The sequence below is a fragment of the Rosa chinensis genome, chromosome 7 (genome assembly GCF_002994745.2).
Source record: "Rosa chinensis cultivar Old Blush chromosome 7, RchiOBHm-V2, whole genome shotgun sequence".
NCBI classification, from domain to species: Eukaryota; Viridiplantae; Streptophyta; class Magnoliopsida; order Rosales; family Rosaceae; genus Rosa; species Rosa chinensis.
Window position 1 is genome coordinate 64,723,449 of NC_037094.1, and position 51,394 is coordinate 64,774,842.

Genomic DNA, 51,394 nt, shown 5'->3' on the forward strand with positions numbered 1-51,394 from the left:
ATATTTTAAGTATAAAATCAATTATATATAACGTGACAAGTTTTAATAGGATGGTGATATCACCAAAAAATAAAAGTGGTAAGCAAATTTAAATCCATAAAAAAGCATACAAGATTGAACAGAGGAGAACATCTATCATGACTAAACGAAGTTAGTATATATATACTTTATATTTTGTTCAATTTTATCGTTATGCACATGTTAGTTGTATTTACATTTTGTGTTCTCAAGATTGAGTACAAACTCATTTTTGCATTTACATTTGGTATTAGAGCCACTATACTTAATTACGAATCAATTTTTTTTTTTAACAAGAAGGGAAAATACCTTTTAACTAATATATATATATATATATATATATATATATAATTGTTTCTTGTATAAGTTTTGGGTGGGCCTCGCTTCATTATCGAAGCCCAGAACCTGCTTCATTATCGAAGCCCAGAACCCACTTGGAGAAAAACCCAAAGACCTGCTTCATTCAGATTGACGTTAGAGCAAATGCACCCCAAGAGTCAATAGGCAGAGGCAAAAGGCAAGGTCTTGCCTCCCATTTGTGCACTATTCAGTGATATTGCCTTTGCCTCCCAATTTTTTCATGCACCCCAGAGACGCAAGATCAATGCCTCTCAATCATTCACTATTTAATCCAAAGGTTGTTTTTTTATAGATGTAATCCAATGGTTGTCTTCTTGGTAAAAATCATGCTTGCATAATTACATAGCGGGTCAAATATAGCCGTTGAACAAAAGTTGAACAAAAGCAACTGATTTTAATATATATAATTACATAGTGAAGCCCATGTGCCCATAATTGGTCGACCAAGTGAAAGTCCAAGAATTGCCATTGGGCTTGGTCGGGAACGCCTCTGATCGTCCAAGAAGCTTGCGGTGCATGCAGCGTTTTTTATTTTTTGCCATTTTGGCTGGTCTTGGACGTCCAAGATCAGTGCAGTGCATTTGCTTTATAGGGATAACGGTCTGCCCCAAAGTATGATTCTCAATTTTTTTTTTTGGTTTGATCACCTGCTTTTCCGCCTAAAGATTTCTGAAAATTTGATCGAAATCTTGATTGAACAGCCCTACAATATGATCGAAAATTGATCAGCCGTACAGGTTCTGGATTACTCTCTCTCTATTGTTTTGTTGATGGGATTGTGGGTTGAATTCTAGTGTATCTTGTTGCATCTTGATATATTGTTTGCTTAGGTTAATTAAAACTTCTGAGCATTCCTTGTTGCCGTAGCAATCCTATGTTCAGAAGTCTAGATTAATCATAAGTTTAGACCAAGAGTTGTAATATTGAGTTTGAAAGCGTCTTTGGTCCCCATAGGAGGTTAAACATTCACAATTCAATATTAGCATATAACAAGAGGTAGAAGTCACATTCAGAGGTTTTTAGACATATTCTTCTTGCCACTCTAGGTGTTGATATCGATCTAATTAACCTAAAGTTGGTTTTTTGGCCTTTGGTTATGGGATTTAGTCGTGTCAATTGTCCTCTTGCCACCCTAGGTAAAGCTGACACATTCATATACATTGGGGTTATTAAGCTTTCATTGCCTAGTTCTTAATTTTCAACTAGCAGGTAAATCAAGGAACTTATTTAATGTCTTAAGTGCTAATCATTCTTGGGTTATCAAGCTTCCATTTAAGTATTAAATTTTTGTTTTCATGCGTATGGAGCTTTAGAATGAAATCTGTTTGCAGTTTGGTTTTCTTATGGAATATCTCTTGCTTATTTTCTCACTTCACTCTTATTTTATTTGAAGGGATGAATCAAAAATCCCAACTTCTTTCTGCTATGACTTCTTTATTTTGGAATTTGATTTAAATAAGCCTACACCTAGAAACCTTACCTGAAATCTTGCTTCAACAGTAGTGTCCAAGTTTATGACTATAGTGCATGATAACCTGCATGTCCAATTCAAGATCAATTTTAAGTCTTATCGGCATTGTCCTTAAACTGGGGGAATACACATCAAATATGCGCTTGTTTGACTTGCAAGGTCCTCAGTATCATGCATATTCCTATGATGAGTACTCAAAAATAGTCATCATTCCTTATGAATAAAGCAATCTTATATTCGGTGGTATACTTGTTTTAATCTTGTGTTCAGTGGCTGTCTAAATCAATTCCATTGCTCGTTAAGATATCATTTTGCTTTTTAGCTCAGTGTGTAAAGTCAATTACAGTAACTTTGCTATTAAATAACTATGAAAGCTTTGTTTAGGTCGCATATTTTTTGCATTTTTGGTAAACAATATTTTATAGTTTTGGTCTTGGGGATGGAAATTTCATATTGACCAAATTTTAAAGGGAGAGAAAAATGTGTGTACAACTCAGCTGATAATTTTTGTGAATCTTTTCCATAAAGGTGTCATGCATGTTGAAGTTGGAAATTTGGCAAATTAAGAGGAGTAGAAGGAAGTTAATTTTTCTTGCACTTATCAAAACCATTTTGGCCCTTCCTGGATAAATACTAATTTGTTTAATATTTCATTACCTTGTTCTGTTTTAGCTGTTTGTGTCTTCAGTGAAGTGGTTATTAAATACCTTATGTTCTTAAGTACCTTTAGGTGCATTGCCTGTTTCTGAATAGTATAAGATAGAACATCCAGATCAGTTTGTTCATTCTCTTCTGCATATTAATAAATGTCTGATAGATGAGCACAATTGCATATGGCCTTTTGATAAAAACCATGTTGAAGATAAGCACCAAACACTTTATAATATTAAGAACACAAACTGTCTGCATTTCAGAATTTATACCTTACCAAGAATTAACAGTACTACCTGCCAATTCTATATCTATATTTTAGCTATATATATATATATATATATATATATATATATATATATATATTCAAGGTTCTTCTAGTCAATGCACTTATATGATTGTCATCCTAAGAAAACTCAATGTTCTTGAATCAGTGGGAGTATTTTTCAGGTTATTTATTGTTAGGTTTGGCTATATTGCTGTAAACAATGAAGTTTTCTAGATTAAGTGTTCATGACACAATTCATCAAAAGTTTCTTTTCAAACAATTTTCTGAGAGTTTTTGCTTCATTTGTTCTGCACTTCATTGAATTCACCAAGTCTAATGCTGCTAAGAGTAATGTCTACAGAAATTACATTTTTCTTGAACTCTTTTTATGGATTAAACAGCATTAGTTTCAGGTATTGGTTTTCATAACCATTAGTTGGACTAAATACATTCTGCTTTAAGTCATGTTAAGATTGTGGGAATACTGGCAGATTTGTTGCTTTAGATTAGTGGGAGGCCTAAATTGATATTCTGAATCAATAAATTTTTAATGCTGCAAACCTTATTGAACTTTAAATCAGTTAACATTAACTTTTGAAGTTCATATTTTAGGATTTTGTTGGTTCTGACTTATGTAGCAGTGTTGAATTTCCTGCATTCATTTCATCTTACTCGAGTGAGCTACTTCAGATTTGTAGCGTTATTTGCAGATATATTACAACATGCTGATGAAACTTGTGTTGAGCTTCTTTAGAAGCCTTAAGTTGCAGATTCTTTGGTTAGAATAATCCTTATGAATGGATCATGCATTGTTTACTTGCATTACAGATTATTATTGTAAGTAAACTGAATTTTCATGTACAGTAGATTGATAGATGGCTCCTGTGTTCTGTGAAAGGTTATATTATAATTACAGGGTGTGATGCTTAGGTAGGTGTTTGATTTCCTGCAGTTTAATATGATCAATCAATCAATCATAGAATGACTGAGTTTAGGGATGGTTTTATGATTCTAGCTTGTCTGTGTGCATGCTTCATAATTACTACATTTGATACAGTAGCATTCTTGTTGTTTGAACATTGATAGTCCAAGTGGAAGCGAGACTGTAAGAATAATGTGGACTTATCAATGTTCACTATGAACCACAACATCTTAGCTACCTGTTTGCAGAATAAGTAATTAGAATGCTTGAATTGTCAATTCCATGACCTTTTTACTATATAATTAGTACTGAATATGGTATCTATTATAGAGTAATCCTAAATGTACATGAATAGTTTGGCAAATGTCTATATTGATTAGGACTACGAATCCTTTATGGGAGGTACTTAGTCTTGTAATGCCTATATATATAGTCTTAGATCCCTGTTCTTTCAATCATTACATTCGTACTCTGCTCCATAAGAGAGCATACAGGATTGAACAGAGGAGAAGATCTATCATGACTAAACTAAGTTATTATATATATAATATATATTTTTTTCATCTTATCATTATGCACATGCTAGTTGTATTTACATATTGTGTTCTTAAGATTGAGTACTATCACATATTTGCAACTACATAGAATTCACTAGATGTATAATTACATGATCATTCTGGACTAATCTAGACTAAGTACTTCAGAACATGTTCTAGACTAATTTAGATAACTAGAGAATGAGTTAGAAAGCTCCAATGTGCATTACTGTTTCAATAGCAATAAACAAAGCTCGAGAAAGGACCTTAAACTAGTAGCTCTTATAACCTTCCCCCTTCTTGGAGCAGTTGCACTTCTATTACTCTTTCTATTTGTATTTGTACTAAAAAGAAAAGAGAAGCATCCACATCTATAAGAAAGCAACATGGAGGAGATCTTTGATTATGTATTTAGGTTAAATGGAAAAACCATGTATGAGGAAATCATAAATGCAACCGAAGATTTTGATTCTTTGTATTGCATTGGAAAGGGAGGACATGGACATGTCTATTGAGCAAGTTTGTCATCTGCCAACACAGTAGCTGTGAAGAAACTCCATCTGCTACGAAGTGATGACAAGAATTTTCAAAAGGAATTCTTGAATGAAGTCAGGGAACTAACTGAGATGCGACACCATAACATTGTGAAGCTCTTAGGTTTTTGTTCGCATAGAAGACACTCGTTTTTGGTTTATAAATATCTAGAAAGGGGTAGGTTGGCCACAATGCTGGGCAAAGATGATGAAGCTGGGGAGATTTTTTTTTTTAATATTTTTTATTTTTTTTTTAATTTTTTTTTTAGAAACGATGAAGCGGTGTTGGAGTGGAGTAAAGGGTTAAATATCAGCAGAGGTGTTGCTCATGCCTTGTGTGACATGCACCACGATTGCTTGCCACCAATTGTGCATCAAGACATATCGAGCAAGAACATTTTGCTGGATTCTGAATGAGTCCTAGTGGTTCAGATTTTGGCACAGCTAAGTTCTTAAATTTAGAGTCAGCAAATTGGAATGTCCTTGCAGGCACATATGGTTATATAGCACCAGGTAATATTTTTTTCTCTTTTCTGTATGGGACTTTTATTTTTATGCTGTTGCAGTTTCATCTAATGCACTCTTTGGTTCTGTTTTTTTTTCAAATTTCAGAACAAACTGATTTCTTTGAATCTTTTTCCTATTTCTATACTGTTGTACTGGTCTGGATATTGGTTTAACTTCATAATCAATTTATGGAAATTTCCTAAGTGACTTGTGATTGTTGTCTTTCTCTTGTCTAAAACAAAGTAAGACACCGAGATTGTGCATGATTGGATTTCTTAAAACTTAAGTCATTGTATAATTATAATATGCCTCATTTCGGTACTGATAGTTCAACTTTTATGACCTTTATGTTAGCAGTCCTTGCTTATACAATGCAAGTGAATGAGAAATGTGATGTCTACAGCTTTGGACTTTGGAGTTGTAACACTGGAAATAATTATGGGAAGGCATCCAGGAGATCTTCTCTTACCTTTACTATCAGGATTGTCATCATCACCTGTGTTACCAGCCCATCAAATGCAAATTGTGGACGTTTTGGACCAACGTATCACTGCTCCTACAGATGAAGTTGCAGGGAAGGTACCCTTTCTTGTGAAGACAGCATTTTCATGCTTGAATTCCAGTCCTGAATGTCGTCCAACAATGAAACAAGTTTCTCAACAACTAGAAACTGAGAGGCTGCATTTGTCAAAGCCATTGTATCTGAGATGTTGCTTACCCTCAGTGGTTACCTGTGGTGAATTGCTTGCCCTCAATGGTTTGACTACCTGAGATGTTGAGAATTAGGGAATGTACTTCTTTCATTATTGGAATTATACTCCACATACTTGTGTACTATGGCTCGTATAGGATAGAACAACGTACTACGACTAATAGAACAGAGATTTATGTTTGCTACAAGTAAATAAAGAAGGGATTTTCGTACAAAGAATGCAGGTCATTACTTTATTGAAGTGCGATGGCAGATTTTTGACTTCTGAGCATCTTGTGATGCAGTGATATGGTTACCACCTGAGCATCAATGGCCGGCCACGCTGTATGTGGTTAGAGCATCTCCCATGGAAATGGTTTTAGCCTACCAAAAACAGAATATTCCCTCTAATATGCTTTTTTAGCCTACCAACAAAAAACAGTGCTGCCACCGTAGGCCAAATTCTGTAGGCCAAAATCAAATATCATAACATCTAACGGCTTAGAATATATTTCCGAGTATGGTTTTGACGAGGCTATCAATAAAACTAGTCGATTTAGTTAAATGAAAATAAGTATATCATAAAAATTAATGGTTACACATTTATTTTAAAAATTCTAAGCATATCAAATATTGGGCTCATATTGAAGATCTCAACAAGATATTTACAATGATGTAATTTTAATATTTAGTAAAATTATAAATAACCCATGTATATAGGAAAAATGAATTTTCTTAAATGTAAAATTCATGTTATTAATGAAACAAAACAAAAAAAGGCAGCGGGTCCCACATTTGGCTTACCAATTCTCAGCCCAAATTTGGCCTAGCATATTTGAGAAGGCCAAATTTTTTTCTTGGCATTTGGGATATAGCCTACGGTGGGAGGGGGGTGAAGGCCATAAATAGGTTTTTAGCCTACCATGGGAGATGCTCTTAGTAAAAACATCATATATTTACACGAGTTACTTATATGTACATCATTCCCCTGTAAACGTTTTTAGCCATAGGACAAAAAATGCAATTTTGTTTCATGCATTTCCAGTCTAGGCTAGATAGTCTGTCTAGGCTATCTAATGTACTTGTACATGTTGTAAATCTTTGATATCTAATGAAATTTCATTTTCCTTCAGCAACGATAAAAAATAAAAAATAAACACTGTATATTTATAGCTATATTGCATACAAAATCAGATCATTACCGACCAACTTCAAATGTATGTATACTAATCATATCATTTCGTCATTTTAAACGAGTGATCCCAATTCCCAAATATGTAATCTTCTTCTAGCAAAAAGAGAGATTTGCGCTGCTCAGAAATATATTATGCAGTAGGTCTGTGATGATCTGATTTTGTATAAAAAAAAAATTGTAGATGGTTGGATGAATAATAGTTGTTAAAGTAAAATGACAATTGGAATCGGTTTACTCATTTCATTCATAACCCCTTTATATAGGGATAGGATTACAACGGAAATATCAATTACATTGATGATACTAAATGCTGATTGAGCTGTGATTTGTAATTGCTTGATTCCCTCTTTGTCTGTTTCTTTGACGAAGGCACATAATGTGCTTTTCCTTTAACATTCCCCCTTGTGCCAAGTCAAAGACGAAATGGTGCATGAGTTGTTGCCTCACTAAAAACTTTGCCAAGTAACAATAAAAACCCTGTGGGACAAAAATAAAACTTGGTTGAAGGAAAAGAGGACAACGCACCTTCTACATTTGAGAATGACATGTGTGTGTTAGACTCCCCCTGATGTCTACACCTCCCCCTGATCATTACATTAATCAAGTGAGCTTGGAAAGTCTTCGCATTCCTATGCTTTTCACATGTTTCTCAAATGTGGCCTTAGGCAGTAATTTGGTGAACAAATCTGCCACATTCTCCTCAGACCTTACTTGATTCACTTGAATCTGGAGGAGGGCCTGTTGTTGCTGATTGTAGAAAAACTTTGGCGATATGTGTTTTGTATTATCACCCTTGATATATCCTAGCTTCATCTGTTCGATGCAAGCTGCATTATCTTCATAAATGCAAGTAGGCTCTTCAGTGGTAGAACTCAAACCACTAGTCCCTCGAATATGTGTGATGATAGCTCTTAACCAAACACACTCACGAACCGCCTCATGTACAACAATGATCTCTGAGTGGTTCGAGGAGGTAGCCGCAAGGGTTTGCTTGGTTGATCTCCAAGATATCGCCATGTTCCCAGTGGTAGATACATAACCAGTTTGGGAACGACCTTTATGTGGGTCAGAGAGATACCCAGTATAAGCAAAAACAACCAAAACATCATTTGGCATTTCGGTGTAGTGAGTGGCACTTTCGCCATCAATATTTCCTTCAGGGATTGCAGTTTCATCTACGGTCCCTCTTGTCTCTCTGTAGGGAAATAACAGTCCCAAGTCAATGGTCTCTTTTAGGTATCGAAGATGTTCTTGATACCATTCCAGTGACGCTGCGTTGGCGCTGAGCTAAATCTAGCTAACAAGTTCACTGAGAATGCAATGTCTAGTCGAGTAAATTGGGCTAGGTACAATAATGCGCCTATTGCACTTAGATAGGGAATTTCAGCTCCCAACACCTATTCGTCATCTTCCTTTGGACGAAATGGATCTTTCCTTGCATCCAAACTTCGACCGATCATGGGAGTGCTAGCAGGATGTGCTTTGTCCATGTTATATCGCCTAACTTTTGGACATATGCAGACTGGTGGATTAATATTCCACAAACTCGGTGTTCTAGTTCAAGGCCTAGATAGAATCGAGTTTTCCCAAGATCCTTCATCTCAAATTCGGATTTCAAGTAGCTCGCAGTTTCTCTTATTTCGTCAAGAGTACCTATTATGTCCATATCATCGACATATATAGCTACAATTGCAAATCCGGAACTTGTTTTCTTTATGAATACGCAGGGGCATAATTCATCGTTCTTATATCCCTTCCCAATCAAGTAGTCACTTAGACGGGTATACCACATCCGCCTGGATTGTTTTAATCCGTAAAGTGAGCGTTTCAACCTAGTTGCAAACGCACTCCGTGGTTTAGAGTCACTTAACTTGGGTAATGTAAGGCCATCAGGCACTTTCATATATATATATATATATATATATATATATATATATATATCTGAATCTAGATCCCCATAGAGATATGCAGTAACCACATCTATGAGCTGCATTTCCAGTCCTTTGGAAATTACTAAGCTAACTAAGTAACGGAACGTTATAACGTCCATTACGGGAGAGTATGTCTCCTCGCAGTCAATTCCAGGGCGTTGTGAGAAACCTTGCGCCACAAGGCGAGCCTTGTACCTCAGGACTTCATTCTTCTCATTACGCTTTCTGACAAAGACTCATTTATGTCCTACAGGCTTTACACTTGGTGGGGTTAGCACTACCTGACCAACTACCTGTCTCTTTGTCAGAGAATCTAATTCTACCTGGATTGATTCTTTCCATTTAGGCTAATCTGCTCTTTGTTGACATTTTTCAACAGAGCGTGGTTCGATATCATCGTGCTCTATGATTCCTTGAGCAACAGTATATATCATCAATGTGTATGGAAGATCTTTCTATCAACTCATACGCACTCTCGTAATCCTTTGAGATTTCTTTGTTCTCTGGAATCATTTCAATCATTGGAGCGTCCTCCAGTATTGATTCATGAACATAACTATAATCAGAGACAATCTCATGAGAGGGATTCTATACATTGATGATTGGTTTGTGCCTTACCCACCCTCTTCTTCCTTGGGTGAGTGTCAATCGAACCAAGTGACCTCCCCCTCTTCCTTGGGGAGCGACAGCCTCAACCACACCTCCACTAAGTGCGGTTGCAGTGCCTCTATCTGCGGCACCGTGCCCATTGTTAGGGACTTCTAACCTTGCAGGCACATTTGCAGTTGGTATATGTGATCTCATCACTTTTGCGATATCAGTAAACGTATCAGGCATCGAATCTGCTACGTTCTGAAGATCGATTATTCTTTTCACTTCACTTTCACTTTGTGAAGTGCAGGGATCAAAATGAGACAGAGTGGGGACAAACCACGAAAATTCCTATCGTTCCCTTGGGAAATCCTTTTTCCTATCTCCCCCTAATGACGGGAAGACTGTCTCATCAAAGTGACAATCCGCAAATCTAGCGGTAGAGAGATCGACTGTCAAGAGTTCCAAATAGCGGATAATTGTTGGGGATTCGTATCCAACATAAATACTTAATCGTCTCTGAGGACCCAGTGTAGTGCGATGTGGGGGCGCAATAGGTACATATACTGTGCAACCAGATATGCGTAAGTGTGAAATGTCAGGCTCATATCCAGTTACCAACTGGTACACAGAAAATGGTTGGCTAGCAGTGGGTCTGAAACGAATAAGTAAAGCTGCGTGCAATATTGCATAACCCCATGCAGATATAGGCAGGTTGGTGTTCATAACCAATGCCCTAGCCACCATCTGTAGCCTTTTGATGGTGGCTTCTGCGAGACCATTTTGTGTATGCACATGGGGTACAGGATGCTCTACATCGATCCAAATAGATATGCAATAATCATCAAATGCTTTTGATGTAAACTCTCCAGCATTATCAAGCCTTATAGACTTGATAGGGTGATCAGGGTGGTGAGCCCTTAAACGTATAATCTGTGCTAGGAGTATTGCAGCATTTCTTGTGGACAATAAAACGACATGTGACCAGATTGTCGAAGCATCCACCAGAACCATAAAGTACTTGAATAGTCCGCATTCTGGATGGATAGGTCCACAGACATCTCTTTGTATCCTTTGTAAGAATGGAATGTTTTGTTTTGTATCTTTAGCATAAGAAGGTCTCGATCCTGTTTTTGCTAAAGAGCAGGCTTTGCAAAACGAGTGATGTGCCTTTGAAATAGTCAATGAGGCATAATGGGAGGGAGGTAGTGCTTCAGGTACTTTAGAAGGCAATGACTGCATTTGAGCAATACTAGAACCGACACCTTGCAGTGTGACCGATTTTTCTCCCATTTTTCACTCGAAAGAAGGGATGTCCGTGTGAGTTCTTTAAAAATACGGATCATCATGTCACAACCTTGGTGCTATAGGCGGTTATGCAAAAGCCTGTATGAGTCAGTGTCCCACATTTCATTGTTGGTGACAGTATAGGATTCAATGATCCGAATCGTAGTGAGGTACAGTCCACTAGATTGACACATAATTTTCTCTAATATGTGTTTCCTTCCACAGTCATTAGATGTAATATCAAGGTATTCAGTTCCATTCTCACGGTGTGTTTTTACTGGATAATCGTTGGCACAAATTGCTTTGAAACATTAACAAGGTTCGATTAGCTCTTGGTGCATACAGAGCGTCTTTGACTTTAAATATATCTCAGATTCTTTAGAGTAATTCTATTTTAGTAGAATGATAATCTTTTCATTCTAATAATAATTTTTTCTCTAGATGTATTGCTTTACATCTTTATATTGCAATTTCAAACCATGTAAATATGTGTAGTAAATAAATTTGAATAAATTTAGTGCTTGAGAATAAAATTCAAAATTTATTAATGAGCCAACGATAATCAAATCAATGTCTTGTTCTAATTCATCAAACCATTATTGAAATAAACTTTAAGACCAAAACAATAGTCTAAGTAAAAGTGAGGCATTATGCCTTCACAACTGTCTTTGGAAAATAAATAGATAAAGCAGATCAATCAAAATCTAGTGCATCCATTGACTGATCAGCAAGTTCCTTGTTGCCATTGAGGTCTGCAATTGTGAGGTTGACATCTGGGTCATGGCCTCCTTCTTCCATATAGTGAGTTTCTTGTTCTTTAGACTCCCTATATCTCTTGTAATTGGCTGATACTCTGTTGCTTGCTTGGCAGTTCTTGTACCAATGCCCAATGATTCCACACCTATAGCATGGTTCATTTCCAACTCTATTCAGTTTGACTGAAGGGTTCTTAGGTGCCCTTTGCACCTTGTTTCCATGACCACTAGGGCCAACACCACCATCTTTGCGCCATACATTGGGAGGGCCTCCATGGCCCATATCATGACCCCCATGTCCCTTGCCACGTGGTGCATTGTTGCCACGTGGGTAGGGATCATCACGTCCAATCCCCTTCGCATTGGGGTTCTTTCCACCGTTCACTCTGCCATAATTAGCCTCAGGAATTTTCTTTGTTCCAACAGGCCTGACATTATTGTTTAACAGAACCTCATTATGCCTCTCAGCCACTTGCAGTAGGTTGATCAGCTTGTTGAAGGTTGTGATTCTTTTGTTATCATACTCCAGCCTATACTGGTTCGCTAGTATGATTGCTGAAGTAGGAAAAGTGGAAAGAGTCTTCTGGATCATATCTTCTTCTGTGATTTCCCTTCCACAGAAATTTAGACGTGCCTTTAGGCGCAACATGTCCTTGTTGAAGTCATTTACCCTTTTATAGTCAAGCAAGCGGATTTCATTCCACTGAAAGGTCAGTTCTGGGAGCAATGTGTCATGAATGTTCCCAAAATGTCCCTTAAGGGCATCCCACAGTTCTTTGGGTGTCTTCAACTAAAGGTATTCCCAACGGAGGCTAGGATCAATATGTCGCCTCAGAAACATTAAGGCATTTGCTTTCACCTTATCAGACGGTCCATCGTCTTTGGGGTCAGTGGGAGTTTTGATGGTGGCAGTGCAGTCTCTTGCCACAAAGGCAGTTTCTACATCGGAAACCCAACGGTGGTACTCAAGTCCGTCTGAGTCCAAAATGTCAAACTCAGATCGAGTTGGATCAGCCATCTACATAAACAAGAGAGAAGAAATAAATTACGCAGTCATAAAGACATCCACGTGAATTATTTTCCAAACGTATGAATTAGATTTCAAGACCAAGATTCGTAATGGTCACATTTTTTTCGATGCTATGTGAAAATACTTTATCACAGTAAGTGTGTATATAATGCGCATGAATTTTCATTATCATGGCCAAACGATATTGATATGTTGCATTAAAAAAAAAATCATAGCACATTTAAATATAGCATATAAAAAATAAACTACTTGGCATGCTCAAATTTCACAAATATACAACAAATTATATACTACACATAATAATAGCAATAATATAGCATGCGTAAAATAAAATATAAACAATAGCATAATTAAAGCCATGCTTAGGAATAACTATATAAGCGTAAATAAAATTCACAAAACATGCTCAGAAATAATATATAACAAAATATATATGGCATGTTTAAAATAAAGTATAAACTATAGCATAATTAAAACATGCTTAAACATAATTATGTAAAACATAAATAACAAGGCATGCTTAAAATGATTAAAATTACCTAACTAAACATGCTCAAAAAGGTCTAATTATAAAAATATATCAGAGTATGAAAATAAATAAATAAAGGAGAACATACTTGTTGTCGAGAAAATAAAACAATCCTAGTACACGCGCGTGTTGATGCAGGCGTGCGTAGCGATGTTTTTGGACTTGAGAAAAACTTGGCTGCTTCCTTTTTTTTCAGCAGTGGGCCTTGTTTTTTTCTCTTTTGCTTTTTTTCTCTTTTTTTTTCTAGGTTGCAAGCCTTTTTTTCTTGTCTGGGCCGCAGGGCCTCTCTCTTTTTTTTTTTTTTTTCAATTAGCACTTTTTTTCTTGGGCCGGGTCCTGTTCTTTGGGCCGGGTTTTTTTTCGCTTCTTCTTCTTTGTTTTTTTTTTTTTTTCGCGTCTTCTTCTTTGAGGTTTTTTTTTTTCTGTTCCTTTCGTGTACTAGTGGAGGCAGCGCCGGCGACTCCGATCTGGGACACCCTGAAGGCGGCGCTGCAAGGTTGAAGGCGAGCTGCGGTGTATGGGCACGGGGATGGGCGAGGGGCCTCGCAGGGATGGGCAGCGATTGGTGAAGGGCTGCTGCAGGCGCGGTTGCTGGGCGCTGTGGCAGATGCTGGGCTGCGCAGGCGGTGGCTGATGCTTTGCAGGTGGGTTGTGCTTGCTTTGCAGCGGGGGCTGTGCAGATGGGTTGCTGCTGATATGGACGGAGCCGGTGTGGGCTTGCGGTCCCCGATCTGGACAGAGCAGGTCTGGACTAGCTGGTGGCCGAACTGGACGTTGCTGGGCTTGCTGCTCTTGGGGGACTGCTGGGGAATGCCGCTGGGATTGGTGTGGAGGGGAGCAGACGGCGTGTAAAGCTAGCCTATCTAGGCCGGGTCGTGCTGGCAGGAAATTTTTTTTTTCCTTCTGAATTGGGTGGCGGCAGAGAAAGAAGAAAATATGGTTTTCTTCTAGGGTTTTTTTTTCTTTTCGATAGAAAGGAAACTAGAAAATTAGGATTTTTTTTATCTTTGGCTATTGGCTCTGAGCGTGCTGATAACGTGTTAAAATAAAATGACAATTGAAATCGGTCTACTCATTTCATTTATAACCCCTTTATATAGGGATAGGATTACAACGGAAATATCAATTACATTGATGATACTAAATGCTAATTGAGCTGTGATTTGTAATTGCTTGATTCCCTCTTCGTCTGTTTCTTTGACGAAGGCACATAATGTGCTTTTCCTTTAACAATAGTTAATTAATCACAGAAATCTTCAGGAAGAGAAGACTATTCAATCAGTTCTTAATTGGGCAGAAGAAAAACTATATAGTTAGTGATGATTTGTGCAGCAAGTATTGCATAAATAAAGGGGCACTCAAACACCAACACAATCTATTGCATATAGAAATAAACCTATTCTAGGTGCTTGCGAAGTCTTTTCAAATAAACCGATGCGGCATGGCTGCGAAGTCCTCGGAGCGTGGTCTAGCTTCCCTAATTCGTGACTCCAACGGGTCCGTCCTTGGAGGCCTTGCAAAGTCAACTCATGCTACTTCCTTTCTGGCAGCAAAGGCCATGGCTATTGAGCTTGGTCTCTCTCTGGCTTCCTCTTTCTCCCTCTCTTCTTTTCAGTTGGAATCTGACTCATTGGTGTTGATTTCAACCTTGATAAACCCCCTCTCGTCGATCGATTGGTCAGCTTCGCGAATTGTGGCAAATATCTGTGTCCTGGCTGGGCATTTTGATCGAGTTAACTGGCTCTGGACCAGTAGATATGCTAATCAAGCTGCAGATTTCGTGGCGGCGTTGGCATCGCGCAGGGTGTGCACTGAGGACTGGGTTTCCAATCCTCCTCCCTCCCTAATGCGCATACTTCTCTTTGATGCTGAAGTCCCTCCTCCTTGAGTCTCCCTTCGGGTTTCTGTTCCTCTTAGTTTGTTTTTCGTTGGTGTAGCTGTTTTTCTGTTTCTTTCTGGGCTTCTCTGCCTGGTTGTTTTCTTGTATCTTTAATGCCAAAAAAAAAAAAAGTTACTGATGTAAAGGGACACTCAAAAAGTGTTTACTGTTTTTTTATTTGACCTAAGAGAGAGGGTAAACCGAAACGTATTAAAAAAAAAAAAACAATAGTAAAGACTAACAAATACGTACAAAATTAAAGAAGACAGACAATGCCATAATTGGTTTTCTTATTTGGATTAATGAGAGATTGTTCATAAAATTTAAAGAAAATATGCAAAAAAAAAAATATTGAATGAGTTATTTGGGTCAATTGCATTTTGTTCTTGGAATTTGAGATTTGTCATAATGAATATAGCATGTTCAAATCTCAAAAGAAACATGCAAAGACTATTTTGAAGGAGTTTGAGATGAGAATGCATGGTCTAGGTGTAGATAAAATAGGTTTGTGTGGAATCTTTGAAGAATCCTTCTTACTCTTCTGTCCACCCCCATACTATGTTGAATGTGCTTGTTTCAAACCATAAAGAGTTTTCTTCAACTTGTACACCTTCATGCCTTCAGTTTGGAGTTTGGATAACAAATTTTCAGAAGTTGACCAACAAAGACCTCTTCCTTTAGGACTTCCTTATGGAATACAGATTTCACATTACGTTGGCACAGAGATGATGCAACATGTGATGGGGGAAATTCACAAACTCAAAATCCTAGGTCAGAATATGGTAGAAATTAAATATGAAAATGTATGAAAAATTAAATCAAAGTAATCGTATAAAAACCCTAAAACTTGGTTGATTCTCCATATGAGAATATCCATAAATATAGGAGCGCTTATGCATGGGGAATTACTGAGCTAATAAAATAAACCAGAGAACCAAAGGAAAACTAAAATCAGGAACAAACATCCTTGGCTACTTGTTTGAGCGGAACAAAGATCGATTGCGATTTTCTTGTTCTTCTGCTCTCACACAAGAGATATTTAGCGAGCGGCCTCAAACTCTCAAAGTATTCACCAAACAGGCCGCCACATATCTCAAATCGAGAGGAGTTTAGTATGGAAAGATTATGGCCGCTTCTGCTATATGCAGGACTAGTAGCAAGCAATCTCATCCGGTCTCAAAACAATCTGGACTTGTCAGAAGAAGATCACACTTCTTGGCGACCAATTGCGGCTGCAAATCCAGATCCTCCTCGATCAACCAAGAAAAAATTAGATATAAACCCAATTTTCTAAAGAGATATTGGGAAAACCCATACATATTTTTCTATCAATCTACACTCAATCCACGTAGGCAACTTTCCTTGTAGAGTGTTGATGTATAATCAATATTTTTTTGTGTTTTTCTATATGCTTGATTTACCCTTGGACAATTTTTTATATTTTTATTTGAGAGGTTGGGCAACCTTCCTTGTAGAGTGTTGATGTATAATTATAACATATGAATTATGGCTTAAATCATGCATGCTTTGATTTCAAATTTTCATTGATATACAGATCCTATCCAGAGTGAGGCCTCACTCTGAAATTAACATGTGAGGTTGGAGTTTAGGGTCACTTTTCGGTCTCATATTCACATCTTGACCATTCAGTTTTTAGGTACTAATGTATAGATCATCTCTATAAAATTTAAGTCAAATTGATGGTCGTTAAGGCGTTGATAACTGCCTTAAAGCTTGTACGGTTCAGGTTGGATAGATTTAGTTCGTCCATTGATTTAAATGAGTTAAATACCTTATAGATCATCAATTTGGATGAAATTTTACAGAGATGATCTATACATTAGTACCTAAAACCTGAACGGTCGAGATGTGGATATAAGACCGAAAAGTAACCATAAACCCTAACCTCGCTCTAAAATTTTAGAGCGAGGCATCGCTCTGAATAAGATCTATATATATATATATATATATATATATATATATAGGGCCCTTCTACTAAGGGATCCATTTTTTAGGTCTTTTCTAGCGATAGAGCATTAGACCAACTTTTCAATCACATTTCAGCATCTCAACCATTCAATTTTTAGGTCCTAATGTGTAGATCACTTTTGCAAATTTTCAGCCAAATCGGTGATCGTTAAGGTATCAAACTAGGTTAAATCAATGGACAAACCAAATCTGTCAAACCTGAACCGTTCATACTTATAATTTAAAATCCTTATTTTGAATACCTTAATGATAATCAATTTGGCTGAAATTTTGCAGAAATGATCTACACATTAGGACCTAAAAACTAAACTGTTTAGGTGCCAAATTATGATTGAAAAGTTGGTCTAATACCCTATCCCTATAAAAGACCAAAAAAGGGATCCTTCCCTATATATATAATACCATGATTTCAAGTAATACAGATACTAGTTCAGTTCTATAGATCATAAGAAAGAAGTTCAAATTTGTTGTTGTGAACTTGTGTATCACCTATCACCTATGCAATTCGGAGAAATTTTTCCGTGCTACAGTCAAACCACGTCAGCATTGACATGTGGTTTGACGCTTTAATAAGATTTCGACATCTGTCCAACTATTACACATCATCAATTGACCACAAACTTAGACTTTTGACGTTGTTTTGCTGCTACGAACTTGATGAAAAGAAAATCCCAAATTGATGTTCTATGATTCAGTGAGTGAAACTCGATAGTATTGCGATCGCCGACAAGGACTCCAAGGATTTATTAGGCGCTTGAATTTTGCTATGCTAATTGAGATATGATTAAAGATCTTCAATGCAAACTGTATAATTATCTCAAATCAATAAGAAAACCCATATCGAATCCCTATTTTGGTTTCTGGGTTGAATCTCAAGAAGAGGGGTTTAAATTGAAGATCTGAATTTTGGATTCAAATCCATTCCATTCGTACTGTCTTTGATACATCCACCTAAACTCCTTCCCTGTTACTTTGAATCCTTGTTTTCATTCAGAACATTTCAATTACAGTTTGTGGTTCTCCTTCTTGCTCTCTCACTTGAGAACTTAAGTTCTCTTAAAGAACATGGGAAGAAGAAAAGAAAACTATAGATGTAAGATCTTATTGTCAAAAATTTTCAAGATAATTATAGATTATTTTTCTTCTAGCCACTGATGATACTAACGGCAAAGTTTTGCTAACCTCTTATGCTACCGCCAGAAACTTGTGGATGACGATTAATGACTGATGTGTAATGATTGTACAGATGACGAAATCTAATTAAAGCGTCAAACCACGTGTAATTGACACTTGGTTTGACTGTAGCACAGAAAAATTTCTCATGCATTCATGACCATATTATCTTGGCTATCGAAAGTATGGTATCTACTCATAACATATGTTATTCATGAGATTTAGTTTTTCAAATCTTTTCATTTGTCACCATTGTGCCCTAAATTTTCTTATGGTAAAGTATCTTGTCATACCTAGAACAAGTTACTTTTCTTTTCTTTGAACTTTTCCTTTTGCATATTGTCATATTAATTTGATGATTGTTCATTCTCAATTGTTATCTAATAGACCAGAATATGCATATAGGGATAAGTTAGATATTTTCAACCTAAGAAATATGGTCAACTCGCAATATAAAATACCTAAGAAAGAGGTTGATGTGAAAAATAATTCAAATAAGTAGGTTGAAATGAAAATTCCTAGAAGTGAGGTTAACTAAACACACACGTCTAATCTTTAGGTTGTAATAAAAAAAAAACCAATTAGCTAGGTTAAAAACTTAAACCTCTACCTTTAAGTCAGGTTGCAAGTAAATGGATGAAAAACAGAAATATAAAACACAAAATCTCAAAATCTATTAGCTAGGTTAAAAAAAAACAAACCAATTAGCTAGGTTAAAAACTTAAACCTCTACCTTTAAGTCAAGTCAAGTTGCAAGTAAATAGATGGAAAACAAAAATAGAAAACACAAAATCTACCTTTAAAATAGAAAGTTTAAATTCCATATTCATTTAAATCTATAAAATCTTTGAATTCACAAAAAAAAAAAAATGTAAGAAAAGATCCATAATTCGAGCAATAATGATGAGTAGAAGGAAAACTGCTAGAATAATGGGACCAATAAAAAATCTATAATTAAGGTACTTAAAAGAGGACGTTAATTTTGCTTGTTGACTAATATTTATCATATTTAAATAGTGGCAATATGTGTAATTTTTAGGAAAAAGAAAGGTAATATTTTATCATAGTTGGCAATAATTGGGTGTAGATTAAAAAAAAATAATAGGTGGGTTTTTTCCATTAACTTTTCTAGAAATTAGGTTTATAATGAATTTCCCCACCAACCAACCTTTTTTAGTAGCTACGGTCACATTCTAATTGTATCAAGCATTTCTACCTGTGTAATCTTTTCATTGTAATAAACTCCAAATTGACCCGCCTGCGTTAGCCTCGCCTCGCCTCTGCCCAGCTCTAGCCTCTCTCCGCATCTGCACTGATTACCATGCCAGCGCGACTTGTTAGCCTCGCTTCTGCACACAAGCACGAGCACGACATCAGCGATTAGCCTCGCCTTGCCCCGCAAATATTAGCCTCGCCTTGATAGCAAGCCAACCAGCCTCGGCCAGCACCCTCCGCTAGCCTCACTTCAAGCACGCCAGTGCCTAGCCTCCTTGCTTGCAGCCCCGCGCACGCAGGTCCAGCAGCCAGCAAGCTCCAGCAGCTTTCTGGCCACCGCCGGCCACTAACAACTTTTTTTGGCCAGACTCCGGCCAACTTTTCGACTACCTATTTTCAGGTATTTTTTTACTAAAAGTTTCCGCTTTCAGTACTTTTAATTCCTTTCTTTTCTTCGGGACTCTCAACCTCGCTTCTTCTACCCTCCACTTCTTCTTTTGTGGGGAGACCTAAGCCGAACTGTGGGGGTTCGCTCTATCTCCAAGCTTGGAATTTTTTGAGATCTCCAAACTTAGAGTTTGTAGAGATTTATGATCGACCACTTATATTATTGTTTCAATATGGTGGTATTGGAGATAATTATAGGAAGACATCCTGGAGATCTTCTCTCATCTCTATCATCGGGGTTGTCGTTGTCATCAACATCATCAACTACCTTACCAACACATCCAATGCCAGTTGTGGATGTTTTGGCCCAACGCATTTCCCCTCCAACACATCAAGTTGGAGGGGAAGTGCTCTCACTTATGAAGATAGCATTTGTATGCCTGAATTCCAATCCTCGATCTCCTCCAACAATGAAACATGTTTCTCAACAATTTGAAACTCATCAAAGGCTGCATTTGTCAAAGCCATTACCTATGATAAAACTAGGTGAATTGCTTGCTCTCGATGGTTTGTCTTTGGATATATGGGAATGCTTTTCTTCCTAAATTTCACTATATCAGTGGTCTTGCAATTCTTCTTAAAAGTTGCCTCTTTCTAAAGTTGTATTCTATTTCATTTTCAGTTATGTACTTCTCATGCTTTAATTTAACGGAGCTTCTTCCACCCACCTAGGTGGGTGCTCACCTGGGGGACTTCAACTGTGCGTGCAATACACGCGCTGTTACCCTAAATTCAGTTTATTACAAATAGAACCAAAAAATAAAAAAAGTGAAAACCAAAAGGGGATGAGATGGCTCAACCCTGAGCTGCCATCCCAACACATCATGCATTAGCCACCGCACCAACACTTAAGTTTATTGACCTTTTTTTTATCAACTTTAATTCGTTTTTAGGGCTCTTCTTCCTTCTCCAGATCCTACGACGATTTCGAAGTCTTTAATCCCTTCTTCAACATTCTTCCAACTACAATTAGAAATCCATCTATTCACCCATAACATTCGATCCACCATTTAATTCCGAAACCCACATATTCTAAATCAAGCACGATCTAGCTTCACCGTCGACTTCTAGAAGAGGATCACAGTCTTGATTGGCTTCAGAAACTTCAACGAGCAATGGCGGAGAAGATGAAAGAAAATGAAGATGAAAAATAGTACTGCAGGACCTCTGTCTTTGTTCCTTCATAGCTTCTATCAGCTTCCAATTTCACCTTCGTTCCACCATAGATAAATTGCTAGAATTTGAATCAAATTCAACAAAGCAGATCAATCAAAGAAGTTGAAAAGCCGATTTCGAGCGGGCGGGTTGCTTCTCTGGAGAAAGATGGACTGGTTAGGCGGACCATGATGCTTTGGGTGTCACCTTTCCTATGATGTCAACTCCCCGCTAATCGGCAGGCAATAGAGTCCACCGATATGCTCAAGCATTCAGTGACTCCGCGAAAGCTTGATTAATTATTTTGTTTCATTTACCCGTTCTTCTTGGGATTAATTATTTTGTTTCATTTACCCGTTCTTCTTGGGATTTTTACCTCTTTGACTGTGGAGTTTTTTTTCAAACCAGTTAACGGCGCTGACGGTGACCGGCTTTGTTAACAAACGGCTGATCTGATGGCTCAGATCACTTAGTCGCCTCAGAAAGCTAGATCTCTTGACAACGCATTAGGTGACCACCCACCTAGGTGGGTAGAAGAATTTTCGTTAATTTAATTGGTTGGATTGCAGTTTGAAATGTTTTGTCTACGTGTAGAGATAAAATAATTGCATGGTTCGACATTTACACTATCGTGTTCTATTCTAGCCACTATGAAGCAAAGTAAGACAATAGTCCTATTGGATTTATAAGTGAGATGTAAAAGTTTTTGGTTTGGGTTATGGTAGCCTATACTCTTCATTGTTCTTCTAAGGTATTAGTTACTCACAAAAGAATTTGTAGCAGAAAGACTAAGAAAGGGTGCTGTGAATGCAACCCACAAATCTCAGACACTAAAAGCCCAAACTGAAATTGAAAAACAAATACCCAGCCCAGTAGTCTCGGTAACATGTAAATAGTTTTGAAACGGTAATGATCACCAACTAGGCAGGCGCTATAAATGTGTTCATGTCATGTAACTACTAGGATATTTTGCACGTTGCCAAATCCCTAAATTGCTTATGACCACCCCAAAGCTAAAATCAAAATCCCCCAATTTCTCCAATCCCTAATTTTTACTCAATTCCAAAAGTTTAATCGTCTCATCTTCTAGTTTAACTCATCAATCTCTTTGATGCAATTCGATCCTAGCCAAAGTCCTCGTAAATTAGCTTCTTCTTTTTTTATAATTATTTTCCTATTTAATTATAGTGATTTAATTGGATTTAGTTATAATTACAAAATAGAGCTAGATAGGATTGATTTTCCAGTGATGTGCAACAGTGCAAGAGCCCTAAGAATCGATCCGATTCTCTTTTTGTTGTCCATACGTATCAAACAAGTCCATAATGGTGGGTCATGTGTAGACAAGAATTGATCATATTTCACTTGTTCAGTTCCCTCTTAAGTCGATCTCCAGTCTTATTCAGCTAGCTAGGTCGGTATTGATTCTAAGGCTCCAGTCTTTGACTCACAAACTCACTTACCCAAAAACAAAGCAAAGAAGAAATTGATAAAAGAAGATCGACTATTCAAAAGACTCAATTTTCAAGTCAAACCATGAAGAATTACACAACCATGTATACAAAATTGCTAGAGTTGATGATGAAACCCTAATTGTATACACAAAAACAAAACAAAAGCCATCATGAGATCTTTAACGTTAGAGTTTCATATGAATATTGTTTAATTATAATATTATCGATGAGCTGTAATCTGTTATTTATTCAAAAACCTGGTTAATTGTGTCAGGGTTGCAGATTTTCCATTTTTGTCAAGGATCAAGACTGAAAATTAGTGTGTGTACTAGTTACGGATCCCGCGCCTTGCTGCGGTATTTCAAGTCGTATAACAATTATCTATTGCCTTTTTTTTTCTAACTGAATTAACAACTAACTACCAAAAATTAAACGAAAAGAATTCAAATAGCCAAACCAATTAACAAAATAGAAAAAAAAAACAAATAAACCAAAGACAAAAAGGAACATTCACAGGTTAAATATTTTCCTTTCACTTCTACATTACTGACTCAATCTCACGTTCTCACTTCACATTCAGTGAAGGTGGCGGTTCTTTTTAACCGATCCAATCGTTCATAGGAAAAAGTTTTCAAGTTAGGCATGTTCTTTTCCAAGCTCTTTAAGATATCTGATAGTGTTTTGCAATCTAATAGCTCTAATTGATTGTGGGCAGTCCATCATGGAGAAAAACATGATTTCTTTGAAACTGGTTCATCGCACTGACTGTCCAATCCAACACCAAGGTGAGGAAAAACCTTCTTTTCTGATGGGCAGAGGAGATTATTATTCATCAAGGCACTGCCTTTTAAGTCATCATAGAGGAAATTTATTTTCTTAATCTTCCCCTGTTATCAGTATCATTAGTAAAATTGAGAGTCGTGTTGCGGTTGGGTATTCAATCATTGATCCAAGTAGTTGAGAAGCTACAAATACTTGATTGTTTAGCTGCCCACACACTTGGATTATTTCCTCTTGGACTAAAAAATCTGTTCGAGTGGGATTTCAACTCCAAGATCAACCCAAGCAATCATGACTCCATAGGAAGCTTCAATGATTCCTTCCTGCTTCTAAATGGCTTCGAAGCACTCCATTTTCACCAAAATGCTAATAGATCTGCAAACACACACGTTTATGTTATATTTGGAGTCCCAATGGATAGAAACAATTTTATACAAATAGAAAGCATAGATCCTTCAAGATTAAAGAAAGCTATACATTAGTTGCCACATAATAGAAAGTAAAGGTGTATTCCCAAAAAAAAAAAAAAAGGTAACATAATCTTTTTCTCCCTATTCTTCTCAATGCAAAAATACGATACCCAATATAAGCTAATTAAGCTGATTTGTTATACCACACCTTCATTCTTAACAACTCATGGTCTTGGACAGGAAAGGAAGATTTCCACCAGGGTATAACCCCCTTCAAATGCTGGAACTGTTCTCAAGTTCGATCAACTTTATGCAGCACTGTGACGATAGCAGACTGGATTGCAGGGAAACTAACAACCAATATGCTTCGTCACATTTCAATTAAAGAACCAATCACCAACAGATTCTGCAATTGTCTATCAAGAATGGCTAAGCTAGCTATTGGTTAGATGGCAAATTTAGTTCAAATGACAGGAAAAAAATGCAAAAAATGGATTTTCAAAGGCATATTGCTACTGTTATGTATTCACTCTTAGAAGACATCAACTCATGAACAAATAACATTGTAATATAGGCCATTAAAGGTTGACAAAAAGTTAAACAAAATGGACGACAACTAAAATAATACACAGGTAGAAGTTGCAGGAATACAAAACATAGACAATAAATTGAAAAACCCAAGTGGAGTAGTGGATAGTACCAATTGTGCAAGTTTGAGCTTGTAGAGGATGGTGGTTTTACCAGCAGCATCAAGCACCCACCGTTAGTGTTCTCATTTCTTTCCTTGCAAACAGCATCTTCACCATCCTAGACATTGCAATACCTATTTTTCCAACTGCTTCAACCACAGAAAATAGCACAATATGAGAGACCAGAAAAATATGTACCTGCACTAAACTGACTAAAGAAAGCAACAGATAGAGTTGCTTGAAATAGTGACAGTCATATCTACCTCCATATACTTAACTCAGTATACAACTACTCAACTACACACCAAAAAATTCAGTATCTTTGCAATCCTTACTAACAAATTTCCAATCTTTCAAATTCAACTAAGCAAGAAAACCAATCACAGAACTGAAAACTTAAAAAATAAAATAAATAAATAAAAAACTGAGGAGAAATTAACTCACAGAGTTAGCTCTACAATCAGGCAGTTTAATTTGAGTGCTGCAAAGGTCAGCTACTAAGTCACGGTAGGTGAAAGAATGAAGATCTCAAAGAAACAAAATCCTCAAAAACCATATTCAACCAAGATTCAAAAAACAAAAACAAAAAAGCAGAACAAAAGCTAGCTTAAGATTGGATTCAAATATTCATTCATTTCAATCTCAATTAAGTTTTAGCAAGTCAGCTATGGAAAGTTCAAATTTGGGAAATCGATTAGAACTATAGGAGTCAAAACCGTAATGACCAACATAAAAAAGACCAAGGCTTTAAGAAAAGAACGAAGTAAATCTTTATAGGCAGACCTTTCTTGAAGAAAAGCCAGAGCAGATTTGTCATACCTGCAAAATTTGAAGATGATGTTCAGAAATTGTTCATCTGGTTGTTCAAAATATCAAGGCAAACACAACAACGTAATATGTGTATAAACCCCCAAATCAAAAACTTTCAATTCAAATCCAATACATATCCCACATCAGAATGAGAGAACAATTAAAAACTGAATCAACAAAATCAAGGTTAAAAAAAAAAAAAAAAAAAAAAAAAAAAAACCCAAAACGGCGATGTATCATGGTGGAAAAGCTGAGCGACCGACAAAAACTATATGAAACAAATTCGAAGCCATCGTAGAATACCTGGGATGATCAATTTACTCAATTTCTGTTCAAATCGAGCATCAACTTTTTCCCGTCTCCCTCGTCTTCTTCTTCCTCCTCTTCTTCTTTTCTTTTCCTCTGTTTCAACAAAATCCAAAGCAAAAACAGGATTTATTAAGCGTAATCAAACAGAGACCCAACATAGACTGAAAATTGAAACGAAGACACCTTGATAGTCTGCAACAGCCGATGTCAGTGTGGAGATATTAGTGGAAACAGATACTTCCAAAAAGAAGAAGAACCGAGAATCCTTCTCAGGCAAAACTGTTATTCATCAAAATACTAAGGGCAAAATCGTCACTCCACTTTGTATACAGTGATGAACAGTGATGAACAGAAAACCGGGCAACTGAGCTTTAGTATATTGTATAATAATAATATGATTAAGTCTGGCGGCAAACAGAGAAATAACACCAAAATTAAAGACCATTTAATAAAAACCAAAATTTCAGTGGGGGCCACTGCCGTCACTGGTCTCCACGTGCGCCCGCCAATGAGTACTATTAGCTCACGCAAAGCAATATGATTAAAGCCATTAATCATAACTCAAATTGTATACACAAACAGCTTGAAACCATGAGATCTTCAACTTATGACAAAGTTTGCTCTCTAGCTTATTGCTTTATCTTCTTGTATGTTCAGCTTGTTTCAGCTGCAGACCTTGTTTCTGCTTCTGCTTCTGCTTCTGCTTCTGCTTCAGTAGAAGCAGAAGCTCTTCTCAAATGGAAAGCCAGCTTTCGAGATCAAACCCAAAATATTCTGACCTCATGGACTTACCTTCCCAATACTCATGTCACCAATTCATCAATCCCATGCAATTGGACTGGTATTTCATGCGACAAACCTGGAAGAGTCACCGGGATAAAGCTTAGCAATTTTCTTCTGCAAGGTACGCTCCATGCATTTTCTTTCTTGGCCTTCCCAAATCTTGCATATGTTAATCTCAGCATGAATAAACTCTTTGACACCATCCCACCCGAAATTAGCTACCTCTCCAAACTCATCTCTCTTGATCTCTCTCTTAATCAATTTTCCGGGAGAATCCCACCAGAAATTGGTTTCCTGAAAAATCTTAAAGTCCTCCTCCTCTTCAGAAATAACCTTTCTGGCTCTATTCCTAAGGAGATAGGAAGCTTAAAATCAATTGTGGATCTAGAGTTGTCAAACAATCAACTAGATGGTTCAATTCCCTCTTCATTTGGTGATTTGAGCAGCTTAAAAACCTTGAACCTCAGTTACAACAACCTTTCTGGCTCTATTGCTAAAGAGATAGGGAAACTGAAATCTATTGTGTGTCTAACCCTGAGGAATAATCAACTGAACGGTTCAATTCCCACATCTCTTGGTGACTTGAGAAAATTGAAAATCTTATACCTCCGTCAGAATCAACTTTCCGGCACGATTCCTGAAGAGATAGGAAACTTGAAATCTCTTGTGTATCTAGGGTTGAGCGTCAATCAGCTCAACGGTTCAGTTCCCACTTCACTTGGTAACTTACTCAAATTAAAAACTTTAAATCTCCGTCAGAACCAGCTTTCGGGATTCATCCCCCAACAAATGGAGAACCTCACCAAGTTGATTGAGCTTCATTTGGATACCAACCAATTCTCTGGTTATTTACCCCAAAATGTTTGCCAAGGGGGATCTCTCACAAACTTCAGCATAAACAAGAACCATTTCATAGGTCCGGTGCCAAAGAGCTTGAAAAATTGCACAAGCTTAATCAGAGTACGCCTTGAAGAGAATCAATTAACTGGTAACATTTCTGAAGACTTTGGTGTCTATCCAAATCTTACGTTCTTAAGGCTAAATGACAACAACTTCTATGGTGAAATTTCACATAATTGGGGACAATGTCCAAATCTGAAAGACCTAGGAATGGCAGGAAACAACCTAACTGGTAGCATACCACCTCAGATTTGCAATGCAACCAAGCTTCAGGAGCTCAATCTATCTTCAAATCGTTTAGTTGGGATGATTCCAAAGGAATTCGCAAGGTTGACTTCTTTGCTGGAGTTGAGGTTGAATGACAATCAACTTTCGGGTCCTATACCCTCAGAATTTGGATCACTTGTTGATCTTGATTATCTTGACCTATCCGCCAACAAATTCAATGACTCCATTCCTAAAATCCTAGGTGACTTGCTCCATTTACACTACTTGAATGTGAGCAATAATGAGTTCATTCAAGAAATTCCACTAGAGTTGGGGAATCTAGTTCACCTATCCACGCTAGATGTAAGTTATAACTCACTTAAAGGCAACATACCATCACAAATGAGCAATATGCAGAGCTTGGAAAATCTGAATCTTTCCCACAATAATCTTTCTGGCCTCATTCCAATAACATTTGAAGACATGCACGGCTTGTGGTGTGTTGATATATCCAACAATGACTTCGAGGGTCCCCTTCCCAACATCACAGCATTTCAACATGCTCTCCCACAAGCATTACTAGGGAACAAGAGATTGTGCGGCCCCATTGGATCGTTTCCACCCTGCAAAAGTATCTCAAAGAAGGATCACAGACTGGTAACTTCAATCATAATCTCGCTTGTGGCGACACTTTTACTGCTATCTGTTACAATTGCTTGTGTAGTAGAAAGAAAAAAGAAATATAAGCATGTAGAAAAAGAGATCAAGGATGAAGAACATTTTGTTTCAGTGATGATAAATTGTGATGCAAAAGTGATGTATGAGGATATCGCAAGGGCAACAGAAGATTTTAATTCTGCATATTGCATTGGGAAGGGAGGGCATGGAAATGTATACAAAGCAACTTTGTCATCTGGCAACATAGTGGCAGTGAAGAAATTCCATGTGTTCTCAAATATTGGTGAGAAGAATTGCCAGAAGGAATTCTTAAATGAAATAAGGGCCCTAACCGAGATACGACACCGAAACATTGTGAAGCTTTATGGTTTTTGTTCGCATCCACGGCACTCATTCTTGGTGTATGAGTATCTAGAAAGGGGTAGCTTGGACATAGTCTTGAGCAAAGATGAGGAAGCTAAAGAATTCGGGTGGAGTAAAAGGATAAATATTGTCAAAGGTGTAGCTCATGCATTGTCTTACATGCACCATGATTGCTTGCCACCAATTGTGCATAGGGACATATCGAGCAAAAACATTTTGCTGGATTCTGAAGATAAGGCTTGTGTCTCAGACTTTGGCACTGCAAAGATTTTAAACCCAGACTCGGCTAATTGGACTGCCGTTGCAGGCACATATGGATATGTTGCACCAGGTAATATTATTTCCACTGTTCGCTATATTTATCACCTATTATGCTTTTGTGTTCAAGTCAATAATAACATATTAACATTTATGCCTTCAGACTCAACAGAGCAAACTTTTTAAAAAAAAATTTCACCCAGTTTTCGCTCTGCTTCATTTTTATCATTCAATGACTTTTCTAGCTTATTGTAACTTCATTATTTGAAAATAGGCAAAGTAGCTTTTAATTCTTCACTTCCTCACTCTCTTATCTAGAGAGTAAATGTAATAAGTCGTACTTATCTCTGATATCGTATGCACAATTTCATTTCTTTACTCACTTCCATTGGTAATTTTACATTTCCATGTTTTTATTTTTAATTTTTTTTCCGTGTGCAGAGCTCGCGTATACAATGGTGGTGAATGAGAAATGTGATGTTTATAGCTTCGGAGTGGTGACATTGGAATTAGTTATGGGCAGGCATCCGGGAGATTTTTTCTCATCTCTATCATCAGGGTCCTCATCATCATCATCAACTGCATTACTTGGCCATCAAATGCCAATCGGAGATGTTCTGGACCAACGCATTTCCCCTCCTACACATCAAGTTGCAGGGGAAATTCTTTCTCTTGTGAAGATGGCATTTTCATGCTTGAATGCAAATCCACAATCTCGTCCAAAAATGGAACAAGTATCTCAACAACTGGAAACTCAGAGGCTGCATTTGTCAAAGTCCTTAGATCTGATAACATGTGGTGAATTGCTTTCTCTGAATGGTTTGGCTACCTAATAAGAATGGTTGTGCTTCTTAAGTTTCACTTGATGTCAGTGATCTTCTAGTTCTTCTTAGTCACGTTGTTATAAATTCTATTTCATGTCTGTTTCTGTACTTTTCTGGTGCTTTATGTTTGTTGCATTGTAGTTGGAAGTATTTTCCTGTGTGAAAAGTAAATAAAATTAATCCTCATCTTTTGTTCCACCTTGGCCGCTACGAATTGCATGGCTTACTTGCTTAGCACGTATTAGAGCAATAACCTTTCATTGTTCCCATATTCTTTGGGAAGGAAATACGGTGGCTGATAGAATGACAAACATGGGCTTACTTTCTCCATCCTTGGTATGGCATGTTTCTCCCCCGCCTAATATATCTCCTTATCTTCTTATGGATGATTTGGGATTCCCTTACCTTCGCCATGTTTAACTCTCTTTCTTGCATGGGTTGGTGTTGGGCTTGTTTTAATAGTTGGAAGTTGGGTAAATTTGAGGTTCTGCTTCAATCTTTTCACTTCCTTTTGACTTTCTTTCTAGCTTTTGGGGTAAGGTTTATGTCCCCTCCTTCTTTAGGTTGTATTTTCTTTTTTATGTTATTAATGAAATAATAATAGGGAGACGGGCGGTGGGTTCCCAGAGTGTGGCAAACCCCTCTCCTTCGGGATTGAGGGTGGGACTTGTTCCCTACATCGTTTGCCTCCGAGGAGCTAATATCGCCTAATCCCTTATTCAAAAAATTAAAAAATTAAAAAAACACTTGTGGTCTTTGTAAGTAGCATGGTTTAACCGAAAATTCTTCTACCCACCCAGGTGGGTGGTCACCTAATGCGTTGTCAGGAGATCTAGCATTCTGAGGCGACTACGCGATCTGAGCCATCAGATCAGTTGTTTGTTAACAAAGCTAGTCGCCGTCAGCGCCGTTAACTTGTTTGAACAAAAACACCACAGTCAAAGAGGTAAATGAAACAAAATAGGAATCTATGCTGGAACGAAGAGCTTCCAATTTCACGACAGAAGCTATGAAGGAAGAAAGACAGACGTCCTGCAGTCCTATTTTTCATCTTCTCCGCCATTGCTCGTTGAAGTTTCTGAAGCCAATCAAGACTGTGATCCTCTTCTAGAAGTCGACTCTGAAGCTAGATCGTGCTTGATTTAGAATATGTGGGTTTAGAAATTAAATGGTGGAACGAATTTTATGGGTGAATAGTTGGATTTCTGATTGCAGTTGGAAGAATGTTGAAGAAGGGAATATAGACTTTGAAATCGCAGGATTTGGAGAAGGAAGAAGAAGAATCAGCCAGATCCGAGTCCGTCCAACCACCGACTCAACTCGCATCTCACTCGCTGCTCCTCTCGCTCCCAATATCTTTAAATTTTTAGCTGAAATCGATGCATCTGATTTCGTTTTTTTATGAAAAATCTGCAAGCTAGTTACTGTTGTTGATGATCACTATGTGATCGCGGAAATTTGTAAACTTGATAAACCAAGGTCAATAAAGGCTAGTGTTGGAGTTGGCGCGGTGGCTAATGCATGATGTGGTGGGGGTGGCAGCTCAGGTTCGAGCCATCTCATCCCTGTTTTCACTTTTTTTTTTTTGTTCAATTTATAATAAACTGAATTCGGTGGCTAATGCATGATGTGGTGGGGGTGGCAGCTCAGGTTCGAGCCATCTCATCCCTTTATTCGCTGGTCATCATGAGTATTTACTTGTGTTTTAATTTCGGCGAAACAGTTTATGACAAACATTCTGGTTTAAGTTCGTTTAAGGGACTAGACCAAAAACGAAGAAGATAAGAAACTTAAATTATCAATGGACTATCTGCAGAACCATTGGAACAGTTAAGGTGAGTCTTTTGTAATCTTTTTACCTAGTCGCAGATTTGTTGTTGTTTTTGTGAGGTAACTACTGGTAGTTTATAAGGTTGTTGTTGTATATATGTATGCTAGTCTATGTTTTCCTTTTGGAGATTTTGGCAATGGGGTTGATTTGGGTGTGTGGGAACAGCCTCATTTCCAAGTTGGGGTTTTTCTGGGTTCTTTCAGTAAAAGAGATCTAGGGGTTTGATTTTGGTTCTTACCTACGGAGGAGACTGAAGAGGGCTTTCAATCTCAATTGAATGGACATTGGTTAGCAAATTTGATTAGAATCATTGATTAGGTGACTAATTATGTGTTTGATTTTCATCATTATGGTTGAGATGTTTGGGGTTGTTGATATTGGGATAAGAATTCAATGCATAATGAAACAGTCAGAGATAAGGTGAGCTTCCTAGGAAAGTCCTGCTTTACAAGAAAGAACTAATTAGTGGTTAGAATGTACTTTTTACTTAATAAGTTTTGAGGAAAATTTCTGTTAATAGCATGGTCTTGGTGGGAAATGGAGACCCTACATTGTAAAACTGAGCTGCACGGGCCAGAGCTTGGTTGCACATTTGCAGCCGCTTTTGAAGATCATCAAAATTCTGGTTTGAGACTCCAAGTTTGTGTTGAACAAACAAATCTCATCAAGCAATGAAGACCTCTGTCTCTCCCATTCCTTCTTACTTTTCTTGAACTGGTCTCAGAGCTTCTCATGTGCTTCTTCTAGATGCCTGAACTGCGCCTTCATCCACTTTAGCTGATCTTGAGCTTTCCGATTTTCCTCCTCTACTCTTGAGAATCATTACTTGAGTTTATCCAGATTGTTCCTATTTGAAGCAATGATATTACGTGTCACGACTCTATTACAAAGTAGTAGCTCGATTGTTTCATTAGTAAAAGCTTCAAATTGAAATATAATGAAAATTATAAAAACATATGATTGCAATGAAGGTCAAGTAGTCGAAAAGAAGCTATTTACCTGGTCTGCTTTCAGACTTGTATCTACAGGATGGTTGTGGAACAATAGAACCCCATGCTTTCAGACTTGTATCTACAGGCATGCCTCCCTCTCTCAGCCTCTCTGTCACATATTCCAGTATTATACTGTAAAGAGTGAACTGTTCAAATTAGACGCACAAATTGAGTCAAAATAAGTAAAAGGAAAAAACTCAGATCAAGTCAGAGCAGACCCTTCACTTTGAAAGCGATCATACTATTCTCCATGATCAATCATTTTCTTTGTCCATCAAAGAAGCAAACATGTTTTGAAAGCTTCAAGGTTTGCATATGATTTACATTAGTTGTTACATTTAGCTTTTAAAATGTTCATGGCTTCTTCTCTGCCAAGTTGTGAGAATGATTAGGGACTAAGACTGGTGAATAAAAAATAAAATTAAAACAATTACCTGTCTGATGAATAAATATTAACTCCATATGTTTGTCTATTCTATTGTAACTCCATACTAAGATGGATATTCTAGCAAAGCTAGACTACGCACAAAAGTTCTCAAATCTCTATACAATAATACTATTAGTTTGGTTTCATAGATAAGTTGCTAGAGAAACTTCTGTTTTTTTTTTTTTTTTTTTAGGATTTGGATTTTTGGAATTGCAGCTACAATGTAATAATCTAACCTTAAGATTATGAATCTCATTTATTTGCAAAATTAATGAATTGTTGCGTCCATCTTAGTAAAACTCTATTGAAAATAGATGCGCAGTTGGAAGAGAAAACACTACAGGGTAATCAATGCTTCGCTCAAACTACCTGCCAGGTATTCTGTTTTGTCAGCCAACTTGTCCACAGGATCGCTTTGAAGTCCCGAATCACCACCTTCTTCCTTTTGGTACGATCAAAGGGGACAATCTGGCAAAAAAAAAACAGGAAACTGTATGAAACCGTATGAAAGCAATTCAAATCAGAACAATTTAGGGTCTTCCAACAGTATGAAACCGTTTTCCAAAACTAACTATTAAAATACTTGGAAAGCAGTTTACTTTTTCATTCTTCTTGGTTGGAGCTTTTATGGACTGCAGCTTTGTCCTGACTCTTGTATTCATTTTCCAGGCTTGTATTTATGTCTGCAAGACAGTGATCAAACAAATTGAATAACTTCATCACTGTCAAGTAGTCCACAAATTCAATTGTAGATAAATCACTTCTATTAACCAAATTCAATAGATTCACTACTGCAAATTAATAAAGGGGTGAAGATCTCTTGATGCAAGAAAATGCAGATAACTAAGGACTGGAGAAGCCAAATCCATCCTATGACACTTGCAATATGAGTTTGATTTCAAGTGAGAGAAAACAAACAAAACAAAAGATAAAATGGAAAAGAGCACAACTATTGACTGGAATTACTACTAACCTGTACTCAAAATCACCATCAGCATTGCGGCTCGAACTAATGAAGATCCCATCTGCTACCATTTTCCCTCCAAGTTCACTGAGGCAATAATCCAGGAGATCATCCACAAAACCTCCACTGGACTGGTTAACAGGGACAGCAGCAGACTGTGCTGAAGGTGACAGAGCCAATGACATTGTCCCATCTGGCCCATACTTCCTCGGCCTCCCTCCCTTCCTCTTCATTGGCTCACCACCCATGTTCATGTTAAGCTGCCCAGATGACATAACAGCACCAGCACCAGTTGAACTGTCCCCCGGAGCAGCAGCTCCAGCAGTGGACCGGTAAGGCTTTCCATCTTCTTGAAGGATGTAGTTCCCTCTTTAGTCCAATATTAAAGTTACAATTTTTATTTTTAAGTCAACAAAGGAACCTAATCAATTCAACCAAGTCATCTCCAGTTCTCAACAAAAACAAAAACTTAGAAGCAATAAGCAATGTGCAAACGTACTGAATTCTGCTTGGTCAAGAAAACCCAAGTAAATAAACGAAAATGGAACCCAGAAAACAGAGGAATATCTGATCCTATATTGTTTAGGACTTCACCAGAGAAGTGATATACATTTATAAAATTATAGTAAAAGAGTTTCAAGTCAATTGCGTAAAGTAAGAGTCAATATCAATTTCCAAAGTCCAAACAAACAAAACAGTGAAAAAGCTCCAACCCAGACCAACTTATCAACCTAAATTAAAATGGAAACAGGGAATACTAATGAAGTTGTAAAAATTGCAAGATTATATGCAGATTAGCATCACCTTAAAAACTGGAAACCTTAACTTCTGACGGAATTCCTATATTACTATTTACATTGTCTTAAAGCTTTGTAGTAGTGCTAACCTTGACTCATACTTCTCCTAACTTCAATAGCTATATATAGTACCGAGCAGTTGTGTATCCATTTCAAAATATACCTCAATATTGGACAGACTCCTCGAAAGCTCGAAATCAAAAACACATAAACATACACAGCCACCACAAAATTTCTTCACTCTTTCAAAATTGTTCCAGGCCAAAATTTCAAACTTAGTTCGGATGCTTCAAGAAATAAAAAGAAAAGGATTCAAATAAAAAAGCTAACACAGTGTATAACTATAAGTAATGCATCTAAGATGAAATCATGTGTGCATGTGCTATGTTTGATAGAGTTTTAACTGCATATAAGTAATTCTTTATCTACGTGCAGAGTTAAACCCAAAAGCTATCAGCTTTAAGTAAATTGCATCACCAAATTGAACAAAGAACTTAGTATTGAATAAAACTCCAAATTATAAAGCCAGGAGTAAATACAAAGAATAATCACACCGTAAAGTTATAGTCTTTAGCAGCATTACCATGATCCAACCAAACCCAATACCTTTTACTTAACTAAACCTCCATAATAGCATCTACACAGAATGAAGAACTCAACCTTGATCAAATGGATATCCTCCTTCCTCCTTTTCGATAGGCCCTAGTAGATTAGGCAAATGCAATTCCTCAATAAGCTTCTCCGATTTCAATTGGGCTATTCTGGAGGTCCTGATTCGGGAACGGCGTCGACTTCAAGAAAGAGGAGAATCGGCAGAAGGCACCGATGCTGAGGTTTAATCAGCTTGATTCGATCTCTCCTTCCCAATTTCTGTGTCTCCTCTTCTCATTTGGGTTCTAACCGTTCTATGCGGCTGAAAATACTCTCATCTCTTTTTGTTTTACGTTATCTCATATATCACGTGCAAGGGTGAGTGTAGTAAAACAAGTTTTACTGCAACCTAGACGTTTTTTTGGCTTAGGATCCTAACAGCGCGTATTTTGCACGCAGAGTTGGAGACCCTAGGTGAGCACCCACCTGGGTGGGTAGAAGAAGCTCCGTGGTTTAACATTTGTTAAATTGTGTGTTCTTCTAGTCTTTGTTAGTTTGATGGATGAAGATTAAAAGGTGTTTATCATTTTTAAAATCAGCCTATTAATATATAGAATAAACTTAATCAATATGCTTCTTAATTTAACCAATGCGAAAAGGCTAAAAGAGAATAGAACAAACATATATAAGAAAGAGCTTGATACTGTTCAATTCAATTCTCAACATGAACAGGACAATAGATAATAATATCTATGTCAATAAAAATAAAAATAACAGACGGGTACAAAATCATACTGTGTATGCAAAATCAAGACCATATATACAATATCACATGTTCTTGTAAAACTCATGGAAATTCGCTAACAAAAAATCATCAAGAAAACTACTCAAGAGACAATAATGAATCGAATAGTAGTAGTAAATTATATCATAAACAGATTAAGGTAATTAAAATGCCAATGGAATGAAGAACATGTCCATAAACTGATCAAGACCCTCGACCTACATACCTCGGACTGCAGTGACGTCATGTAAGACTGTGGATTTCCATCTTATACGTGCACCTGATGTTGAGTAAAAATTCAATAGAAGGTAGGATACCATTAGAGATTAGCAATATGGAGAGTTTGGAAAAAGCTCAATTTATCCCTCAACCATCTTTTCGGTTCCATTAATCCAAAAAGTTTTGAAACCATGCACGGGCTGATGTATGTTGACATATCCTACAGTGACTTGGAAGGTCCCCTTCCAAACAACAAAGCATTTCATTTTGCTCCTCAAGACGCATTATAAGGGAACAAGGGATTTTGCAGCAACGTTGGAGCTTTGCAATTGCAACCCTGCAATACACATAGTTCAAAAAAGGACCAAAAAGTGGTATTTGTGGTCTCATTCGTTCTCGTGGCAGTACCTGTAGTTCTGTCTATTTGCTTCATAATTGTGTTACTAGCATACACAAAAATGGAGCATCGGTACCAAGAAAAAAAATAGCTTGTGAATGATTTCTTTTTCAATACTGAACTTTGATGGCAAGACTATATGAGGAAATCATAAAAGGCAACAGAAGATTCTGATTCCAAATATTGCAAAGGGAGGACATGGAACTGCATACAAAGCAAATTTATGCTCTAGTCAACATAGAGGCTGTGAATTAAGGAACTCAATCTGCTACGAAATGAATACAAAAACTTTCAAAAGGAATTTCTAAATGAAATAAGAGCACTAACTGAGATACGACACAGAAACATTGTTACGCTTTATGGTTTCTGTTCACATCAATGACACTCATTCCTGGTGTATGAGTATCTAGAAAAGGGTAGCTTGGACAAAATTTTGAGCAAAGATGTCTAAGCTGAAGAATTTGGGTGGAGTAGAAGGTAGGGTGAATACTGTGAAAGGCGTAGCTAATGCATTGTCTTACATGCACCATGATTGCTTGCCAGCAAGGCATAGCTCAAGCAAAAACAATTTGTTAGCTGCCAAATATGAGACCTCTGTCTCCTACTTTGGCACAGCTAAGTTCTTAAAACCAGACTCATCACATTGGACTGGCCTTGTAGGAACATATGGATTTCTTGCACCAGGTAATATTGTTTTTCCTCTCTTCTGCATAATTCATTTTATTAGCTTCAAGAGAGTATTTGTTTCCTTTTTATCCTGTTTTATCTTTCATTCTTTACTTTTCCATGACAAGGGAGGAAACATTTGTTGGTGTATATGCTTTTTTCGTCATAACCTCCTAATTCCATTTGAAAAATGGAAATGTAGCTTCTAATTGCTCACCTCCTCACTCTCTTGTCTAAAGAATCTTTTTCCAAGACTTAAGTCTCTGATATGTTATGCATGATTTCAGTTTTAATTCCATTGTAGACATCTAGTATGCTTATATCAATATACTGATAATTCCACTTCTGTGAGTTTTTTCTATGCAGAGCTTCCGTATACAATGGTGGTTTTTTTTTTTTTTTTGAGAAAAGGAGATAAAATCATTCAATTATCCATGGCCGGAAGGCACGTACATCGAATGCTGTCTTACACCAAAATCATACATGGTATAAGCTACCAGGCAAAGGACAGGTGACCCTCACTGTTAACACATGCGCTCACTTATTGAGCCTATATACAGGAGATCAAATCCTCACTACAAAATCTCTCTTATGAAAAGTAAACCTAGTCGCCTAGAAACCTCAATTGGTGTACAACTAGAGGAGAACTAAGAAGCAAGTAGTAAAAGACTCAAAACTCAAGTACTAGGCAAGGAGACCCGGGACACAAAAGCTTCCCATGCCCTTGTCTCAAGATTCCTCCGTCATAACTACTCAAGAGGATTTGCTAGAGGCACAAAAGTGCGTGGTTCCCTAACAAAAGTAGAGAGTAATACAAACCTAGGATTCCCAAAGCAAGGAAAGAAGACTTTTAACACTAACTAAAGAAAACTAGATAAAAGGCAAGGCCCACAGACCCCAACCCAACTTCAGCCCATAATAGGCCCACAGCCACTGCCAAAGCCCAGAGAAAGCAAACCCAGAAGATGGCCGTCCCCAACCCTTCCCGGCCCTAGACCAGCCTTGCCGCGCCTCCACCCCGTCTCCTCCACTGATGTAGGACAGAAAGACGTCGTCACCGCCGGACCACCAGCTAGAAACACCACCAATCATCATCCCACACCAGGCTGCACCCTGAACTCTGCGCCATAACCAAGCCGGCAACCCGATCACCGTCGACAACCAGTCGAGCCAACATCATATCCAATCCGTAAAAGTGGCCTTCCGAATGCCGACCGTCACCCGATGCCGCTACTCCCCAGCAGAGCCCCGAGTCCACTCCGATCCAATCTGCAACCACGGCTCGACTACGCCATCCACCGAGAAAAGGAGGGTAGGACATCCCCGGATCTCCTCCTCCAAGCCTGAAGCACAGCCTTAATTACCCGTCCGGCCGCACCCAACGTGCGTTGGCAAGGCCAGAGGCCGTCACCATTGCCGGGGCATAGCCGGACAGGCGCTAGCACAATGTCGGCGGCTAGAGTGACAGAATAGTCGCTAGGGTTGCTAGAGATTTTTTTGACCCAAGAGAATTTTTAATTGGCCTTCCGTATACAATGGTGGTGAATGAGAAATGTGATGTTTATAGCTTTGGAGTGGTGACATTGGAATTAGTTATGGAAAGGCAACCGAGAGATTTTTTTTCTCATCTGTGTATCATCAGGGTCCTCATCATCATCACCAACTGCATTAGCTGCGCATCAGATGCCAACTGGGGATGTTTTGGACCAATGCATTTCTCATCCTACACGTACATCAAGTTGCAGGGAAAGTGCTCACTCTTGTGAAGATTGCATTTTCATACTTAAGTGCAAATTCTCGTCCAACAACGCCACAAGTTTCTCAACAACTGGAAACTCAGAGGCCGGCTCTGTCAAAGCCATTACTTCTGATAACATGTGGTGAACTGCTAGCTCATAATGGGTTCACTAACTGATAAATCGAGTATCAGAAAATATTTACTGTCTATGTATTTCAGCTCCTATGATCCTTCGTTTAAGATGATCTTATCTTGTGTACTAATATTCTAGGTTACAGAAACTTGTTTGGTTTCACAAATAAATGTATCAGAATCAAAACTCGTTACATTGTTCATGTACGTAATCTTGATTCGATCTACCACTTAATTAAATCTTGGTGTGTTCTGTTCTACCAATTCCTTCTATAACAATTTTTCATATCCAACAAAAGGTAACAAGAAAATACAGAAACATCATACCATACAATAATCTTGAATTTGCACCAATCCAAGAGAGACGGAAACATTGAACTGAAATTAAAGAAGAAGAAAAAAGTAATTATGAAGGTGATGGGCAAATAAAATTACGCAGTTGAGTTTTGGATTGCAAAACAGGGAGTGGGAAAGGGAACCTCAGCCGCATGAGAGTGAGTGAAGATCCCGGAGCAGTAGTACTGCAATGTGTATTGCTAAAAGGAACTGCGACGATTTGCCCTAAGATTGATTAATCTTTTCCAAGTTTTTACTCAGATCTCTAATTTTTATTTCGCTTACTTTTCTTGTTTTGGCGGTTTGAATACGGGTTCGTAGGCTCATTGTTTTGGAGGCAGGACCAGGACAACAGGTCACCCAACTCCACCTTTTATCTTTTTTTTTTTTTTTTTTGAAGGGAGCTTAAGAACCTCTGAAGGACACCCTCTAAGGCTCTAACAAATAAAACACATTACTTCATAAACAATAACAAAGATTAAATACAAACCTTAGAATATAAATAGAAAATAAGAAAACCTAACCTCTTTACCTCTGGAGAGGGAGTTTTCTCTCCTGCCGCCCTCTTCAGCTGGCAACGGAGATGCACCTTCGATCAGGAAGGATGGGCTCACCATTCTCATTAACAAATAAATAAATAAATAATAATAAAAAGTACAAAAATAGAATAGCAAATTAATGCTTTTTTTGTTTTGTTTTGTTTTTTTTATAGAAAGGGAAAATCGTCCAAACAGTGTCTAAATTTTTCCGGACTATTAACTTTCATACCTATATTTTGAAAAATATCAAAATTGTACCTAAAGATTTAAGCCCGACCCAATTTTTGTACCTAAGAACAATAAAAACATTAACCCTGTTAACTTTTGAGGGATAAATCTAGTACTTCATGTGGTTTAGGATAAGATGCAGAGCTTCACAGGGAACTCTTTACCTGGTCCTGGCTCTCAATCTCCTCGAGCCACCCTGAAACTCCTCGCCTAGCTCATCCTCTTCGTCTCCATCACTTACATCGTCTACACCCTCAAGCTCGTAATCCACCTCACACACCGCCTATGATGACGTCGACAACCCTTTCTCCACCTCCCACTGCTCAAGATCTTCGATTTTAGATCCATGACGCTAGCCATCGTCTTCCACTTGAAGTCAATTCTGCTTCGTCAGCCATGATCTTCGATTATGTAATGCTTACAGACTAAGGTCAGCTCCTCTAGTTTTCAATTCGATTTCGAGCAAATGTGTATTTTTATTATATGAATTTATTTCTGTTTTAGACGTGTTATGTCCCCCAAAATATCTCGAAGTAACCTAACCACCAGTGACGGCGAAGAAGAAAGGCATTATCGGCTGCATAAGGCTCATAAGAGGCATGAGGGTCATAAGCGGTAGAGGCCTAATAGAATGGAGAAGAAGAAGAAGAAGAAGAAGAAGAAGAAGAAGAAGAAGATGATTGGGATGAAGTTAGAGGAGGAGGAGGCTAACAAATTGTTTTCGTCGGCAGCTTGAAACCTAGCGTCCCTTACGGCATTGGGGCATTCGGATTAGACTCAGTTGTTTGACACATGGATGTTTATGGCTTTGAAACGTAGCAGCAGCCAGAGGACGAGGACAAGTACAAGGACAATTTAATCAGGAAGATGGTTTCTCTCTAATTCTCTCTCTCTCTCTCTCTCTCTCTCTCTCTCTCTCTCTCTCTCTCTCTCTCTCTCTCTCTCTTTCTCTCTCTCTCTCTCTCTCTCTCTCTCTCTCTCTCTCTCTCTCTCTCTCTCTCTCTCTCTCTCTCTCTCTCTCTCTCTCTTACAGGAGCTGTGTGGATTGACGTGTGTGTATGTGAGTGAGTGAAGCAGTGTGACTGGGATTGTTGCGTTGGGAAGAAGAAGAAGAGTGGTGGAGTCCGGTTTGGGCTTTGCGAGCTGAGATTGGTGCTCCGGCCACTGAATTCAAGGCTTTGCTGGCTTTGCGAGCTTTGCGATGTTGATGGTGATGCCAGGCGCACACTCCTCTGGCATCGATCTCGTCGTACTTCTTGGGGGCCCTATTCCCCATGGAGGCCAGGGCCATGGTGAGGGTGGTGGTTAGGGTATTCTGTGTTGGTATGTTTCTGCTTCCTAAACATGAAAGTGTTTGCTTGTGATTCAATTGATCAATGAAAAGTGCAGAAAGCGGATCGTGAAATCCAACAGCTCTCTTCTCCACTCTTAGATTCACTGTACTGAAATACATGAAGTACCAATTTTACCCCTCAAAAATTAACAAGGTTAACGTTTTTACTGTTCCTAGGTACGAAAATTGGGTCGGACTTAAATCATCAGGTACCATTTTGATATTTTTCAAAATATAGGTATGAAAGTTAATAGTCCGGAAAAATTCAGACACTATTTGGATGATTTTTCCTTTATAGAAATCGATATCATTACTATAAGTACTTACATTAGGAAAGTCCAAGTCTCTTAGGAATCCTATTCTAAGTAAAAGTAACTCATTATAAATCTATTTTGAGCCCACTATTTTTAGTGAGCTTATAAACAAAGAACAAATTTCGTGTCTTCTAGGGAAAAATCATTGACTAGCCCTCTGGTCGCCTACATGCAATTATGGTGCAAATTAGAATACTACTTCCTAGCAAACAAATACACCAATCACATTCAGGACAATTACCAACTCCTATAGAAGTCATAATCCAAATCGATTGACACTTAAAAACCATACCCAGACCCAAATTGCCCAAGAATATCCAAACACTTGGGTTGGGCCAGCCCAAAACACTAAATGATAAATGAGGGTGGCAAAATACCCTTCTTTAAAGCCCAGAAGACAAGCCCAAGCCTAAGCAAGAGAAAGACTAGTAGAAGGACAAGCCTGCATCCTCTACCAAATTATCACTGGCGCCATCTCCGGAGACCGACCCTTCCAGCACATCGTTGCCGAATGTCGATTTGCTGCACCTCTTTGTCGCCACTAGGAACAATAAGTTTCACCAAGATCATAGTTGGATCTCGACCACACGGGAAACAACTCCCACCCTCCGGCTTCATTAGACTTGCAACAATTCAAATTTTAGCCTTGCTTTTGCCGCTCCTACTCTTCCTCTTCAGCAAGGTCGACGATGTCGAAGAGATGGCTAACACCATGGGTGTAACTACTATAGGGCCAGGATGATCAATTAACCCTTCTCATTTTTTAAAAATAAATATGATTGGTTGAAATATTTGGATAGTGACCCTTCTACTTTTGTCTTGACTTGTCTCACCTTCCATTTATATAACTAAATCTCCAATGATTGATTATTGTGGTTGATCGGAGTAATATTTTCTATGTTTTTAGTATCATTTTCCCTACATTTTACTTAGTTATCCCATTAACAATGTCATTTCTAACTTACTTTGTTGTATTTAGGTAGAAATGAACTTCAACAGCAGGAAATGAGCTAAAAAGATGCAGAAATGAGGAAATGGAGTTTTCCTGGTCCAACTAGGAATCCCAGTCAACGCAGGAATCCTGATGAGGCTAGAAAACCTGAAGGCATTAGGAGATCACATGGCTTGAAGATATTATGGGAGATTAAATCTGATTTTTGCATGAAAAATCAAGGAGATTACGTTGAGAAAATCTTGGGAGAGTTTCATGGGATTGTGCAACAAGAAAATGCTCAAAACAAGTCCAGATTCGTTCCTAAATTCCCTCAAGATATGTTGGCTGAAATTAGAGAATAAAATCTGCAATTTTAATGTGAAAATCAAGAGAAAATCAAGGGGAGGATGTTAAGGATAAAGCCATGGAGAGATTTAAGGGAGAAAAGGTCCAAAATGAGTCCGGATACATTGTCTAGGTTCATGCCTAGATATTTGACCGAAAATTGTGAATAAAATCATATTAAATCATGGGAAAATCAGCAACAAAATATTAGGGATTGATTTTGGAGCTTTTTTAATTGGTTGGATGACATAGCAGAGCTGACGTGGCGTTATCTGATTGGCTAATGCTGTGTGGATCAATCTTGAAGACTTGAAGACTAAGTTGCCATCCTCCTATAAATAGGAGCATCAACAACGACCACTGAACACATTCTCTCATTAACAATATCATCAAACCCTGAATCAAATACGCAATCCTCTCCTTTTCTCTCTCAAAATTTCATCATCCTCTCTTCAAGTCAAGAAGTCGTGATCAAGCTCCATCAACATCTCCTTGCCTCCACCACCTTTGAAGCTTTCTTGCGTTCTTGAGATCTTCAAAAGTGTAACCATGTCCTTTTCTAGTTTAATTTCGGTTTTCTTTTCTTGTAATTCAAAACAGATTTTTGTTTTGTTATTTTAGATGTTTCGAATTCTTGTTAGATTAAAGTTTGGATGTTAAAGATTGATTTCCAATAACCATGAAGCAAGTTTTGTTTTAGGCTTTTCATATTATAATTTTCAGTTTCATATATGTCATGATTGTTTGTTGATTTTGTGCTTCAATCCCACCTTTTATGTGATTATGTTCTTTGGTGCGCAACTTAGAATTATAAGCATGTAATTGCATCCAAATTAAGATATGCTAGCGTTCTAGATCTTAATTGCTAAGTGGAAAACCTATAATTCCTTAGGTAAATCAACAATGAGCTTTGCATGATAAGATTAGCGTTCTAACTTGTCGTCTTTGCTTAAATCAATCAAACTTCCACATGTTCTTAATGCGTTAATTGTGTTTTGTTGGGGAATTGATCACTCACTAGCTTTGCATGATTAATAGGGTTAATTATGGTGCGTTCATCTAGTTAATCTAATTAAGGGAAGTAATAAGAACTTATGCATGCGTTCATGGTTTGTTCTTGATTGATTTCTTTCTATGATATGTTTGATTCGAAATTATGTTTGATAATCTACTTAATGTGTTAATGGTTGTTCATTATATCTCTACTTCCTCCATTCATCTACTTCTACTTTGATTCAGATTTGTTTGATAACTTGTATAATATTTAGTAGTTAGATTTAGACACAAACTTTCGAAATCCCCTCTTAATTCTTTGTAATTTTCGTAGATATTGTATTTCTATAATTAATATTCTTTTCTTGACGTATAAATGACAGGAGCACCCTCAATCCCCGGATAGAACGATCCCTACTTGCTATATACTAACAACTGTCAATAGGGTTAATTTTGAGAACTCATTTCGAGCTCATCAGTGGTCCCAGAATATGAGGTATATAAATATAGTAAATCCTTTATAGAAGTTTTAAATACACACCCCTAATTACTTAATACACACTCCATACTTAATACACTACCCATTTAATTTCTCATTCTAATATTTTACTAAATACACAACCCAAAGTACCTAAAATATCCTTAATCTAAAAAATCATGAAATATCCTAAAGTACCTAAAATATCCTTAATCTAAAAAATCATGAAATATCCTACTTTTTTACTATATTAGGATTACTATTTAATATGATTAGTATATTCTATTATATTGACGTTTTGTAAATGACCATATTGATTACTTGTGTTTGTTATTGAGAAATCCATAAAGATTTATTATTGTTCCCTTTAAATAGATGCATATAAATAGGTTTTGTGTTATTTGAGCTCACATCCACCAAACACCATGTTAATCAAGTATAAAATTATGAGTTGAACATTCAACTAAAACTATATCAGGAGTGGAAATAAAAAGTTGTCATTAGAGCAACTCCAACAGCTTCCCCATATTTTGATTTTTCTCTACTTTAGGGAAAAATGAGGCTCATTTGCTCCAACAGATTCCCTATAATTATCTCTATTTTAGAGAAAGTGAGGAAAGAGAAAACCAAATTCCTTATATTTACAGCAATCTCTAAAATTTAAAGAAGAATATGGAGATTTTAGAGATTGCTGTAAAATAGAGAATCTGTTGGAGGTGGAGAAGAAAAAGATGCTAAAGCTTTGACTTTTGCTTCTCTATTATACATAAATTATAGGGAAACTGTTGGAGTTGCTCTTAGAGGGATCAAACAAATTAACAATTACAAAGTTTTTTCACATGTGATGTTTTATATTAGAAAATAAATTGATTAATCATAACTCTTAGAACAAAAAAGGAAATTAACTAAAAAATGGGAGTAAAATGATATGTTTTAAAAATATTTAATGCCATTGACTTTGAAATTCTAAATATTATGGTTTCTAACCTCATTTAATTACAATTTATTTAAGGAAAAATTAAATTAGATAGTTTCTAAATTTATTCTTGTATTAAATTGGGAGGCCATGTATAGAAATTTTTTGTGTTTATCTAACTATTTATACATAAATACTTAAATAGAATAATATAAGGAAAATATGACTATTTTTTTTTTCTTTTAATGCATAGATGTCTGTTTTGGTCATTTAACCTACCTACAAAATCTAATTTAAAATATAAAATAATAGGGATGTGTATTAAGTGATTAGGGGTGTGTATTTAAAATTTCTCAATCCTTTATGGTAGAAATCAAAAGATGAAAAAAATCATGATCTTATATTTTCTTCTTTTTTTTGTCCCCTTATTCCTTTCTTCTCAGCCATTTCTTTTTCTTTTACTTTATTTCTTGAGTTCTTCTCATTTGCAAGGGGGTCAACAACTCATTCAATTTTACTCACTTTTTTTTTAATTTACATGTATATACTAAGTTATATAATATAGTTTTAGATATATAGATAGTAATTTTAGTGTGTCTTTCTTTCTTAAGTTTTGACCCTCCTAGATAAAGTTTCCAACTACACCACTAGCTTACTCACACTACTAGAATAACTCAATCACACGACAGCCATCAGACGACACATGAGTTTTTGCTGTTGTCTGAGTTAGTCAGACGACAGATTTTTTAAACCTGTCGTCTCACTTCTACTCATCCAACACATGATCCTTTGGTAAATTTGAGAGATTTCAGACAACACTAACAAGGATATATGTTGTCTGAAAAACGGAAAAAAAAAACAAACAAAATTTAATTTACATTTATTTTTTTCCAACTCAAAACACTCAAAACCTAGCAGCCTTTGTGAAAAACCCGTTTCCCTCCCTTAGCTAAAATTTTAGGTCACTCTCCCTCCCAAATCGCTCTCAGCCTCTCTCTCACTCACTGTAGCTCAGTTTCAGTCGATACACTCTCAATGGGTTATCTCTGTCGATCTAGACTGACTTTAGTCTTTAACCTCTATCTCTCTCTCTCTCTCTCTCTCTCTCTCTCTCTCTCTCTCTCTCTCTCTCTCTCTCTCTCTCTCTCTCTCTCTCTCTCTCTCTCTCTCTCTCTCGTAAGTTCTTCTTGGTTTTTCTTACTTCAATATAAGATTCATGTTCTTCAATTTTTCAAATCGAAAAAAAAAAATTGGGTTTTGATCAATGAATTAAAAAGCGAGCCTTGAGGCGCGCCTGAGGCTCAAAAAGCGAAAATCTGGCCTGAAATTGAGCGTGTTTCAATGGCTAGGCGATGAGGCTGCTGAGGCTTGGACAAAGGCGTGAAAGGCTTGCAAGGCGACGCCCAAGGCGTACGCGCAGCAACAAATGAAAAATGACGTTGTTTTAAAATGGATCGGGTTTAAAGCATTTCTAGGTCGCGACCCCAGAGTATTCGATTGTTGGAGAGCCGATTTCAGCCCTGTCTCTTCCAAAAGGTAGCAAATTCGATCCGTAACCCAGAGTTCGAGTTAGGAGTTAGATTTCAATTCGCTGCAGGCCATTTGAAGGTATGATTCCAATTGATTCCATTATAAATCTTGAAAATAGTGTTTGAACTTTGATTCGCAACAGGCTATATTTATCTGGGTTTGAGTTGTTCTCGTGTAGACAATCATATATGTATCTGGATCTGAGTAAATGTCTTACTTTTGGGCATCATTTGTTGATGGGTTGATTGCATAACTGCTATTTCTAGTATGAGCTGTTCAAACTTACGTGATCTTGGTACTTTGGTTACTGGAAATCCTGGCTTCATTGACTTCAGAGTGGCTCCTCTGTCAAAATTTGGGACCAAGGATAACTCTTAGGTGCAATAGTTGTCAACCAATTCAAGACAATATGTATATTTCCTGGCAGTTCATTGATCTTCCTGATAATCCTGCTGCTGCTGTTGGATTTCAGTTCAATCTTACTGCAAGGAGTCATGCTAATAAAAGACATCTGAGTTTTGTTAGTGGAACCCTAAAGAATGGAAGTACTTTGGATGATAGACCAGTTACATTCAGAGGGAGTAATACAAATATATTGAAATTCAGTTTATTTCCGCGGATATACCATAATCTACATGATCTAAGGCTCATCCAACCTTTGTTTCATGCGTTTGTACTGGGTTCATTCTTTAATGACACAAGTCAGCTCCAAGCATCCCTTCAAAGGCCTAAGGATGGAATACTTAACACCACATTGTACATCAACTTCCTCTCTGACTACATTGTGGAGATGGATAAGCAAAATATTTAGGTAACATGTGCTTCCCTTAAGTAAACAAGATCCATCCTTTCAGTATGTTCTATGTTAATTCTACCCATAGTAACCTGCAATTTTTGTGGTTCTGTTTGTTTTAATTTGATCTTTAGTTCTCCTATTCTGCTGTTGCAATCTTTCCTTAATCCCAATTTGCCAACAGATGATTTTCTTGTTGCCACATGTCTCAGTTGAAGTTCAGTTTTTAATTTATGTAATGTTATTGCTCTCTTTATTTGTATGTTACGATCTAATTTTTTTCTTCTACCTTAAAATGCAGTGAGCTTCCTTGCTGATCTTGGCAGCTTGTATTGCATCTCCATTGGCATAATTTTCTACCTTCTGGTGCAAGTATGATACTTGACCCTCAAAGTTTTGCTTTGTTTTTCATCACTATTTTCATGCTTACGAAAAGTTTGGTTTGTGTTTATGAGGTGTTTATTCTGTGGAGTCTGGACTACAAGTGATACTCATTTTTGAGTTTTTGTTGTTTTGTGTTTCTTTTAGAAGTTGCCGGGTGGATCTTCTTGGACATTGGATGTGTTCACTGAAGCATTTGTTGGAAAGTTGAAGTCATATCCTTTCATTTAGCTTATGGTATATTTTTTTCTGTAACTTTTTCCTAGAATGATATAAAAATAAACTCCCCGGTTGAGTTGATTTTCTTAACACCTATGCTACATTTGCTGATAAGATTTTTGGCTTGAAAAGTATAGCTGCATATCGCAGCGGTCTGGAAATTAGTACACATATCTAGCCTCTGCTTATCCCCAGGTGATATTTGCAGTTTCGTTGAATTAAAATAGTCTTTTGGGCATTGAATGTAAACTGGCAGGTCATTGAGGATGATAAGCGTTTTCACATACAGGTCTACCTCGACTTTAGCTTGGCTATACCCAAGCTTAGTGTCCAAGGGATGGTATCTTCACTAAAAGAACTTTTGGAGCTTGCTCCAATTAAGAAGGTAACAGTATATCTGGTTTTCAGTTGTTAGTTACTTTTCTTTCAAGAATGCATTTGGTTCTTCAATGCATATCTGAATCAAAATTTATTATACCTTACTATACTTGGTTTCTCAAGACTGAAATTTGCTCTCTCTTATTTCAAGGAAACAGTACAGAGACTTAGAGAATTAGTTCAGTTTGGAGATTTCAGCTTCTTCAAAGTTTGTGGTTACGTTTTGGTTGGACATGAATAGCTAGTACTTTGAATTGATATGTAAGAAATAGCTAGTACTTTGAATTGATATGTAAGAAATACTTCATACAATTGGGTACCCTATTTGTAGTTTCGGTGTGTTTTGGCAATGTATGACAATGATGTGCTAGTAAATGACATTTGAACTAATTTGTATTTCGTATTTGCCTATTTCCAGAAATCAGTTGTGCTTATTCAATTCAAACAACATATATAAGGCTATTAACTGTGGTAGTGCAATATCATCAGACCACACATAAATTTACGAACACATAATATCTATTGTCTGAGGAACATTCAGACAACAGTTTTAATAAAGGAGACATTGTGTGCAATTCCTTGCAACGACATAACCAAACTATCACTGATGTCTGAGTTTTATTCAAGATAACACATGCATCCAACACATTGTTATCTTAATGGAATTTCAGACAACATTATCATCCAACAACATGTTATCTTAAATGAACTTCAGACAACAGAAACAAAAATTACGTGTTGTCTGAGGTTCATTCAAGACAACAGATGCAACCAACACATTGTTATCTTAAATGCTTTCAGACAACATTTACATCTAGCAACCTGTTATCTTAAATACATTTCAGACAACAGAAAAAAAGTATGTGTAGTCTGAGGTTCATTTCAGACAACAACATTCACATATTGTTGTTGTTGGAGATTCATCAGACACAACACAACATTCAGGAAATAGTTGTCCTAAAGTAATTTCACTCAACACCAAAATAACAAGCTGTTGTCTAAGTCAACACACATAAGATTTTGGATAAATTCAGACAATAAATATTTACTTATATGTGTTGTGTGACTGAGAAACAGACAACTGTTATCGACAGTTATCTGAATGAAGTCAATCAGACATCAGGCTACTAGACAACAGCAGGTTTTTCATTCAGACAACAGTCGTTCGACAGTTGTCTGATTAACTTTGTGGTATAGTGTCACAATCAAATATAAACATAGGGAGCAGCCAACTCTTGCCGACGGCACCACAAATCCACTGCAGATTGGATCACCGCCACAACGATCAATCTACAACCAGACACTCACCAAACAGGTCTGAAGTCTCCAATACCCCTGACAAAAAGCCTCCCCACTGCTAGATCAGACAAAATGGCTTGGATTCATAGGAAATGAAAGCTTGTGTTCTTTGTCCAAACATCTATCAGCAACTGATTTCAATTAATTAACCAGTTTTTCAGCAATGGATTCGATCTTCCATTGCTATAATTTATACTGGAATTCAATCAATGTAGTTTATGTCCTTTGATTTTTTTTTTTTTTTTAAAGGAGGCTGGTGCAGCTGCCCTCAAGTCTTGATTAATGAAAATGCAGAATACAGGAAATGAGACGTGAAGCCTGAATCCCAAATTACAATTAGCATCGAGAGAACATCCTGAAATAGTACCAATAATCGCTACAAAATCTATGTATTCTAAGAAGCACCAATTAGCTAAGAGTGCACGAATGGCTACTCTATTCGCTTTGACATAACAGTGACATACTAAAAAGATAACTCTATCTCAAAGAAGCATCATTACAAATAGCATAGATTTCCTACTATGCTGCCTCACCGAAGTAAATCCGGAGACACTTTGTTTCATCCTGCCACTAGAAGGTTGCATCAATTTGATCATGCATATAGCTTGCTGCATCGCTAGACCAGATAAGGCACACTGAGTGTGCATACTGGGACAACGCCCATATCGCCATACCTAATAGTGGTAGGGACTTACTGCCGGCATTAAGCCACATATTGCTAAATATAAAAATAAAAAAGCATTAAATTAAAAATAGAAAATAACATGGGTCCGGAGCCAAAGCCCAGACCCACAACCCACCAGGCCCAAGCCCAAGATGTGCAGAATCCACGACACCACCACCCTACCTGCGCCTTTCTTGTCATCCCATCACTAGCAGCCGCGACACCTACCTCACACCTGTCAAATGTGTTGCCCCCTTCCAAATCGAAGCCAAACCATCCTACCCAGATCGGATCCATCTGGTCCGACCTGAGCACAGTAGATCTCGGCATTGCCACCACATGGCCATCACCACCAGGCACCTTCCGCTCCTGCGTCACCACCTTGAGCCACGAACCAGACCATTTGCGCTACTCTCTGGGGCACGGCGACAATAGCCCAGCCATCCTACCATCTCACCGCTGCCTTTTCCTTGTCAGATTCCCCAAGCACCCAAGATAGTACTGTCGTTACGCTGCAACCCTTCCTCTGGCTGGACCACAGAAACCCGGACACAAGGTTCACTCTGGCTTGTCCAATG

At 37.4% G+C, this 51,394-nt stretch overlaps 2 protein-coding genes and 1 long non-coding RNA gene across 11 annotated transcripts; 2 read left to right on the plus strand and 1 right to left on the minus strand.

Moving 5' to 3' along the window:
* The first annotated feature begins 1,027 nt into the window (after positions 1-1,027).
* On the plus strand, positions 1,028-6,143 carry LOC121050821 (MDIS1-interacting receptor like kinase 2-like). 2 transcript variants are annotated; one of them, XM_040512084.1, is made up of 3 exons: positions 1,028-1,115; positions 5,029-5,272; positions 5,670-6,143. In XM_040512084.1, exons 2-3 carry the CDS (start codon positions 5,173-5,175, stop codon positions 6,035-6,037), a joined length of 468 nt encoding a protein of 155 aa, XP_040368018.1. In that variant the 5' UTR covers positions 1,028-1,115; positions 5,029-5,172; the 3' UTR covers positions 6,038-6,143. The 2 variants fall into 2 exon arrangements, 1 of the variants encoding a protein (XP_040368018.1); XR_005804086.1 differs by lacking the exon at positions 1,028-1,115 and having other exon boundaries at positions 2,990-5,272; positions 5,624-6,143.
* Positions 6,144-23,563: 17,420 nt separating this feature from the next.
* LOC112178864 lies at positions 23,564-25,822 on the minus strand. 8 transcript variants are annotated; one of them, XR_005803592.1, is made up of 6 exons: positions 25,580-25,820; positions 25,250-25,285; positions 24,911-24,947; positions 24,478-24,612; positions 23,986-24,183; positions 23,564-23,742 (listed from the first exon to the last, which is right to left on the minus strand). It is a non-coding gene; the product is annotated as an uncharacterized LOC112178864 (long non-coding RNA). The 8 variants fall into 8 exon arrangements; XR_002927536.2 differs by having other exon boundaries at positions 24,911-24,993; XR_005803590.1 differs by lacking the exon at positions 25,250-25,285 and having other exon boundaries at positions 23,986-24,193; positions 24,911-24,993; positions 25,580-25,822.
* Positions 25,823-26,144: 322 nt separating this feature from the next.
* LOC112177057 (MDIS1-interacting receptor like kinase 2) lies at positions 26,145-29,778 on the plus strand. The gene is made up of 2 exons (XM_024315236.1): positions 26,145-28,847; positions 29,216-29,778. Exons 1-2 carry the CDS (start codon positions 26,177-26,179, stop codon positions 29,605-29,607), a joined length of 3,063 nt encoding a protein of 1,020 aa, XP_024171004.1. The 5' UTR covers positions 26,145-26,176; the 3' UTR covers positions 29,608-29,778.
* The last annotated feature ends 21,616 nt before the right edge of the window (positions 29,779-51,394 follow it).

Coding starts and splice junctions, on each gene's coding strand:
- LOC121050821 (XM_040512084.1), top strand. CDS start 5,173: ATGAGTCCTAGTGGTTCAGATTTTGGCACAGCTAAGTTCTTAAATTTA. Junction 5,273..5,669: donor ATATGGTTATATAGCACCAG/GTAATATTTTTT, acceptor TGATGTCTACAG/CTTTGGACTTTGGAGTTGTA.
- LOC112177057 (XM_024315236.1), top strand. CDS start 26,177: ATGAGATCTTCAACTTATGACAAAGTTTGCTCTCTAGCTTATTGCTTT. Junction 28,848..29,215: donor ATATGGATATGTTGCACCAG/GTAATATTATTT, acceptor TTCCGTGTGCAG/AGCTCGCGTATACAATGGTG.